The 58,613-nt window shown below is 43.9% G+C and overlaps 3 protein-coding genes across 6 annotated transcripts; 1 reads left to right on the forward strand and 2 right to left on the reverse strand.

The window, feature by feature from the left end:
• Positions 1 to 1,343: 1,343 nt before the first annotated feature.
• On the reverse strand, positions 1,344 to 28,955 carry LOC106574311 (pyridoxal kinase-like). 2 transcript variants are annotated; one of them, XM_014150144.2, is made up of 11 exons: positions 28,473 to 28,951; positions 23,090 to 23,144; positions 18,192 to 18,296; positions 15,710 to 15,793; positions 12,735 to 12,769; positions 9,429 to 9,514; positions 8,292 to 8,337; positions 6,513 to 6,624; positions 6,251 to 6,387; positions 3,981 to 4,047; positions 1,347 to 2,192 (listed from the first exon to the last, which is right to left on the reverse strand). In XM_014150144.2, exons 1-11 carry the CDS (start codon positions 28,560 to 28,562, stop codon positions 2,074 to 2,076), a joined length of 936 nt encoding a protein of 311 aa, XP_014005619.1. In that variant the 5' UTR covers positions 28,563 to 28,951; the 3' UTR covers positions 1,347 to 2,073. The 2 variants fall into 2 exon arrangements, with proteins under 2 accessions (XP_014005620.1, XP_014005619.1); XM_014150145.2 differs by lacking the exon at positions 15,710 to 15,793 and having other exon boundaries at positions 1,344 to 2,192; positions 28,473 to 28,955.
• A 3,742-nt stretch (positions 28,956 to 32,697) lies between these two features.
• LOC106574361 (transmembrane protease serine 3) lies at positions 32,698 to 45,204 on the forward strand. The gene is given in 7 exon segments (XM_045697563.1): positions 32,698 to 33,378; positions 36,143 to 36,749; positions 37,096 to 37,236; positions 38,386 to 38,503; positions 44,117 to 44,215; positions 44,218 to 44,294; positions 44,596 to 45,204. Coding segments are annotated over 5 exon segments (774 nt in total). The 5' UTR covers positions 32,698 to 33,378; positions 36,143 to 36,749; positions 37,096 to 37,161; the 3' UTR covers positions 45,001 to 45,204.
• Positions 45,205 to 45,633: 429 nt separating this feature from the next.
• On the reverse strand, positions 45,634 to 58,101 carry pknx1 (Homeobox protein PKNOX1). 3 transcript variants are annotated; one of them, XM_014149902.2, is made up of 11 exons: positions 58,004 to 58,101; positions 56,975 to 57,085; positions 53,769 to 53,902; positions 53,378 to 53,549; positions 52,694 to 52,867; positions 52,362 to 52,479; positions 48,230 to 48,327; positions 47,974 to 48,108; positions 46,954 to 47,030; positions 46,685 to 46,857; positions 45,634 to 46,353 (listed from the first exon to the last, which is right to left on the reverse strand). In XM_014149902.2, exons 2-11 carry the CDS (start codon positions 57,023 to 57,025, stop codon positions 46,175 to 46,177), a joined length of 1,311 nt encoding a protein of 436 aa, XP_014005377.1. In that variant the 5' UTR covers positions 57,026 to 57,085; positions 58,004 to 58,101; the 3' UTR covers positions 45,634 to 46,174. The 3 variants fall into 3 exon arrangements, with proteins under 3 accessions (XP_014005377.1, XP_014005375.1, NP_001133948.1); XM_014149900.2 differs by lacking the exon at positions 58,004 to 58,101 and adding an exon at positions 57,173 to 57,925 and having other exon boundaries at positions 52,332 to 52,479; NM_001140476.1 differs by having other exon boundaries at positions 45,637 to 46,353; positions 52,332 to 52,479; positions 58,004 to 58,041.
• Positions 58,102 to 58,613: the final 512 nt, after the last annotated feature.

A 58,613-nucleotide genomic window follows, 5' to 3' on the forward strand; every position in this document is an offset into this window, starting at 1 on the left:
CCTCAGGTTCTATCCTATCCCTGATCAGTATTCTGCACTCAGCTGTGCATGTATTTCACAAGGCTTGATTGATTGACAGATTGTTGGTCGGTAGATTTTTGCAGGCCAGATATTAGTGGTCGACCGATTCATCGGCATGGCCGATTAATTAGGGCCGATTTCAAGTTTTCATAACAATCGGTAATCGTGCTTTTCAGACGCCATTTATGGCCGATTACATTGCACTCCACGAGGAGACTGCGTGGCAGGCTGACCACCTGTTACGCGAGGGCAGCAAGAAGCCAAGGTAAGTTGCTAGCTAGCATTAAACTTATAAAAACCATCAATCTTAACATAATCACTAGTTAACTACACATGGTTGATGATATTACTAGTTTATCTAACGTGTCCTGCGTTGCATATAATCAATGCGGTGCCTGTTAATTTATCATCGAATCACAGCCTACTTCGCCAAATGGGTGATGATTTAACAAGCGCATTCGCAAAAAACGCACTGTCGTTGCACCAATGTACCTTACCATAAACATCAATGCCTTTCTTAAAATTAATACACAAGTATATTTTTTTAAACCTGCATATTTAGTTAAAAGAAATTCATGTTAGTAGGCAATATTAACAAGGGAAATTGTGTCACTTCTCTTGCGTTCTGTGCAAGCAGAGTCAGGCTATATGCAGCAGTTTGGGCCGCCTGGCTCGTTGTGAACTGTGTGAAGACCATTTCTTCCTAACAAAGACCGTAATTAATTTGCCAGAATTTTACATAATTATGACATAACACTGAAGGTTGTGCAATGTAACAGCAATATTTAGACTTATGGATGCCACCCGTTCGATAAAATACAGAACGGTTCCGTATTTCACTGAAAGAATAAACGTTTTGTTTTCTAAATGATAGTTTCCGGATTTGACCATATTAATGGCCTATGGCTCGTATTTCTGTGTGTTATTATGTTATAATTAAGTCTATGATTTAATATTTCATAGAGCAGTCTGACTGAGCGGTGGTAGGCAGCAGCAGGCTCGTAAGCATTTATTCAAACAGTACTTTCCTTCGTTTTCCAGCAGCTCTTCGCAATGCTTCAAGCACAGCGCTGTTTATGACTTCAAGCCTATCAACTCCCGAGATTAGGCTGGCAATACTATAGTGCCTATAAGAACATCCAATAGTCAAAGGTATATGAAATACAAATGGTATAGAGAGAAATAGCCCTATAATTCCTATAACTACAACCTAAAACTTAATATTGAAGACTCATGTTAAAAGGAACCACCAGCTTTCATATGTTCTCATGTTCTGAGCAAGGAACTTAAACATATGTTTTTTTACATGGCACATATTGCACTTTTACTTTCTTCTCCAACAGTGTGTTTTTGCATTATTTAAACCAAATTTAAACCATAATTTATTTGAGACTAAATAGATTTTTATTTATGTATTATATTAAGTTAAAATAAAAGTGTTCATTCAGTATTGTTGTAATTGTCCTTATTACAAATATATATGTTTACAAAATCGGCCGAATAATCGGTATCGGCTTTTTTGGTCCTCCAATAATCGGTATCGGTGTCGAAAAATCATAATCGATCGACCTCTACCAGATATAACCTCGGCCTTAGCTAGCCTGGGCCACCACATTGCCACCGTAGTTAGCTAGTGCTGCAACTCCAATAGGCCTAAGCCCTGTGATGCCTGGCCTTGGAATAGTCTAGGCCTGGGCTGGGCTGTGAAGCTGTGTGTGCAGGACAAACCAAGAGGTTAGGCGAGCTCATAGAGGGAGTGGGAGAGATGAAGAGAGGCCGAGAGAGACCAGGTTGTCAAAGGGAGGTGTGTGAGGTGCAGTAGCCCCCCACCCCGGCCCACTCAGGTCTTCCCCTCCTCTGCTCACCCCCCAGTCTGTCCATCCATACCCTGCTAAGTCTCCTCATATGGAAATGTTGTGCTCTGTAAGAGATTTCTAAGGCAATGTCACATTACAGATCAAAATGTACAACACCTATACATTGTGCGGTTGTGGCGCGGGTGGAGGGGTGGGGTCGGGGGGTGGGGGGTTGGGGGAGATGGGGTGTGGGGCTCTATAGGGTTAGGACAGTAGCCTCCATCACGATGGCGGGGTCCTCGATGTCCGCTTTGCTCTGAACCATTCTCAGCTCCAGTTGAGGTGGGCTGGGTTTTCGGCCAGGCCCTGCTAACTCTGAAAGAGAGAAAGAGAGAGAAAGATGGAGGGGGGAAAAAGAGGAGAGAGAATAACCCAGAGAAAGAGAAAAACAAAGACAGAAGGAGCAAATGAACGCTCAAGCATCTTAAACACAAGCACATACAGTGAGGGAAAAAAGTATTTGATCCCCTGGTGATTTTGTACGTTTCCCAACTGACAAAGAAATGATCAGTCTATAATTTTAATGGTAGGTTTATTTGAACAGTGAGAGACAGAATAACAACAAAGACATCCAGAAAAACGCATGTAAAAAAATGTATAAAATGATTTGCATTTTAATGAGGGAAATAAGTATTTGACCCCTCTGCAAAACATGACTTAGTACTTGGTGGCAAAACCCTTGTTGGCAATCACAGAGGTCAGACATTTCTTGTAGTTGGCCACCAGGTTTACACACATCTCAGGAGGGATTTTGTCCCAATCCTCTTTGCAGATCTTCTCCAAGTCATTAAGGTTTCGAGGCTGACGTTTGGCAACTCGAACCTTCAGCTCCCTCCACAGATTTTCTATGGGATTAAGGTCTGGAGACTGGCTAGGCCACTCCAGGACCTTAATGTGCTTCTTCTTGAGCCACTCCTTTGTTGCCTTGGCCGTGTGTTTTGGGTCATTTTGCTGGAATACCCATCCACGACCCATTTTCAATGCCCTGGCTGAGGGAAGGAGGTTCTCACCCAAGATTTGACGGTACATGGCCCCGTCCATCGTCCCTTTGATGCGGTGAAGTTGTCCTGTCCCCTTAGCAGAAAAACACCCCCTTAGCGTAATGTTTCCACCTCCATGTTTGACGGTGGGGATGGTGTTCTTGGGGTCATAGGCAGCATTCCTCCTCCTCCAAACACGGCGAGTTGAGTTGATGCCAAAGAGCTCCATTTTGGTCTCATCTGACCACAACACTTTCACCCAGTTGTCCTCTGAATCATTCAGATGTTCATTGGCAAACTTCAGACGGGCATGTATATGTGCTTTCTTTAGCAGGGGAACCTTGCGGGCGCTGCAGGATTTCAGTCCTTCACGGCGTAGTGCGTTAACAATTGTTTTCTTGGTAACTATGGTCCCAGCTGCCTTGAGATCATTGACAAGATCCTCCCATGTAGTTCTGGGCTGATTCCTCACTGTTCTCATGATCATTGCAACTCCACAAGGTGAGATCTTGCATGGAGCCCCAGGCCGAGGGAGATTGACAGTTCTTTTGTGTTTCTTCCATTTGCGAATAATCGCACCAACTGTTGTCACCTTCTCACCAAGCTGCTTAGCGATGGTCTTGTAGCCCATTCCAGCCTTGTGTAGGTCTACAATCTTGTCCCTGACATCCTTGGAGAGCTCTTTGGTCTTGGTCATGGTGGAGAGTTTGGAATCTGATTGATTGATTGCTTCTGTGGACAGGTGTCTTTTATACAGGTAACAAGCTGAGATTAGGAGCACTCCCTTTAAGAGTGTGCTCCTAATCTCAGCCCGTTCGTTACCTGTATAAAAGACACCTGGGAGCCAGAAATCTTTCAGATTGAGAGGGGGTCAAATACTTATTTCCCTCATTAAAATGCAAATCAATTTATAACATTTTTGACATGCGTTTTCTGGATTTTTTGTTGTTGTTATTCTGTCTCTCACTGTTCAATTAAACCTACCATTAAAATTATAGACTGATCATTTCTTTGTCAGTGGGCAAACGTACAAAATCAGCAGGGGATCAAATACTTTTTTCCCTCACTGTATACACACAAACACTTCTTACAGCGAGTAAAATTATGCTTAATTTTGTCTTACCGTGAGCATAGGAGATGGTCCTCTTGATAACGTGATGCATGACTGAGAAAGTCTTCTCACATGCAGTCTAACAGAGAGAGAGAGAGAGAGAGAGAAAGACAGAGTCTTGTTTGTCAAAGCAATGTTGAAACTTTCAAAGGAAATTCAGCTGCCATCCCGATCCTTCTTTTACAATTGCGGTTTTAAAATCCTAGGACTGAGCACCCCGTCAGTGGTCCAGACAATATTTGAAATATTGGTAAGAGCGGCAGCATACCACAACTATCAAGTTACCTTGAGAATTTTTAGGTGAAGTTCGAATGGTGGGAACGTAGCTGACTGATTGATATCACTATTATTCTAAGTCTTTCTGACAGTATCAGTGGTGAGCTTTAGCTATAAGAGAGAGAGCTATAAAACCTAGACGGTGCACCTCCAATCTATTCTATTGATTGCTTCTGTGACAGCATGGGCAGCACCATGGAGGGCCATTACTATCACACTCAGGGGTGAAGTTTCCCCTAGATCTCGGATCATCTTCCCCTTCCCCAATCTTCACCATTAGTGGGGGAAATGCAAGACTGACTCAAGATCAGCATGTAGGGCAGTGGTCACCAACCGGTCGATCGCGATTGGTCCATCTCCCAGCTATTCCTAGTCGATCACCAAAACATTTCTGTAAAACATCGAATGATAAAGCCTTGCGTTCCTCTTTTTTAAAATTTGTTTCATGCTGTTGGGGTAGGTGCACTTGATTCAGCAGCCCTAGCGCCAGGAAGGCAAAGTGTTACCATTTTAAACAATTTCATGTGTCTGAAGGTAGAACTCTGCCTACCCGGCAGGCCCAGAGAGCAAATCAAGTGCACCTATAGGTCTACCGCTAGCCAATCACATAGCACAGATCACCGTGTCTACAGTTTCCTTGCGCCATAGACTGTAAAAAGAAGCCTCGAACGCACAGCAAAGTTGGTAATGTGAGATTTCAAAACTTTTAAAACCATGACTAGAGACTCAACAAATACAGCAAAGTGCTGATGTTTTTATGAGTAAGTTCCTGTTTAAGTTGTTATTCAGCACTGTCAACACTTTGTTCAACAGTTTTATAAGTCACACAACGTGCGATCTCCCTACTTCCCTACGACCAGCACTGCAGCTGCAATGAATGAGTATAGCAAAGTGTTTCGATAAGCTTGCATTGTTATTATTAGTGGCTTGTGTCTTTTTTAATATCAAAGAATATTTCACTTGTCTGGTCATTGGAGTAACAACATGAATTGGTGCATCAGGCAGAAATAATGCAGTGCGACTTGAGTTTTGCTATCAGCTGGAAGACTGTGTCCCCTTTTCCGAGCGGAGGGAGAGAGAGAGAGGGGGGTGGTGAGTCAGGTAAGAGGCAGCCTCAACGCTGCTCCCTCCCCTCAGATTGACCGTCAGACGCAGGCCATCAGTCTAGTAAAAAAAAAAAATGCTAATGATTATGCTCACTCAGCTGTGCCTCACAAGGAATATAACGAATGATCTATTACCAGTTTGATCATATACCAAAACTGTCACGCCCTGATTTGTTTCACCTGTCCTTGTGATTGTCTCCACCCGCCTCCAGGTGTCGCCCGTTTCACCATTATCCCCTGTGTATTTATACCTGTGTTGTCTGTTGCCAGTTTGTCTTGTTTTGTCAAGCTTACCAGCGTTCGTCCTGTCAGCGCCTGTCTTTTCCCCAGACTCTCTTTTTCTCGTCTTCCTGGTTTTTGACCCTTGCCTGTCCTGACCCTGTAACCGCCCGCCTGATCACTCTGCCTGAGCCTGTCTGCCGTCCTGAACCTTTGCTCCTACTCTAGATTATCGACCCCTGCCTGCCTTGACCTGTCGTTTCCTTGCCCCTGTGGTTACATTAAACATTGTTACTTCACACAGTCTGCACTTGGGTCTTACCTTCGTACCTGATACCAAACATTGTGAAACAATTTCAAAATGGTCTGAGAAGAACAACTTTGGCAGGGCAATTCAAGCGTAGCCAATATGCAGTGATACTATAGTGGGCCTATAGCCTACTGCACAAACCTCATTGCTACAGAACTGTTTTAAATTGGTTAATGTTGCATAGGCTTACTTTTTTAAAGTCATGTTTAAAAATAAATCTGAGCAGTAGATCTCGACTTGCATTTTGACTCAGAAATGGTTGGTGACCAATGGTCTAGGTAGGGGCAACTTCACCTTATACCTTACAATCAGTCTTTTGTGCCAAATGAGTCCTTTAGGTTTTATAACTGGCTTTAGTGTACACTGCAGACCTTGAGGTCGTTGGGGTAGTGGTGAGTCCAGGCCAGCAGCATCGCAGCAAACAGGTCCCCTGTCCCCACAAACACAGCGTCCACCTTGGGGATCTCCATACGGACCCGCTGGGTGGACTTGGTACCATCAGGCATCACTGGAGATGCAAGAAGAGGAAATGTTACACCAATGATTCACAGATGGGATATAAAACCATGACAGTTACATCAATTACTCATTGTCATTGTTAGTTTGCCCACTCTTGACCACACACACACTTACACGTCCTCTGGCTGCCCAGGGACACAAGGAAGCGGTCTCCCAGACGCGAGGGCAGGTCAGAGCTGGTGATGACCACCGTGTCAGGACCCATCTTATGGAGCAGGTCCATCACCTGGGGAAGGAGGCAGCAGCCAGGGGAAAAGGGTCAAAGGTCAACTCCCTACTACATCTAATGGTGCCACGTCCCTATTCAAAATCAAATACTTAAAAAATGCACCCTTCTGTGCAGAGCCATGGTTGAGTTGGTAACGCCCAGCACATATGCATGCCTCCCCAGCAGAGACAGGGCTTCAATCCCCATCTCCAACCTTCTTGGGAATACAGATATGCATCTGTTGGTCACAGACACCTTAAAAAAAAGGTAGGGGCATGGATAAGAAAACCAGTTAGTATCTGGTGACCACCATTTGCCTCATGCAGCGTGACACATCTCCTTCGCATAGAGTTGATCAGGCTGTTTATTGTGTGGCCTGTGGAATGTTGTCCCACTCCTCTTCAATGGCTGTGTGAAGATGCAAGATATTGGCGGGAACTGGAACACGCTGTCGTACACATAGATCCAGATCATCAAAAACATTTTCAATGGGTGAAATGTCTGGTGAATATGCAGGCCATAGGAGAACTGGGAAATTTTCAGCTTGCAGAAATTGTGTACAGATCCTTGCGACATGGGGCCGTGTATTATCATGCTGAAACATGAGGTGATGGCGGCAGATGAATGGCACGACAATGGCACGTCACAGTATCTCTGTGCATTGAAATTACCATCAATAAAATGCAATTGTGTTCGATGTCCATAGCTTATGCCTGCCCACACCATAACCCCACCACCACCATGGGGCACTCTGTTCACAATGTTGACATCAGCAAACCGCTCACCCACACGACACCATATACACTGTCTGTATCTGCCCGGTACAGATGAAACCGGGATTCATCCATGAAAAGCACTCTTCTCCAGCGTGCCAGTGACTATCGAAGGTGCGCATTTGCCCACTGAAGTCAGTTACGACGCCGAACTGCAGTCAGGTCAAGACACTGGTGAGGATGACAAGCACACAGATAAGCTTCCCTGAGACAGTTTCTGACAGTTTCTCTTCGGTTGTGAAAACCCAGTTTTATCAACTGTCCGGGGGGCTGGTCTCAGACGATGCCGCAGGTGAAGAAGCTGGATGTGGAGGTCCTGGACTGGCGTGATTACACGTGGTCCTGAGGTTGTGAGGCCGGTTGGATAAACTGCCAAATTCTCTAAAACGTTGGAGGCGGCTTATGGTAGAGAAATTAACATTCAATTATCTGGCAACATCTCTGGTCGACATTCCTGCAGCCAGCATGCTAATTGCACACTCCCTCAAAACTTGAGACATTTGCGTAATTGTGCTGTGTGACAAAACTTCACATTTTAGAGTGGCCTTTCATTGTCCCCAGCACAAGGTGTACCTGTGTAATGATCATGCTGTTTAATTAGCTTCTTGATATGCCACACCTGTCAGGTGTGTTCAGTGTAATAAAGCATAAATATATATATATATTTTTTAAATACACCCTTCATTTATTTTTGCCTTGAGGAAATCACAGCTGTCATGGAAGGCTTGGTGAAAACAATGGGGTGGATGCCATCTGCTTACTTACATATCAGTGAATACCTCAAGGAAGGAAGAATCAATTTTATTGGTGTTCAAACATGGCCCATGGTTTATGTACAAAGTTTGACATGACTTGATGACAACTTTGCAACATAATATATCTGCTGCATGTTCTATGGTGTCTAAGACTCACCTCCACTGCATCTTTCTCTGTGCTGATGTTCTTCCCTGTCAGGAGCCTGGAGGACAAACATGGGCACATTAATAAGGTCACACACACACACACACACACACACACACACACACACACACACACACACACACACACACACACACACACACACACACACAGTAATTTAACCTGGACACCAGAGGAGGCTGGTGGGAGGAGCTATAGGAGGACGGGCTCATTGCAATGGCTAGAATGGAATAACTGGAACGGTATCAAACACATCTGTTCCATTCATAACATTCCAGTCATTAGAATGAGCCCGTCCTCCTATAGCTCGCCCCACCAGCCTCCTCTGCTTGACACAAACACCACATTCATTGTAAACAGCAACCAACAAACAGTCTAAGGAAGAGTCTGTTTAGTGTTCTTCTATAGTGTTCTAGTGCCATAGTGAGAGAGAGTGAGCAACATTTACGCCATCATCTCCAAGTTAAACGACTGAGACTATCATTAGGCTGTGGAAACACTTCAGACACAACGGACAGTATATTATTATTCATCTGTAATTCCATGGGTATCCATCAGAGGGACCCTGTGCACCACTAGAACTGGGATTGCAGTGACGAGTGAGGAGGTGGTTCAGAAGTAGGGTTGAAAGGAGGGAGGGGAGAAGCAGTGGAGCACACACAAACCGACACAGCACACACAAACCGACACGGCACACACAAACCGACACGGCACACACAAACCGACACGGCACACACAAACCGACACGGCACACACAAACCGACACAGCACACACAAACCAACACAGGAACAATGATGAAGGAATACAGACAAAAAGACAAGCAGACAAACACAGAGAGGAGTGACTGGGTATCAAGAACCATCAACTCAGTGTAGCAGCCATCTAAGTGACATGCTACACACCATACATAGGCCTTTGGTGTATCTGTATGTCATTTGATAGGATATTGAGTAAAATGACATCAATGTAGCTGATTAGGATGTGGATGCGGCTTCGTGATCGTAACAGATACGATACAGTCCCTGTGGTTATTTAACACTCCGTTTCTCTCACACACACACACACACACACACACACACACACACACACACACACACACGCAGCAGCTGTATAGGTTCACTATTACTCACTCTGCTTCAAACTGATTGGGTGTGATGATGTCGGCCACTGGCACTACCTTGTTCTTGTAGACCGGGTGCAGGTTCTCAGGAACGTACTGGAGACAGGAAGAAACACATCAGTACCAGTCAGCAGACACACACACACTCGCGCACACACACACGCACAAACACACGCAAGCACACACACAGGGTGCATCTCAATTAGAGGAGGGCCGATTAATCGGAATGGCTGATTAATTAGGGATGATTTCAAGTTTTCATAACAATCGGTAATCGGTATTTTTGGACACCGATTTGCCGATTTTTAAATTTATTTATTTTTATTTAACTAGGCAAGTCAGATAAGAACACATTCTTATTTTCAATGACGGCCTAGGAACGGTGGGTTAACTGCCTTGTTCAGGGACAGAACGACAGATTTTTACCTTGTCAGCTCGGGGATTGTTTTTGCAACCTTCCGGTTACTAGTCCAATGCTCTAACCACCTGCCTTACATTGCACTCCACGAGGAGCCTGCGTGGCAGGCTGACTACCTTTTACGCGAGGGCAGCAAGAAGCCAAGGTAAGTTGCTAGCTAGCATTAAACTTATCTTATAAAAAACAATCAATCTTAACATAATCACTAGTTAACTACACATGGTTGATGATATTACTAGTTTATCTAGTGTGTCCTGCGTTGCATATAATCGATGCGGTGCCTGTTAATTTCTCATTGAATTACAGCCTACTTCGACAAACGGGTGATGATTTAACAAGCGCATTTGCAAAAAAAGCACTGTCGTTGCACCAATGTACCTAACCATGAACATCAATGCCTTTCTTTAAAATCAATACGCATGTATATATTTTTAAACCTGCATATTTAGTTAATATTGCCTGCTAACATGAATTTCTTATAATTAGGGAAATTGTGTCACTTCTCTTGCGTTCCGTGCAAGCAGTCAGGGTATATGCAGCAGTTTGGGCCGCCTGGCTCGTTGCGAACTGTGTGAAGTCCATTTATTCCTAACAAAGACCGTAATTAATTTGCCAGAATTGTACATAATTACGACATAACATTGAAGGTTGTACAATGTAACAGCAATATTTAAGACTTATGGATGCCACCCGTTAGATAAAATACGGAACGGTTCCGTATTTCACTGAAAGAATAAACGTTTTGTTTTCGAAATTATAGTTTCCGGATTCGACCATATTAATGACCAAAGGCTCGTATTTCTGTGTGTTATTATGTTATAATTAAGTCTATGATTTGATATTTGATAGAGCAGTCTGACTGAGCGATGGTAGGCAGCAGCAGGCTCGTAAGCATTCATTCAAACAGCATTTTCGTGCGTTTGCCAGCAGCTCTTCGCAATGCTTCAAGCATTGAGCTGTTTATGACTTCAAGCCTATCAACTCCCGAGATTAGGCTGGTGTAACCGATGTGAAATGGCTAGCTAGTTAGCGGGGTGCTCGCTAATAGCGTTTCAATCGGTGACGGCACTCGCTCTGAGACATGCAGTAGTTGTTCCCCTTGCTTTGCAAGGGCTGCGGCTTTTGTGGAGCGATGGGTAACGATGCTTCGAGGGTGGCTGTTGTCGATGTGTTCCTGGTTCGAGCCCAGGTAGGGGCGAGGAGAGGGACGGAAGCTATACTGTTACACTGGCAATACTAAAGTGCCTATAAGAACATCCAATAGTCAAAGGTATATGAAATACAAATGGTATAGAGAAATAGTCCTATAATTCCTATAATAACTACAACCTAAAACTTCTTACCTGGGAATATTGAAGACTCACGTTAAAAGGAACCACTAGCTTTCATATGTTCTCATGTTCTGAGCAAGGAACTTAAACGTTAGCTTTTTTACATGGCACATATTGCACTTTTACTTTCTTCTCCAACACTTTGTTTTTGCATTATTTAAACCAAATTGAACATGTTTCATTATTTATTTGAGGCTAAATAGATTTTATTGATGTATTATATTAAGTTAAAATAAGTGTTCATTCACTATTGTTGTAATTGTCATTATTACAAATAAAAAAAATAAAAATAAAAATCGGCCCATTAATCGGTAGCGGTTTTTCTGGTCCTCCAATAATCGGTATCGGCGTTGAAAATCATAATCGGTCGACCTCTAATCTCAATCACCTGAAGTGGCTGCCTCTCCTCATCAGCCCTTATTTATCTACCAAGCTGAAATTGCTGCCTAGCTCAGATCAGAGCAGATGAAGGAAAGGGGACGAGGAAAGGAAGCAACTTTAGACTACTGAGATGCATAACAAGGAAAGGATGGATGCATTGAGTCAATCAGAATGATGAGCACATCTTGTCCAAACAAACAAGTATACACACCATTTTTCTCAATGTCACTATATACATCAACAAACATTATGCATGTATGCCCTTGTGCTCTCTCTACCTATCAAACACACACACAAATACTAGTCTACGCACACTGTAACACGTACGCACGCACGCACGCACAATGAGTCACAATCGAGCAAATGATTCCGCATAATTCTCTCCGTACAAACAGCGAGGGCAGCTCGGCTCATGTTAATTTCATCTGTCACTGTGAAATGAGATGTGGTCTAACCTACCCCAACCCACCCTCCACAACACACACATACACACGTCACACACACACCCACACCTCGATGCAACAATAACATAACGTCGACTGATCCCTGATGCTCAGCCCATCAAGGTAAAGAAGAGATTCCAGTAAGAGGGGGGGAGCGAGATAGAGAGAGACAGGGACAGGAAGAGACAGACAGAGAAAGGACAAGGGATAGCAGAAAGTGAAAGTGGGTCTCTAAGGCCACGGCCACATTGCGACTTTGCGTCTGAAAATTTTGCCGGTGGTTTTTCAGCGGACAATGGAGATTATTATCCATCAAAAAAATGCTCAACATGCCTTTTTACATATGCAGCTCATCCAAAAAGAGTTGTCTTGAACAGACAATTGATGAATGCATATAGGATTTCCTTTTCTGTATCTCAGTGTGACCGCAGTCTTAGGCTTAGCTCATTGGTCAGGTAAAGCTGAAGGTCAGTGTTGCCCCATTGAATGAGATTGAGCAGGAGTAGTGACGTCACTTACTAGTACCATCTGATCCCTCATTAAACGCACAGTACTCTCTGGTGGCCTGGATTGTGTAGGATACATACCTACCATTGTCAGTGTGGGTTGAAATCCGACCCACTGTCTATGATGAACTCTTCCAATGAACTCTTTCCCACTTATCTTTTCATGATCCCTTTCTGCTCTGTTCAATAAAACATACAAAATACAGGCAGCAAAAGACAACAACACAAAGTACTCACCATGGAGCCATGGTCCCCCAGCACCGGGTCACACACTGAAAAGGCAAACGAGAACACACTCAATCTCCAACACAGATCTCTCAAGTTTTACACAGACATTACAGATGTTTTATATCGAAGTTAAGCTGACCCAAGATGTCTTCTGATTAAGTTCATCATCAGCTAATTACATCAAACACCTGGGTCGTATTCACTAGACACCACACAGAAGATAACGGGACGAAATGGGGATGGACTACACGAGCAAAGAAATTCTTGTTTTCATTTTCTGTTGCAAAATGTTTTGTTATGTTGTACACTAATGAATACGACACTGCCCTCAGAACAGACAGTAAACACGCGCTTACAGCAGTTTTATTCATCCTGCTCCTACATGTTGTTCAGCTAATTTACATGGAAATGCATGGGCGTTATTAAATTATGTCAACTTTAATCTTAGTTTGCAGCTTAATTGAGAATTATTTACTTGGGACTCGCTGATACAGAAACAACTGTCCTGTCAGCACTCTTTCTAAATGGAGTAAGGGCTTAAGGCGTCCGTATACTTAGGTTCAGAATTAAAAAACTAGGCAGAATTAATCTAAAATAGAGGGCATTCGGAAAGTATTCAGACCCCTTCCCTTTTTCCACATTTTGTTACGTTATAGACTTATTCTAAAATTGATTAAATAAACATTTTACCTCATCAATCTACACACAATACCCCATAATGATGAAGCTATTTTCTTTGGTAATTTATTTAAAAAAATATATTTTTAAAATCTTATTTACATAAGTATTCAGACACCTTTGCTATGAGACTTGAAATTGAGTTCAGGTACAACCTGTTTCATCTTTGAGATGTTTCTAAAACATGACTGGAGTTCACCTGTGGTAAATTCAATTGATTGGACATGATTTGGGATGGCACACAACTGTCCATATAAGGTCCCACAGTTGACAGTGTATGTCAGAGCAAAAACCAAGCCTTGAGGTAGAAGGAATTATACGTAGAGCTCCGAGACAGGATTGTGTCAAGGCACAGATCTGGGGAAGTGTACCAAAAAATGTATGCAGCATTGAAGGTCTGCAAGAACACAGTGGCCTCCATCATTCTTAAATGGAAGAAGTTTGGAACCACCAAGACTCTTCCTAGAGCTGGCCGCCCGGCCAAACTGAGCAATCGGGGGAGAAGGGCCTTGGTCAGGTAGGTGACCAAGAACCCAATAGTTCCTCTGTGGAGATGGGAGAACCTTCCAGAAGGACAACCATCTCTACAGCCCTCCACCAATCAGGCCTTTTTGGTAGAGTGGCCAGACGGAAACCACTCCTCAGTAAAAGGCACATGACAGCCCGCTTGGAGTTTGCCAAAAGGCACCTAAAGGTGCCTGAATGACAAGCGTTACGTTTGGAGGAAACCTGGTACCATCCCTATGGTGAAGCATGGCGGTGGCAGCATCATGCTGTGGGGATGTTTTTCAGCGACAGGGACTGGGAGACTAGTCAGGATCAAAGGAAAGATGAATGGAGCAAAATACAGAGAGATCCTTGATAAGGATCTGCAGAGAAGAATGGGAGACACTCCCCAAATACAGGTGTACCAGGCTTATAGCATCATACCCAAGAAAACTGTAGGCTGAAATGGCTGCAAAAGGTACTGAGTAATGGGTCTGAATACAGTTAAAGTCAGAAGTTTACATACACCTTAGCCAAATACATTTAAACTCAGTTTTTCACAATTCCTGACATTTAATCCAAGTAAAAATCCCCCGTCTTAGGTCAGTTAGGATCACCACTTTATTTAAAAAATGTGAAATGTCAGAATTCTTATTTCTTTCATCACATGCATTACCCTGAAACCCGGCTGAAGGCAGTTTAGCTGTCGAATAACATCTGTCAGCTTACCGATCATTGCATCTGTAAATAGCCCACCCAACTGCCTCATCCCCATATTGCTATTTATTTTTTTGCTCCTTTGCACCCCAGTATCTCTACTTGCACATTCATCTTCTGTACATCTATCACTCCAGTGTTTAATTGCTAAATTGTATTTTTTTCCCCCACTATGGCCTATTTATTGCCTTACCTCCCTAATCTTACTACATTTGCACACACTGTTCATATATTTTTCTATTGTGTTATTGACTGTACGTTTGTTTATCCCATGTGTAACTCTGTGTTGTTTTTGTTGCACTGTGTCACGGCTGTCTGAAGGATCGGACCAAAATGCAGCAGGTTTGTAGTTCCACATCTTTTACTTATTGTGAAACGTTAGCAAAACACCAAATACTTGAAAATACAAAAACAACAAACCGTGACGCAGAGAGGAAAACACACTACTCAAAAGATAATAACCCACAAACAACAATAAGAAAAACCCCTACTTAAATACTGTATGATCTCTAATCAGAGGCAGTGAGGATCAGCTGCCTCCAATTAGAGATCAACCCCAAACAATCCCAACATAGAAATAGACAAACTAGAACTTAAACATAGAAATAGAAAACAAGAACAACCCAAAACACCCCCTGTCACGCCCTGCCCTACTCTACTATAGAAAATGACATCTTACTAGGGTCAGGACATGACACACTGCTTTGCTCTATCTTGGCCAGGTCGCAGTTGTAAATGAGAACTTGTTCTCAACTGGCCTACCTGGTTAAATAAAGGAGAAATAAAAATAAAATGAAATAAAAATAAAATCTATTAAATGTATTGCTTCGGAGGCATGAGAGTGTGAGGCGTTTCTTCTCTTTGTGTCCTTACGCTTCTACCAACCCCAACCTGACGAGGATGATACAATAGCTAGGGCCAGGAGTTTTTCTAGACCAGTTCTCCCTGGTCAGGTCAGGTGGTCAGGAAAAACTCTTGGCCCTAACAATAACCCATACAGGTATCTTGAACTTGTGATCATCAGTGGTCGAACCCCACCCTGTCAATTTGAACAGATGTGCAAAACACACACACATAGGGGTGACATAGCGAGGGATACACACCATACACAAGGTTAGGATTGGCCCTCTTCAGCTCTTGTACAATGTCCACAACCATCTCCAGAAAGGAAGTGTCTCGAGTGTACCCTGAGGGGAGAAGAGGATTCTGGGTCAAAACCAACTCTCAATGGCTCAAAGTTTTATACAGTTCACTGCAGACAAAAACAACCCCTCACCCAGGGCTCTAATGACAGGATCAGGGATCATGGTGTGACAGTGAGGGTGTCAGTGCTTTCTCAGAGTGGACCCAATTAATGCTTCTTCATGGACCATGTCACGCCTGAGATTCTCATTGTATTTGCATAGAGGCAGGTGGAGTCTTTTCTGCAGTGTTTGTGTGCATGTGAGCAGGACCGCTGTCGCCGCAGTGCTGGCTGTACGTACAGTAGGTAGGAGATAAAGGCCAGAAAAGAGGAAGACAGAGAGGGAGAAGATTCAATGGGAATGCTGATGTAAGGCTTGTTTGTGTGGGTGCCTCACTTTTGTGCTCGGCCACCAGGCTCTCAGTGAGGGAAAGCCCATGTCCTCATGGCTAATTTAAACACACAGGGGCTAACTGTCTCAACACCAATTCCCTTCCTAGCCCCTAACCCTAGATTTTTGCCAATCTGAAGGGTCTGGATAGGTATGAGTGGAAATAACGTCACACTGCTTGCTTAGCGTCTTGGCACATACCGAGGGCTCGAACACAGGACCTCTGCCTTGCAAATATACATGACCGCCCTCCTGAAGCTAGCTATTTGGCAGCGCAAGTGGGGACACTTCAGACTAAGGAGTGACTTTCACACATCCCTATGCACTACATGAGCAGTGTATTAGTTGAGCTTCCACCATATTTCTTACATTTTACCGATCTGTAAATTACGAAGATGTAGGGCCACGGGAAGAGTTGGGAATAGGGAGCAAATTGGCACGGCTAGATTCTAACTCAAACTTCACTTACTCAGTTTATCCACTTATTGGATGATATACGCAGTGTACCTCATGCCATGTATGCGACCGCAGATACATCTGTAAGTCCCATTTCTAAGCTATGTGTCTTACAGACAAAGTTTCAACTGACAAATGCTGTCTGTCTCACACGCTAATAGTCTTGGTCACTCCTAAGAGTCTATTTAAGGTGAACCTTTTCACTGTTGGTGATATACAGTACGTAGCCTAACTGATGTTTTTAGCTGTACTCACCTCTTAAGTCTCAACTACTCTAGTGTGTCCGTAACAATTACTTCCAAATGTCTAGCAGTCTGTCTTAATAAAAGAGCTGACCAACCAATAGTCTGGTAACTAGAATGTAGCTGTTCCAACACATTCCAGTTTAGCCACATTTCACACCTCGACGGATTCACAAGGACTCGGAAAGAATAAAACCATGACCTTCACTCTCTCCTCTCCTCTGCGTGTCTGCTCCCTCTTTCTCTCTCCCTCTCTCTTCTCTTCTCCTCTCCCTCTCAAGGTGATAGGAGAGGAGACGTAATCCATCAGGGAGTGCCAGCGTTTCTGTTCCGTCTCTCTCTCTCTGGGCCTGGGGTAGCAGAGCACGACGGCCACCACAGAACAGTGGCTACAGGCGAACATCTGACAGCCTGACTGACATTAGGTTCTGTAAACCCTGCAGCCGACACCATCTCTGTCTAGGTGACTTCATGAGGCTCATATCCATCTACCGCTTCCTGTCTTCTCCCTGTCTAGGTGACTCCATGAGGCTCATATCCATCTACTGCTTCCTGTCTTCTCCCTGTCTAGGTGACTCCATGAGGCTCATATCCATCTACTGCTTCCTGTCTTCTCCCTGTCTAGGTGACTCCATGAGGCTCATATCCATCTACTGCTTCCTGTCTTCTCCCTGTCTAGGTGACTCCATGAGGCTCATATCCATCTACTGCTTCCTGTCTTCTCCCTGTCTAGGTGACTTCATGAGGCTCATATCCATCTACTGCTTCCTGTCTTCTCCCTGTCTAGGTGACTCCATGAGGCTCATATCCATCTACTGCTTCCTGTCTTCTCCCTGTCTAGGTGACTTCATGAGGCTTATATCCATCTACTGCTTCCTGTCTTCTCCATGTCTAGGTGACTTCATGAGGCTCATATCCATCTACTGCTTCCTGTCTTCTCCCTGTCTAGGTGACTCCATGAGGCTCATATCCATCTACTGCTTCCTGTCTTCTCCCTGGAAAGCTACAGAGGGAGCTGAGGACTGACGAGGACAACATCTGTCTGAAGAAAATGTACGCCTTGACCAGAAGCAGGCACTCTCTGAAGCTATTGACTTAGCTAACTGCTCTCTATAAAATGTTTCTTCGGCTAGCTAACTGTTATCTCCTTTTTTTCTCCTTGTTTCTTTTTTGTCTGTATACTGCAATTCAGCTTTTAGCAGTGAATGTGTACAAGGCAGTCTAACCAATCAAATAAATACTTGATATAAACGAACAACCATCCCGTCTGCTAGCACCGCTACCCTTCACTTCTTTCTGTGTGTGCGTCTCACCTGTGAGAACATAGTCGTAGTGGTGGACGTTGTTGAGCTTGATCCCCTCGTAGAGGACGTGTAGCTCGTCAGCGGTCAGCACCTGGCCTTTCCAGTGGGAGTAGCCTAGGACAGAGGTCAGGGGTTAGAGGTGAGGGGTCAGGGAGACAACATGACAATTTCCACAACAGAGTGACAACACTTCCCCTGTAATGGATTTAACAATGGTGGCTCCCTCCACCAATGCTTTTAAATCTATGACAGGGATTGAGCCAGTGCAACTTTGGGGAAAGTGTGGAGAATCGGGACACAATCAGAGCAACTGACAGTTCACAACATAGGCTAGTATCTTAATTCATTTCTATGGTTTAAATGATGAAAAAAAAACAGTTAACCGTTAACAGCTGATGTTTTTTTCTACACAGAGGAGGCCTAGAGAAGCCCCCAGCCACAGTGAGACGGTGCCGCAGGAATTGTGATGTCACACTTCAGGTGAGTCACCCAGCAGATCACATGGTGTGGTGCTGGTTGCCTAGTAACAGGCCAGAATAAAGCCTGAGAGGCTGAGAGCAATAAAGAGTTGCCGCTGCTCGTCTGTGTGTGTGTGTGTGTGTGTGATAGAGGGGGGAGGGAGCCAAGGAAGGAGAGAAAGGGCTGGCTCTATTCGTCATAATTTTCTGCTGTCGCAATTGCATAACTCGCTGCTGGGAAGAGCATTTTCAGCTCGTCACAATCCAAGACACACACACACACACACACACACACACACACGTTTTCTTCAGCACGTGCAGAGTGAAGTAGAGACAGAGATAGACGCTGCGTATCCTTCCCCACTGAGAAGATAACCGCCACTGCGTTTTGAGCTGAATCTACCCATCAGGCCCTGCTTCTCTTTGCCCCCCTAAAGCTAACACAGAGAGACACTTTCACACACACGCAGCAAAAAACCCTGTTCTTTAAAACCTTGCAAGAATACTATTGGGCAAAGGAAAAGACAAAATGTTACATCCCAAATGGTACCCATTCCCAATATAGTGCACTACTTTTGACCAGAGCCCTTTTGCCACTATAGGGAATAGGGTGCCATTTGGTACACAACCAGAGATAAAACTGTCATTCACATAAATAAAGTCTGAATCCTCCTCATTGCAGTAATGTTTGATGTGTAATGAGCGGAGTGACCCTCATGACTGGGGCAGGGTTTGGGCCTCCATTGCTATGATGTTCCAGAATCTAAATGATGTGTGATGTTCCACACAGAAACTCAATTAACTGTGTGTGATTGTGTGCTTATGAGAAAAAAGACTACCGAGTTAGTAGATACAGTAATGATCCAATCGATATTGCATGTTCCCGTCTCGAAAGAATCTACAGTTAAAAACCTGGAACAATGGGCACCCTTAAGCAGTAGTAAAGAGGTGGTATTCTCTCATCCTTAGCCAAAATGGAACTGCTTATAAAGGATAAGTCTGAGCCAAGTCTTTTCAAAAACGAGTTTCCATTAACCCAGTGCAGGGACATAAGAATGGCAGGTAACAACAGAAATAACTGGAGGAATGAGTCTGATTTAGGTGGCAACACATTTGAAGGCATTCAGGGATGGATCATTCATGAGCGATGTGTATGGGGTCTTTTAATCATTATGCACTTTTTGGGCATCATGATGTCCCAATAAATCTGTATTTTTGAATTCATTTTTTTCTTTATTTTGACAGAGAGTCATGCTGAGACCAAGGTCTCTTTTACAGATGACCCTTGTATCAAATACACAACAATACACATTAATATACACATTAACATAAACCAATACACAATAAGCAAATGAAATAATTGAAAACAAACACATTCTTCAGTAAAATGGTTCTTAATTAGCCGTCTGAATTGCCCCAGAGGCACCAACTCTTTTTTTCCCTCGGTGCATTCAAAATAACTTCAAACCTGAACTTAATAACAAACTTAAGCTTAAATCACTCAAAGCACGTGTAAAACTCATTCCACATTCCTGTGTGACAAGTGGACAGAGAGGGCTATGGGACTAGCATATAGCATGGTGAGGGCTGAGGGGCCAGGGATTAGCTTGGGCCCCAAGCCCAGAGAGGAGAGCTCTAAGAGGGGTGACGATTGCAGGACAGTGCCTCCCCTCGTTGAACAGTACAGACCCTTCTAGATAAATGCTTACCGTTATTTAACCAGGAAAGATCTTTGAGGTTAAAAACCTCTTTCGCAAGGGTGACCTGGATCATTCAAGTGGATGAGGTCAGCACAGCCAAGCTGGCTCTTTGACACAGTTGTGCTCTCCAGGACATCTGCCCATGAATGAACACTTAGCAAGAACACACCAGCGGGCACAAGAGGCTGGCTGATTCATATGTTGACTGACGCGGTGCAATAGATAGGGTCATTCCTCAAACATACGTCAGATACACACAGTTTACTTTTCCCTCTGCTCTCTTTTAATCTCCCTCACAATCACTCACTTCCTCTCCCTCTTGCACACGCTGCTCATCAGGGTGAGGCAGGAATCCGTGGTTTTCCAGACAGAGCGATACATGAAGTGAGAGACGGAAACCGAGAGGAGCCTGAGAGTGGTGTGATCGCAATTAGCACTCATTCACATGTTTCTTTCACAGACACACACAAACACACTGGTGTCTACCATGTCATTCACCTTCAGCTCGAAGACCAACAGCCCCCTCCCATCCTAGGCTATAACAGTGTCCACAACCCCAAAACGTTTGGCACAATTGTTACACAATAGCCCTAGCCGCATCCAGTGCATTCTGCTGTCACTATTGACATCACAACAGAGCTGGAGTTTCCTCTGCGCTGGATGTGATTGGCTCATTGGGCCGCCGGCAGGTGACTCGTGCGGCAGCGAGGCGTGAACAGGCAGCGAAGTGATTGGGCTGTGATTGGCGGTGCCTGGAGGTTGCGTCCAAATTGACGCCCTATTCCCTACATAGTGCACTACTTTTGACCAGAGACCTATAAGCCCTGGTCAAAAGTAGGACACTATATAGGGAATAGGGGTCCATGGTTTGGGACACAGCCTGACAGTTCATAGAATCCCTGGATATCTGAGCGAGATTACTGTGAGACTGACTGACTTCAAAACGGGGCTCCTGTAACAAGGGTGGTTCAGAGAACCTTGCTCGCATGTTGATTAGTAACCTTTCCTGAGACTAAGCCGGCCTACACAGTCTTGTGACATACAAGAGACCCAGGTTCAAACTACAGTTGGTAACATTGGTGCTGTAACCCGGATGGGTTTATGTGAGGCGCAGGAGGAGGTCAAAGGGCAGTAAAGTGTAAAGGATGTTGCGCCTTCTTCACCACACTGTCTGTGTGGGTAGACCATTTCAGTTTGTCTGTGATGTGTACGCCCAGGAACTTAAAACTTTTCACCTTCTCCACTGCTGTCCCTTCGATGTGGATAGGGGTGTGCTCCCTCTGCTGTTTCCTGAAGTCCACAATCATCTCCTTTGTTTTGTTGACGTTGAGTGAGAGGTTGTTTTCCTGACACCAGACTCCGAGTGCCCTCACCTCCTCCCTGTAGTCTGTCTCGTCATTGTTGGTGATCAAGCACACTACTGTTGTGTCGTCTGCAAACTTGATGATTGAGTTGGAGGTGTGCATGGCCCCGCAGTCGTGGGTGAACAGGGAGTACAGGAGAGGGCTGAGCACACACCCTTGTGGGGCCCCAGTGTTGAGGGTCAGCGAAGTGGAGATGTTGTTTCCTACCTTCACCACCTGGGGGCGGCCCATTAGAAAGTCCAGGACCCAGTTGCACAGGGCAGGGTTCAGACCCAGGGCCTCCAGCTTGATGATGAGCTTGGAGGGTACTATGGTGTTGAATGCTGAGCTGTAGTCAATGAACAGCATTCTTACATAGGTATTCTTTTTGTCCAGCGGGGGTAGTGCAGTGTGCCCTGTGATGGCGATAGCGTCATCTGTTGACCTGTTGGGGCACTATGCAAACTGAAGTGGCCGGTAAGGTGGCGGTGATATGACTAGCCTCTCAAAGCACTTGCCACGGGGCGGTAGTCATTTAGTTCAGTTATCTTTGCTTTCTTGGGTACAGGAACAATCTTGAAGCATGTAGGGACAACAGACCGAGATGGGGAACGATTGAATCTGTCCGTAAACACACCAGCCAGCTGGTCTGCGCATGCTCTGAGGACGCAGCTAGGGATGCCGTCTGGGCCAGCAGCCTTACAAGGGTTAACACGTTTAAATGTTTTACTTACGTTGGCCACGGAGAAGGAGACGTAGGCTTTGTTAGCGAGCCGCAACGGTGGCACTGTATTATCCTCAAAGCGGGCAAAGAAGGTGTTTAGTTTGTCTGGAAGCGTGACGTCAGTGTCCGTGACGTGGCTGTTTTTGTTTTTGTAGATTTCCTGTAGACCCTGCCACATACGTCTCGTTTCTGAGCCGTTGAATTGTGACTCCACCTTGTCCCTGTTCCGGCATTTCACTTGTTTGATTGCCTTGCGGAGGGAATAACTACACTGTTCATTTTCAGCCGTATTTCCAGACCTCTTTCCATGGTTAAATGTGGTGGATTGCACTTTGTATGCATCGCAGAAGTTAGAGCAGCAGTGGTCGAGAGTATTAGCCCTGCGTGTCAGGCAATCAATATGCTGATAGAATTTAGGTAGCCTTGTTCTCAAATTTGCTTTGTTAAAATCCCCAGCTACAATAAATGCAGCCTTTATGTAAACTGGAAACATTGTTTCCAGTTTACATAAAGTCCAGTGAAGTTCCTTGAGGGCCATCTTGGTGTTCGCTTGAGGGGGAATGTACACAGCTGTGACTATAACTGACAAGAATTCTCTTGGTAGGTAAAATTTCAGTGTATTTCCTGAATTGACTAAAATGTAAATAGAATTGACCCCAACCCTGCTGTACATTATATGTACCTGTATGATTGGAGAATTGTACCGAGTTGATTGAATCCACCTCAAACCCCAGAACCTGTGGAAGAGACAGACAGAGCATTAATCAAAGCATCGCGAAGAAGACGAACAATGTGGGTACCGGCTCGTGGTAATGGCTGGAGCGGAATTGGTGGAATGGAATCAGATGCCATTCCATTTGATCTGTTCCAGCCATTATTTTGAGCCGTCCTCCCCTCAGCAGCCTCCACCACTGGTGGGTAGGTTAATTACTTAGGCCCCTCAAACTGAACTCTGGACCTCGAAGCCAGTTCCACTGCTTTTTTTCCATTGTTCCCCTCTAATCAGGGACTGATTTAGACCTGGGACACCAGGTGGTGCAATTAATTATCAGGTAGAATAGAAAACAAGCAGGCTCCGGAGCTCGTAGGGTAAGAGTCGAACACCACTGATCTAGGCTATACAAAGGGCCAGATTTAGAGATTTGGTGGTCCATTTAAAAATGCCATTGAACCAGCCCCGAAAAGGGACATTTTCCCCCCATACATTTGTATTATTCCACAACTAAAAATACATTTTTCGTAGTGTTTAATGCATGCAATTCGGAAATGTATTCTACCTATAAAGCTGTTGAGTCAGTGACTAACAGTGAGGGTCCCCTGGGCTATTGGGGCCCATTTAATTTGTCTAAGTCCACATCATACGGTGGAAATAGTCCACAAAGCTAGTACAGCCCTACACGTTTTAAATGACCCGGCATTTTACTTATATTTGGACTAGCAGTTTCAGCTACCTGTACAATAGGGTTCCTAGTAGTCTTCAACTGAAATTACATAATGTACCTGGTGGAAAGCCTCATGGTTACACTGACTCCTGCACTGTATTTTTAAACATGACTTGACCTTACTATAAATAGAAGGCAACGGTTTTGACTTAGAGTACCCACACTAATAGATTTTACTTACATGACTTCACATGCAACAGATTGATATAACCAGTGGCGACTCGTCATTCAGGGCAGGTGGGGCAGAGTCCCTGTTTTGAGCCCCGCATGTAGCCTATAACCTGTTTTAGAGAAATGTTATCATCTAATATTTTATGAGCTTTCATTGTCCGCTTATATGCCCTCTTTATTTATCGTACAGTTCTAACTTGGTGTCAGAAAGCGAAATAAAGACCATGTTTGTATGCGGCTTTATTATCTCAATAATAATTTTTTACATTGTTCGCAAACTGATATTTGACATGTATTAATGCCAAAATAACATGCAAAATGTTACATGGTCTCTTTTTTGCTTTCTTGAGTAAGGTAGCTCCAAAATGCCTAGTTCAGTGCTTTCTGTGGCGGTGGGGCAGCCAGAAGAAAATACAGAGCGTAGGGGTTGGTAATGTTCTCTAGTTGCGCCGTGATTGGCTCAGTGTTCTGTCAATCATTGGGACCCTACGTCACTGCAAAATCTACGGGGAGAGCTTGAAAATTCAAGCCCCTTGTGTGCTGCCATAGATTTACATTAGAAGTGTCCATTCAAGAAGGCTCAAGGTAATTGGACACAGATAAATGACGTTAAATCATGTCATACAGTACCAGTCAAAAGGACACACCTACTCATTCCATTTTTTAATTTTTTTATTTACTATTTTCTGCATTGTAGAATAACAGTGACGACATCAAAACTATGAAATAACACATATGGAATCATGTAGTAACTAAATCAAAATATATTTGATATTCTTCAAAATAGCCACCCTTTGCCTTGATGACAGCTTTGCACACTCTTGGAATTCTCACAACCACCTTCACGAGGTAGTCACCTGGAATGCATTTCAATTAACTGGTGTGCCTTGTTAAAAGTTCATCTGTGGAATTTCTTTCCTTCTTAATGAGTTTGAGCAAATCAGTTGTGTTGTGACAAGATAGGGCAGGTATACAGAAGATAGTCCTATTTGGTAAAAGACCAAGTCCATTATGGCAAGAACAGCTCAAATAAGCAAAGAGAAACGACAGTCCATCATTACATCAAGACATGAAGGTCAGTCAATCTGGAACATTTCAAGAAATGTGATGGTTTCTTCAAGTGCAGTCGCAAAAACCATCAAGAGCTATGATGAAACTGGCTCTCATGAGAACCGCAACAGGAAAGGAAGACCCAGAGTTACCTCTGCTGCAGAGGATAAGTTCATTAGAGTTAACTGCACCTCAGACTGCAGCCCAAATAAATGCTTCACAGAGTTCAAGTAACAGACACATCTCAACATCAACTGTTCAGAGGAGAAAGTGTGAATCAGGCCATCATGATCAAATTGCTGCAAAGAAACCACTACTAAAGGACAGCAATAAGAAGAACAGACTTGCTTGGGCCAAGAAACATGAGGAATGGACATTATACCAGTGGAAATCTGTCTTTGGTCTGATGAGTTCAAATTTGAGATTTTTGGTTCCAACCGCCGTGTCTTTGTGAGACACAGAGTAAATAAAGCCGCAGGATTATCTCCGCATGTGTGGTTCCCATTGTGAAGATAGGAAGATGAGGTGTGATTGTGTGGGAGTGCTTTGCTGGTGACACTGTAACTGATTTATTTCAAATTCGAGGCACACTTAACCAGCATGGCTACCACAGCATTCTGCAGCGATACGCCATCCCATCGATCATTTGTTTTTCAACAGGACAATGACCCAGCACACTTCCAGGCTGTGTAAGGGCTATTTGATCAAGGAGAGTGATGGAGTGCTGCATCAGAAGACCTGACCTCCACAATCACCCGACCTCAACCCAATAGAGATGGTTTGGGATGAGTTGGACCGCAGAGTGAAGGAAAAGCAGCCAACAAGTGCTCAGCATATGTGGGAACTCCTTCAAGACTGTTGGAAAGGCACTCCAAGTGAAGCTGGTTGAGAGAATGCCAAGAGTGTGCAAAGCTGTCATCAAGGCAAAGGGTGGTTACTTTGAAGAATCTAAAATATGTGTTTAACACTTGTTTGATTGCTACTTTATTCCATATGTGTTATTTCATAGTTTTGATGTCTTCCCTATTATTCTACAATGTAGAATATAGTCAAAATACCTTGAATGAGTAGGTGTGTCCAAACCTTTGACTGTAGCTTTGATTGGACTGATCATTTCAACATCATACTTTCAAAATCTTAGCTAGCAAGCTAGACAAGCAGTCATAATCATGAATCAAGTGGACAATCTACTGGCAAATGATTTTTAATCCTTGTCATTATGAAGACAAATTATAGATAAAACGTATTGGTGCTCATCGGCCATTGGACATAAACATTATACAACAAGTTGGAAATCGCATATTCAACAATGAGTGGTTTGGAAGGAATCAGTGGCTAACTGCAAGTGTTGCAAAGCAATCACCAACCTACTATTCAGTGGAGAGGATATGTGGTCCAAGTCTGGGTTTAAGGGTCTCTTTTCCAAGCTTAAAAGGATAAACATTCACATGCAATACCATGGGCCAGAAAAAGTTTAATACATTGGCCATACTGTCAATCCAGCCTGACTTCTGCCACATTCAAAACAACTGGAAACTCGGAACTGGGAAATCTCAGACTTCAGTGAGTTCAAGACAACTGGGAACTCGGAAAAAACGAGCTCTGACTGGGAAAATACGTTTTGAACAGTCATCCAATTTGGAATTCCAAGTCGGGAACTCTGGCCTCTTTCTAGAGCTGCAACCTGAAGATCACTGACGTCATGACTCAACCTTGTTTTTTTGAGTTCCCAGTTGTCTTGAAAGCACCATAAATCCAGAGAATGGCAGACTTTGATCACAAAGTTTGATGACAAAATTTGCCCACAAGAAGGACCGCCGTGCCACCTTCCTGTTCAAGTGATTACAGCACAACAAGGTGAGTCCAAAAATGTATTGTATGCTGCTGAATAAATGATGTAATATGCCAGGGAGATATGTATACTGTAGCTAAGAGAGTTATACTAAGTGTATGTTGTGCAGTAAGCTGTTAGTAGCCCATGTGCCTCTCCCTAATCATTTGGTCCCTTTCCCCCATAACTTAGCCTACTGTTCTGATTTGGTGGTGCACATGTAGCCTATAGACTGTTTTAGAGAAATGTCATCATTGAATATTGTAAGAGCTTTCATTGTCTGCTTATATTCCCCCTTTTATTCATCCTACGGTTCTGACTTGGTGTACAGGGTGAATACTGTAAGAATGGCCCATGTTCTGAATTCTGTCGCTGCACATTTCAAAAGTGCTGAACAAATAATTATATGTACTAGGTCTGTCTAGACTCGCTCAATAATGTCTTAATCGGAATTACGGATTGATCGTATCCGCTTTTCGTCCCCTTATGCCATAGTTTGTACATCTCAATTGTCAGTAGAAACCACATTTGTTTAAGCAAGTCAGCCATATCAGCTATGTTTTTTAAAAGGGCAGTAAATGAGGCTGAATGAACTGTTTAGCTGCCAGACAAGGCTCCACTTATGTAGCCAGGTGTAGCAGTGGTAAGGATTCACTCCATGGTGCTGAAAAGAAAGGGACAGCTTTATGTAGGCTCTAACAGTCCATCATAGTACAATTAATGTATTGTTTAGTGTTGTGTAATGGCTTTGCTGGCATGCATTTGCCACACCAAGACATACATGCTAAAATCGCCACTGGATATAACCAATTGAAACAGGCGGTAAATAATTTTAGTGAATTATTTTTGGCCTCAGGGTTTAATCAAGATAATTATATTAAAAGCTCCTGTCTCCTCTTTAGTGACGTCAGTCAGAGGAATATACGATAAATACGTCAGTCATTCATGTTGAATCTCTCTGCTGTCTTTCTTGACTGATAGGATAGCAGACACATCGGATTCCCAGCTAATTGAGGACAGCAGAAACTGAGGATTCCCAGCTAATTGAAACGCCTTTACGGTCATCATCTATGACGGACCTGTACATTTGGATGACAAACAACGTTGTTCAGGGAACTAATGACCACCATGGTACCCAAATCACAGCAGTGTCTAATGTGATGAGGAGGATGAGAAAATGGTGATGTCACGATGGTATTGATTACGAGGAGGAAGAGGATGAACGGATGACACACGGACCCTATTGACGAGATTGCATTGCTGCAAGAGTAAAATCCGAATGTTCTTCACGAATGTCACACACGTCCATGCTACAGGGTTCTGCATAATCCAACAGGCATGATCATGGAATGAATATTCTCGCAATTTATCACTGCTGATAACAATATGTCTAATGATTGTTACATGTAAAATACACTATCATCTCTATTTATTTGGTGTTCAGGGATTGTCATCACCACTGCGAGCGCCATAAGGGCATTTGCCATGTGACCTTTTGCTACCTGCACGGGCGCACAATTGCGTTACATTAGCTCATCAAAACATTGTATCAGAATATAATAGATACCTACCTGTAACGGAAATGATGCCGATTTATTGCCAACATATCCCCTGACAACATGACTCTGAATTGACAATACTCTGCATTCCATTTCGTGCATAAAGTTAGAATAAAACACGCTACACAATCCGCGCAAAACAAACGCAGGTTTTGTGTTCAGGACTGCACGTAAAGCAGCGATCCCGAGTCCACAATCCAAGGTGTTTTCAGTGAGGGTAAAATCAGAATCCAGCCACTAAACTGAAGGACATGGAACCCACACAGAAACGCTCATTGACGAGACACATCATTATTCTTCAGGCATTCGTGACGGGCACCTAAATCCACTGACATCACAAGCGCAATAACGGAACGGACGTGACAGCAATATTGTGAAATAGAAAAAAGTGTGTTGCTTCTATGCAAACCACCCGTAGTCCTTTACGATGTTATCGGTGGATTTCAAGGGCAGGTGTTGTGCGCACACAAGAAGCATGGAGCTAATTCGAATGAAATGAATACAAATTTTGTAGGTGGAGCCAAACATTTGGAGCCAGGGATTTTGTTACTATAGAATTATTAATAGAAGCAAAGAACCCTGTCTAAAAGGACTGTAATGGGAGCAAGCAGAGCGAGGACACTAGACATTTCTTTGGAACAAGAGGCAGTGTGGGAATCTGTTCGGGGTCTTTCATTATGTTATACGTTGTGGTCTTTGCTATCTGGTTGCTATCTGGAATCCTTGGGACGTCCTTACACCATAGGCGCGGGAAGAAGGGGGGCTGTAGCACCCCATGAAACATCTGAATAAAAAATAATAATCTAAATAAAACCAATTACAAAGTAGTGCACTGGTCCTTTACTATTCCTGTAAAGTTATGTGCAAAGACCTAAAACATGCCCACATCAAATTAAATATTTTTCTTGATCAAATAACATGGAAAACAACCACTGTTTGTGCAGTACTAATTTAGCATACTTACAAACCACTTAATGTACATTACTGTATTGTACATAGGCTGGTCATCTATGTTTGTACCTGTAGACTTTCCATCACCATCAAGAAAAACGATGCACAATACAGTAATTGAGTACATTGAGACATCAAGTGGTTTATGATGAGATGATGATGCTCATTTGGTAGAGCATGGTGCTTACAATGCTAGGGTTGTTGGTTCAATTCCCAAGGGGGACCAGAAAGAAAATGTATGCACTCACTTCTGTAAGTTCCTCTGGATAAGAGCATTTAGTAAAAGGAATGAATAGACCATTTAAGTTTTTACATAGAAATATGTTGCATTTGCAAAGTATTTCAAGAAACTGGAAAACGTATATCAAACAAGTATTATCAGATTAACTGTTTTGTACAAATAATTATGAGACTCAAGTTACAAATGCTGGTAAACACTCAAATACAAATACATTTAGTCAAAAATAAATCACAAAAGTAGTGCAATGGGCCTTTACTAGTCCTGTGTTAGCTGATGTCTGTAGCACGGGCCAAATTATTTTTGCAGCATGCCCACCCCCAAACTACTTACCGCAGCTATGCCCTACCCTAAACCCTAATCCTAACCTTCACCCTAACCTTAACCATAACCCTTACCTAACCCTAACCTTAACCCTTACCATAACCATTGTACATTTCAACTTCAATGGGGTAGGGACGTCCCAAGAATCCTGAATAACACGGATCTATACTTTATTGGCCATTTACATGGAAAGGCATTTCGTGACGTCAGCATACAAATACACAAACACAACACAATATATTACATGCAGCATGGAAAACTGGAAAGTTAGTACGCAAGTCACACATTTAGGCTACATTTTCACATATTCAAAGTCTCTGCGGCTGCATCATCCTATGTCCCACTGTTCAGCAGCCTGATGGCTGATGAAATTAAACTTGCCTCCTTCCTGTTCTTGCTGAACAGTGGGACCCTCTTGGAGGGCAGCAGCTCAAAACATTGGGATTGTGTGTGGGGTCCTCTATGATGTGTGCTTGGCCTTGTCCCTTGTCGGTTTATCGTAGAGGCCCTGACACCACCTGCACGGCAGCCTGCAGAGCTTGGATCCCAGGTTATCTTTGTCCGTTGTGAACATCCTCTATCAGAAATAATAGGGGAGATGGGGAATGGTGCTAATGTATAGGCTCTCTGAATGGTCACGCATACAAAATGATGTGAACATGGACTAGAGGGATTCAATGGAAGATGTATGGATATGAATGTACAGTAGGATATTGACAATGTGACACTGACTGGGTACAGAACAGTATAACCCCATCACTGGGAGATAATGGGACCTGTAGCAGCCTTCAGCTAATACACACACACACACACACACACACACATGCAATAGAGCCCACTGAATCAAGCCAAGCCAGACTCAACTGATGCACTCTTTTCACAGTGTGATAGGATTTTATGTAGGCTAGTCTAGACCACCTATAGACTGTCTAGCTGGAAAGGGATGATATTGAAAGAGAGAGAAAATATTTGACAGTATTTCTTCTCAATTAGACTTGGAATAATGGACAATTTTAACCTTGGGAATATCGAGCAGCAAATTACTTAGAGCACTAACCCAATCTACAGAGAGGAAGGTCAACAAGTTGACCAAGTAAAGACGAGGGTTGTTTCTCAATTTGTCACTCGCGATTCTTCGGCTCGTACTCCTCGCCGCTTTCTGGACCATATTGGAGGACAAGATCCAAGGTCTCTCAAATTCTTTCCAATTTGTTTTGAGGAGGCAAGGCGAGAAGATGTGAACAGACGTCACGATGCTTGCTTAGCCGTACTTCTTTTAAATTTCAGGCTATGGAGCAAGCGTCACAAATCCCCATCTGCAACACACTCACCCCCCAAACTGACTCCATAGCGACCCCAACTATCGCGTTAACCAATCACCATTATAACAGACATCATTATAATGGATGCATTTAAGCCGGATGGTTGTGGTTATTTTAGGTGTTCATTCTGACTGTGCTTGCTACTCAATTCGGCGCTGCTGAGTCACACAGTCTTTATCTGCACAGTCGTGACTGAGAGTAGAGAGCTGAGAGGAGGAGGAAGAGGAGGGGATTAAAAGGGGAGCCTAACTTTGGCTTCGTGATATCACTGTACCCAAAACTGTGAAATTGAATCATAGCTGCCAAACTACCCAACACTGATTTAGCTTTTTCCTAGCTTTTAGTTAGCTGTCTTCATGGGAGATTGGGTTGCTCTGTATGAGCATGGTTCCCATAGTTTAACTGGAGCCTGGCTGTGTCACAGGCTGTGTGGACAATTCTATGTCCAGGTCTCTTTCTCAATTAATCTTTCCTCGATTCCTCGCAGCCTCTCTCCACGTCTCCTTCTTCAAAATCCATTGGAGGAGGGATCGTGGACCTTCTCCGTCAATACAGTTGAGAAGGAAGCTAGGAGATAGGATTCAAATGATTTTGACAAAGACACATTTAGATATAGCGAATAGAGAACCTTTAGCTGTAGAATTGAACAAAGAATAAGGTTCTGACATCTGCTGGTAAGATATTGCCATTACATCATAGTCCTCATTTATGAATTCCCTCTCATTCCTACACGTGTATGGCGAGTTGTTGAAAGAGAAAGACCATTCACATACACATGGCCAGTGGCGATCTGTCATTCAGTGCAGATGGGGCAGAGCATGTTATTTTGGCATTAAAACTTGTCACATATCAGTTTGCAAACAATATTTAAAAAATGTATTGAGTTGATAAAGCCACTTACAAACATGGTCTCTTTTTTGCTTTCTTGAGTAAGGCAGCTCCAACATTCAGTTGTTTCAGCCTAGCTCAGTGCTTTCTGTGATGAATTGGCTCATTCATCCCCATCCTCTCCCCTGTAACTATTCCCCAGGTCGTTGCTGTAAATGAAAACGTGTTCTCAGTCAATTTACCTAGTAAAATAAGGGTTAAATTAATTAATTAATTAAATGGAGGGGTAGCCAGTGGAAAATACAGAGCGTAGGGGTTGGTAAGGTTCTCTAGTTGCGCTGTGATTGGCTCAGTGTTCTGTCACTCATGGGGACACTACGTCACCGCAAAATCTACAGGGAACGCGAGAAAGTTCAAGCCCGGTTGGGTGCTGCCATATATTTACATTAGAAGTGCCCATCCAAGAAGGCTCAAGGTCATTGGCCACCGATAAAATGATGTCAAATCACGTTATATCTACCATAGCTTTGATTGGACTGATCATGTCAACAGCATACATTCAAAACCTTAGCTAGCAAGCTAGACAAGCAGTCATCATCATGAATCACGTCGACAATCATTGTCATATGAAGATACATTTTATCTACAGTACAATTTATCTGTGCTCATTGGCCATAAACATTACACAACAAGTTGGAAATCGCAAATTCAACAATGAGTGGTTTGGAAGGAATCAGTAGCTAACTGCAAGCGTTGCAAAGGAATCACTATTTTGCTTCCCCTGCTATTCGGTGGAGAGGATATGTGGTCCAAGTCTTGGTTTAAGGATTTAAAACATCTGTCTGAAAGGGTCTTTTTTCTAAGCTTAAAAGGATAAACATTCATATGTAACACTATGGGCCAAAAAAGGATGAATACATTGGCCATGCTGTCAATCCAGCAAGACTTCTGCCTCGTTCAAAACAACTAGAAACTCGGAACAGGGAAATCTCAGACTTCAGTGAGTTCAAGACAACTGGGAACTCAGAAGAAAACGAGCGCTGACTGGGCAAATACGTTTTCAACTGTCATCCAACTCAAAGTTCCAAGTCGGGAACTCTGACCTCTTTCTAGAGCTCTGACTTGAAGATCACTGACGTCATGATTCGACCAGTTGTCTTGAAAGCACCATAAATCCAGAGAATGCCAGATGACAAAATTTGCCCACAAGAAGGACCTTCGTGCCACCTTCCAGTTCAAGTGAACACAGCACAACGTGAGTCCAAAGATGCTGCTGCATAAATTATGCAATATGCCAGGAGATACAGTGCATTCAGAAAGTATTGAGACCCCTTGACTTTTTCCACATTTTGTTACATTACAGCCTTATTCTAAAATGTATTATATAGTTTTTTTCCCTCATCAATCTACACACAATACCCCATAATGACAAAGCAAAAGCAGGTTTTTAGAAATGTTTGCAAATGTATAAACATTTTTTTTTTTAAGTATTCAGACCCTTTACTCAGTACTTTGTTGGAGCACCTTTGGCATCGAGTACAGCCTCGAGTCTTCTTGGGTACACCTGTATTTAGGGAGTTTCTCCCATTCTTCTCTGCAGATCCTCTCGAGCTCTGTCAGGACGGATGGGGAGCGTCGCTGCACAGCTATTTTCAGGTCTCTCCAGAGATGTTTGATCGGGTTCAAGTTCGGGCTTGGCTGGGCCACTCTAGGACATTCAGAGACTTGTCCCGAAGCCACTGTTGCATTGTCTTGGATGTGTGCTTAGGGTTTTTGTCCTGTTGGAAGGTGAACTTTCACCCCAGTCTGAGGTCCTGAGCACTCTGGAGCAGGTTTTCATCAAGGATCTCTCTGTACTTTGCTCTGTTCATCTTTCCTTTGATCCTGACTAGTCTCCCAGTACCTGCCTCTGAAAAACATCCCCACAGCATGATGCTGCCACCTCCATGCTTCACCATAGGTATGGTGCCAGGTTTCCTCCAGACATGACGCTTGGCAATCAGGCCAAAAGAGTTCAATCTTGGTTTCATCAGAACATAGAATTTTGTTTCTCATGGTCTGAGAGTCCTTTAGGTGCCTTTTGACAAACTCCAAGCGGGCTGTCATGTGCCTTTTACTGGGGAGTCGCTGCAGAGATTGTTGTCCTTCTGGAAGGTTCTCCCATCTCCACAGAGGAACTTTGGAGTTCTGTCAGAGTGACCATCAGGTTCTTGGTCACCTCCCTAAAACTTCTAAACCTGTTTTCACTTTGTCATCATGGGATATTGTGTGAAGATTGATGAGAATACATATATATTTAATACATTTTTGAATAAGGCTGTAATGTAACAAAATGTGGAAAAAGTCAAGGGGTCTGAATACTTTCTGAATGTACTGTATGCTTACTGCAGCTAAGAAAGTAATAGTAAGTGTATGTTGTATCGTAAGCTGTTAGTAGCCCATGTGCCTCACCCTAATAATTTGGTCCCTTTCCCCCTCATAACCTAGCCTACTGTTCTGACTTGGGGTTGCACATGTAGCCCATAGTCTGTTTTATAGAAATGTCATCATCAAATATTGAAAGAGCTTTCATTGTCTGCTTAAATGCCCCCTTTTATTTATCATACGGTTCTGACTTGGTGTACAGGGAGAATACTGTAAGAACGGCCCATGTTCTGAATTCTGTCACTGTACATTTCAAAGTGCTGAACAAATAGTTATTTTGACTACACCAGTATTACCTCGCTCATTAATGTCTTAATCGAAATGATGGATTGCCTCTTATCTGCTCATCGTTCCCTTATGCCATAGCTTGTACATCTCAATTGTCAATTAAAAACCACATTCGTTTAAGCAAGTCAGCCATATCAGCTATGTTTTTTAATAAGACAGTAAATGAGGCTCAATGAACTGTTTCGCTGCCAGACAAGGCTCCGCTGATAGCCAGGTGTAGCGGTGGTAAGGATTCACTCCATTGTGCTGGAAAGAAAGCTCTGCAGTTGGGACAGCTTTATGTAGGCCCTAACAGTTTGTGGGCACCGTTTGTCACCGTTATAGTGCAATTAATGTATTGTTTAATGTGTTGTGCTGTGTAGTGACTTTGCTGGCATGTTTTTTGTTGTTGTTGCCCCACCAAGATTTATATGCTAAAATCGCCACTGCACATGGCCATACACCACCCAAGGAAACTAGACACAGGAAGCAGAGAAAAAGGGTCAAACACTAAAGGGTTCTCCAGTAACCTCACTAGCTAATGACCTGTGATGTAATGGAACTCATCGTCCCTCCACTCCTTGGTGACACAGTACTGCTATTGGTGACGTTAGATCACTAGAAGCTCTGCTCACTACACAATTACTAGCGTATAGTTTTTTATATTAGTCATACACTTAGATTCAGATAAGTACGCATCAAAGATCTTAACTGTTGACAATAGAAAACTTCCTCATATACAGTGTGAGAAGAGAAGAGAAGAGAAGAGAGAGAGAGAGAGACCAGTCACTGAGTTTGTCGGGCATTCGGATTACAAAGCTCAATTTGTCAGTTAGGGAATACAGTTTGCTAGGAAACTGGTCTGTGAGCAATATACAGGGAGTATGCTATCAGGTTATCCATTGGTGGTGGTCGGTCAGTCACTCAGCTAGGCAGTAGCATTATATCCTGGATGTTTGTCAGTGCAGTCCTTACTCTCCCATCGCTCCACCAGCGGTGGTCATCTTACTACCATGGGGCCAAGATGATTAGCTGGGTGAGGAGATATGGCCATGCCTGATAGTGACAAGACTGCTGCTGATGGATCAGCCGAAGAGAGGAAGGAGTGTAGTCAGACTGACCTCCCGAGGTCTGCGTGTTTTAACATCAACGCTGTTTAGATGAATGAACAACTGACAAGGAAGACTCATCCCCATCGCTTTTTCTTTCTATCTCTTTCTCTCTCTCCCTCTCTCTCTCACGCCATCCGTCTTCTCTCTCGCACGCACACCCTCCCTCCCTCCATTTCTCTCTGTCTCTCTATTTGTCTCTCTCTGTCGTACACACAGGTGTCTGGGGCAGAGGGAACGGACCGGGCCCGTATTGAGGTTGAGTCTGTGAGTAACGAGGACCTGCCAATCGTGGAGATCCCCACCACCTTCAATGTCAGCTCCCTCAGCAGCCAGACCAGCGGCTTCTTCTCACAGGACCTCCAGGACCCCCATGTACCCACCGCTCCGCCCCAGGAGCCTCCTGCCCCCATCCCAAAGAGCCAGGGCCTGCTCACCCCACCCAGTTACCTCCCTTCCAATGCTCTTCATCAAGGTCCGGCCCTTCATGCACGGTATGGAAGCCCCAGAGGACACAATGACTCCTTCATCTATGCGTCAAGTTTTTCGTGGTCTGGACACAGACTCAGGAAAACCCCCTTGCCCTATCTATGAGTGCCTTATATGTTGTGATGGGGCTAACCGTGGCTCTTCATGGTTTATGGCCTTGCTAGTGCCAGTGTTGCACTGTCCTCCATTGTTTAGATTCTCTCTCATGGTTCATTTCTGGTGCTTCGGATGGAGACTAAGACCCTATGCAACCAGCTCCTGGCACACTGGCTGCTGCTGGTGATTGTTGCATGTGGTCTACTGGCCCTGAGTCTAGTCCAAGGCATTGGGCTTGGAGGTAAGGGAACACTGTTTGTGGCTTTGTTATTACATAGTCATTATCAACCATATTATTGCAGAAAGATAATCTAACTATTGCAGTTATATCGACCCGTGTGTCGTTGAATTGAAATCAAGGACACGTGCACTTGACACTATGCGGCAGGATTATAAAGTGTTATCGATCTATTAGAACAGGCATTGTTGTGTGTTAGAATATAGTATCAAGTACTAGGATTAGGATATACAGTGTCTGAGTGGCTCGTAGTGTTATTGTAACCTGTACACACACTAATGACACACAGTATCTCAGTTGGGAACACCATATAGAAAGTCACTGACATGTCTGTCTCCCTATCTGTCAGTCTGTCTATCCCTCAAGTGCGTCTGAGTGGGAGGAGCCCTGTGCTGCAGATCAACAGTACGGGTGTATGGAAGACCGTGTGCTCCGCCAACTGGGATCACACGCTGGGTTATTCTGCCTGCAAACAGCTGGGATACTCCAGGTACACAGTTTGGAATTGAAATGAATTGAATTAGTTCTCTGTGACAGGGGTAAAAAGATAAGTGGAGGGTCAGAGGTTCACTGGGGCTGGCATGGTGGATGACTAGGGTGAGGGTAAGTGGAGCAATGTCAAGAGATACAGAGAATACAGATCATTCCACCATAGAGACCATTCTCCCACAGGGCCTGAGGAGAAAGAGCCTATTACATCGACATGACTCTGCAGTTTGTGATAAAACTCTCTCCCTCCTCATTGTAATACTCCCACATTTACTCAGCATTCAGAGAGAGGGCTTCCTAATGGGTGTCTGCATCCAAAGGTCCCATTAATTATTGCTAATCCCATTAAAATCAGCCTGGCATTAAATGAAGTGAAAAATCACCAGCCCAAACAGCCAACGCTCTAATTAGGTCAAGATTTTCAGTTATACCATCGGCAGTTTCTCACAACGGATCTGGCCACGTTCCCATTTTGGGGATCATTTTGGTAATGAGTCCTTTTATCTACTTCCCCAGACTCAGATGAACACGTGGTTACCATTTTTATATCTCTGCATGCAGTTTGAAGGAAGTTGCTAACTAGCGCTAGCGCAATTGCTAACTAGCATTAGCGTAATGACTGAAAGTCTATGGGTATCTGCTAGAATAATAGATACCCATAGACTTCCAGTCATTGTGCTAACGCTAGTTAGTATTGGCTCACAAAACTACCACTAACTTCCTTTAAACTGGACACAGAGACATAAAAATGGTATCCACAAGTTCATCAGACTATGGGGAAGTAGATAAAGATGTAGTGCCAAAATCCCGAAGTATCCCTTTAAGATCTTCCTAGTTAATGTTAGGAGTATGTTTGGATTAATAATGAATTACTTTTATAAAATACAAATAAAGTTGACTCAGCCACATGAAATCAAAGACAAACATTCAAAATTATTGTGGATAAAGCACAATAATGTCACTTTTATACATGTATTGTACATGAATGGGTAGTACTGTCAGTGGATTTAGTTACAGAATGTCAGGATAATACCCTCTGAACATCCCAAACCCACCCACTGCCTCACCTCTCATATGCAGCCAATGAAAATTCACACTATTTGCCCCAATAAACTGTAAATGTCTGTGTGGTTCCTTCTTGTTCGCTCAGCTACGTCAGTGCCAGATCCCTGCCCCTCTCCTCGTCGAGCCGGCCTTCCAGGCTAACCTGGTTTCAGTCAACCTGATCGCCAGCAGACTGTCAAGATCCACAACGCCACCTTCCTCAGGTGAACCATTTGGCCATGACTTTCTGACAGAAAATAAAACTGTGCTCATTACCAGTCTGCCAGTCTTTTGTTAAAGTTCTAATGTACAGTTGCAGCAGCAAGTTCTTCTTCTAGCGTCTGCCCTTACAACCAAAGACCTTTTTACAAGCACTATTGAGTTAAGAACGCAAATTCTTGATTCTGCCATCAACCTACAGTATGCCACCACAAGGATGTAAAGTTGTCAACAGGGCTATGATGGTTGAATGTCTCCCCTTTCCTGCTAAAGGGACTGAAGCCTTTGAACTAACTGTCTGGAGGTATACCCCCAAAGTGGCACATGGTACAGTATTTGTCATGTGAAACAATGGAAAGTGCCAAGATGCCTCAGAAACGCATGTTGCTCGGCGGCACTAACCAAAGCATGTTTCATAAGCGCGTATTGATTGTTTATGTCTTGGCAGCAGGACAATAGGTGGCACAGCAGTGTCCGTTGCTCTGGTTCATAAGTCAAGTTGTGATCTCATGTTTCACTTCAGTCCATGTCATGGTTCTGAATTACATAAGGGCCTGACTGGGTTTGTACATGGTACAAATGAGAGCATACATCAAACTTTCCCATTGGTGTTATACAGAGAAGAACCTAATTTGAACCCGTTTACTGTGTAATTTCATTTTCTGAAGTTATTTCCAGCATGTTATATACAATTGGTTCTGTGCTCAGGTCCACAGACTGTCTGTGTGTGTGTTGGCAGTAAGTATAAGCCTTCATTCTCTGTTTTTCCAGTAAGACCCAGTGCAACTCAGAGAGTGTGACCGTACTCAAGTGCCTAGGTGAGTGAAAGAGGGACAGTGGAGTTAGGAAGTGTGTGTGCGTTGTGAGTGTATACCAGCAACATGATCATATCAATGGTTTTCCCCTGGATGCCACCCGCAGATTGTGGCTCCAGGCCCATGTTCAGGTCTCGTATTGAAAGATGAGTGGAATCTGTGTGGGTAGCTGGACAGGTAGGATGACTGACAGTGAAGTTGAACAGGTGGTCACGGGTCTGGTGACAGAGGAATGGATGAGACTGAGGCAGGAATTCCTTTAACCATAAAGTAGTATATTTACTGGGTAGTCTGTGCTGCATAACAAAGGAAACAGAATAACAGGTATCCAATCAAATTCATAATCACAAAGATCAAATCATAACAATCATTCATTATTAACATAATTTTGGGAATTCAACAATCCAGTTCATGAATAAGTCAATAGGAATCATCGGTGAGTAATTTAGGCTCGTAACTATTTATCATAAATCATGAAAGAATAATACGAACAGTGATCGGTTATTCAATCTATAATTGCCATTAGTTGATATCAGAGCCGATCAGTTCAACAAACAATGACTTTCTTATTTCACCCTTTCAAGTGTCTTCATGTGTACATGTAATTTCATTACATATTAACCATATCGATGGCATAATTGGCCTATTATGATCCGTAGAGCCGTGATCATTGTCCATTCACATTACATAATAGGTTTGAAGCGTGCGCTCTAAGCCGCGCGCCGCAGTAATAACTCTAAACAACAACTGATGGCCCACTATCCCGATCGCAAAAGATAGTTCAGATGAACGGTTCAGATGAAAGGTAACAGAGTCGGTGGATTTACGTGGATTCATGGACGCACAGAACTTCTGGATTAGACGGAGTTAAGGAAGAGAAAGCAGCACGATCAGGGGATGGCGATTTCCTCCTTTTATGGAGTGAAGATCTGTCGGACATTTCCACCTGACCTAATTAAAGCGCCCCTGGCCCAGCTGAGTAAGTGGCAATGAATTAAAGGATTATTCCACCAACTCCATGGGCCTTTTCTACAGCCACCCCGGAAATTTGTTAATTTCCACACTCCTCAAAAAAGGCTCATTGCTCCCCGTCCTCTGTCATCTCAGGGAGAGGAATTAGTCGGGCAACTGGCCGGATATATGTCTGGTTCTTTACCTGGATCTCCACTGATCTAACATGACCATCGGTCCCAGGCATGGTCTTAGTGATACGGCCCACCGGCCAGGAGGCTCGAGGCAGCTGAGGGTCCACCATCATTACGACTTGGCCAGTTTCCAGGCTGGCCATTTCTCTCCGCCATTTCCCTCTGTGCTGTAGACTTGGTAGGTAATCTCGAATGAATCGGGCCCGGAAATGGTCAATCAAGATCTGGCTGTGTCGCCACGGGCACCTGCCAACGAGGTTGGTATCAGCATACATGGCTTGAGGAAGTGACGCATCTCAGCGTCCCATCAAGAGCATATTCGGTGTAACCAGATCGGGGTCAGCGATGTCTGCAGAGAGATATCCCATGGGTTTGGAGTTCAGTATCCCTTCCACCTCTATCAGGACGGTCCGCAAGACAGTTTCCGTGACAGTTTGGTCCCCCAGGACGACTCGTAAGGCCGTCTTTACAGGTTTGATCTCTCACTCCCATGTTCCTCCAAAATGAGGAGCTCCTGGAGGGTTAAATTTGAATGAGATTTGTTGGTCCATCAGCTGATCCTGGAGGCTGGGTTCCATGGCTTGGAAGGCTTCCTCCAACCTGGCTTCTCCTGCCTTGAAGTTTGTGCCTCTGTCAGCCAGGATCTCGTAGGGTTTCCCCCGTCGGGAGATAAACCGCCGTAGGGCCATGAGGAAGGCTTCAGTATCCAAACTCTCCAGTAGGTCCAGGTGGACACATCTAGTGGTCAAACACTTGAATAGAATGCCCCAGTGCTTTTCCACTCGACGACCTAGCTTGATCGTCAAGGGGCCAAAGCAATCGACTCCTGTTGACCAGAAGGGTGGTTTGAGGAGGCGCAAGCAAGCAGGGGGTAAATCTGCCATTTTGGGCACAGTGGCTCTGGCCTGCCATCTCTGACATTCCACGCAGGCGTATTGGTGCTCACGAATGGCTCCTCGTCCTCCAAGTATCCAGTACCTCCACCTCATCTCCCCATAGACTCTCTCTGGCCCTGGGTGAAGAAGCCTCTCATCATAACTCTTGATGAGGAGCCTGGTACTAGGGTGTCTGGAGTCAAGGATAATTGGGTGGATAGCATCAGGATCCAAAACTTCTGCTTGGCGCAGCCTCCCTCCGACTCTGATCACTCCAAGGATTTGATCATATTCTGGGGCAAGAGAGAGAAGACGGCTGTCCTTAGCTACCTCCCTACCGGCTTTCAGAGCTTTTAGCTCCTCAGGGAAGCTAACTGCTTGTGCATGCTGGAGGAGTAGTGTCTCTGCCGCGAGGGAGGTGGGTATGGAAGCCACCCCATCTGAGGTCTGGTTTGTGGCGGTGATCAGATCCGGCAGTGTTTGGGATTGTGTCAGGTCAGGGAGAGCTGTTGTTGGTTCCGTAGAGATGCTGTAGCATTGGGCGGACTTCCTTAACTCATGAGCTTCAGTTGGTTGAGGAGGGGCTGCACGCCTGGGGGCTGTCGGCCACTCGTTCTCTGGTTGGGACAAGAATGGTGGCCCCAAACTCCAGCGATGGGGTTGAGCCAGTTCCTTAAGGGTTTTACCACAAGTAACGTCATCAGCCGGATTGTTTACGCTGTCAACATACCTCCAGTCTTGGACTTCTGTTAGGTCTTGGATTTCCGCAATGCGAGTTCCGACGAACACCTTATACCTGCAGGACTCCGACTTGAGCCAGGTCAATACAGTGGTCGAATCACTCCATGGGCCTTTTCTACACGTATTGTGGGAGGAAACATCTCCGAACCAGGCCAGTTTCCCTGGCAGGCCAGCCTGCACGATCAGAACCAACACCTCTGTGGGGGCTCCATCATCTCACCACGCTGGATCGTGACAGCAGCACACTGTGTCTACGGGTGAGCCTCTCTCACAAACACAGGTGCACATGTGGGCACGCATGCACGTACGTACGCACGCAAACATTTATACTGTTCTGACCTTACATGAACACAGCATAACTTTTAAAAGTGATATGATTTTTCATTGGTTGACTGTCCATCCCTTCTCAAGGTTTGCAACAAACCCCATGCTGTGGGCAGTGCATGTGGGATTGACAGATCAGCCAGTCAATGGGGTGCTGTCTCGCTCTTTGGAGAAGATGATCTACCATGCCAACTAACCAACCCAAGGGCTTAATCTACGACATCGCTCTATTGAAGCTTAAAAAACAAAAGAGTTCCAAACCTCTCTGCCAATAACAGCTAGTTTTCAGATTTCCCCTCCCACTCAGATCACTCCCAGACAGTCGAAGCAAAATTCTTGCGTGAACAACTGCTCTTTGCTAAGTTATTTCTGACACTTAATTCATAACCATCACAGTAAGGTACATAATTGTTACCCAGAAATGATTTGATATTGATATGGTACCAATATATACAATGAGGTCCAAAAGTATTGGGACTGAGACATTTTTGTTGTTGTTTTGGCTCTGTACTCCAGCACTTTGGATTTGAAATGATACAATATTTGCTTAAAGTGCAGGCTGTCAGGTTTAATTTTAGAGTATTTTCATCCATATTGGGTAAACCGTTAGGAGATGATAGCACTGTACATAGTCTCCCCATTTTAGAGGACCAAAAGTATTGGGACAAATTCCCTTATATCTATATTAAAGTAGTAAAAAGTGAAGTATTTGTTCCCATATTCATAGCATGCAATGAGTACAACACGCTTGTGACTCTACACATTTGTTGGATACATTTCCTGTTTGTTTTTGTTTGTGTTTCAGATAATTTTGTGCCCAATAGAAATTAATGGTAAATAATGTATTGTGTCATTTTGCAGTTGCTTTGATTGTAAATAAGAACATAATATGTTTATAAACACTTTACATTAATAAATCTTCTTATGGATCGGTGTCCCGTCGACGGGACAGTTGTTGCTCAATATGCATAATGTGACTAAAATGTAGTTTTAATGTGGACGCTACCATGATTTTTTTGCACACACTGTATATAGACTTTTTTTCTATTGTATTATTGACTGTATGTTTGTTTATACCATGTATAACTCTGTGTTGTTGTTTGTGTCACACTGCTTTGCTTCATCTTGGCCAGGTCGCAGTTGTAAATGAGAACTTGTTCTCAACTAGCCTACCTAGTTAAATAAAGGTGAAAAAAACCCAACATTTAAATCATTTTAAAAAATGATTATGGATAATCCTTAATAAATCTAGAATATTGATGAGAGGAAAAGTTACAGATGCACAAATATCATTTTTTTTCTAAACGGTTCAGCCGATATGGATGGAAATACCCTCATATTAAAGCTGACAGTCTACACTTTAACTTCATAGTCAAAACAACCCAAAAAATGTGTCACTTTCCCAATTCTGCCTGTGTCTGTCCTACTGACTGATAGGGATTTAGGGCTCTATTCAATATTCAAACTGTATCGCTGAGGCATTACAGACTGCGCAAAATAAATGTAAAGGTCATTTCTGATTGAGCTGACATGCAGTATGCAAGGTTTACCGTGAATGCAGGCTCCGCCAATGCAGGAACATTGCCTTTACATTTCAACTGGACTTTAGTGCTGAACCTCCGCGATACGGATTGAATAGAGCCCTTGGAGTAACTGCTCTTATTCACCTCAAATCTGAAGGAGCACAGACGGTTCATTGGCTAAGTCTTTTCCTCCAGGTCTGGTTGAGCCTATCTGCCTGCCGAACTATGGGGAGAGATTTGAGGAGGGGAAGATGTGCTGGATCTCTGGGTGGGGTGCCACAGTGGATGGAGGTGACCGAAAGTGTACCAGGGTGCCATCTCCCCTTGGATGGTCTGTGCAGGCTACCTAGAGGGGGGCAAAGACTCTTGCCAGGTATCTTTCAGAAGTGGACCTCCAGAGTTCCATGCACCATTTGTCTAAAGGACAAAGTGCAGACAAAAAGCACACAGCGAAGACAAACGGTTAAAAGCAGGGCGTGGCCACTGTGTTTGCGATCACAAAACAGTGGTGATTCAGCAAGTAGAATCTTCAGAAAATGACAACCGATTTCCTGTTCAAAGGACGGTCATCCGCTGCTTTTAACCGTTCGTTAGCACAGTGTGTTTTGTGTTATAAAGCTCACCTATTTGGAGTAAAATGCACTGCTTCTAATCCTGGTGTGTTTGGCGCCCAGGGGGATAGTGGAGGCCCTCTGGCCTGTGAGGACTCGTCAGTGTGGAAGCTGCCGGGGGCCACTAGCTGGGGCTATGGCTGTGCTGAGAGGAACAATCCTGCCGTGTACACTCTCATCCCCCACACTCTGACCTGGATCCACCAGCAGATGGAGGTGAATTCTACTGTTGATACTGTATACTGGTGCACTCATGAACTCTACTGGTGGCAGACAGTAATGCAAAAGGGTTACAGCTGCTATACGAAGGAGAGAGATACATGGTTTAAATGGACAGTTCACCTCAAAATCATAGTTTGTCAGATGTTTTCAGACATCCAAATGAATTTAGCCCTGGATTTACTAAGAGTTTTCACCAGTTGCAGAATGAACTGTTCCTTTAAGAGTGAAGTAGTCTTGGAAGTTTGAGACAGCCAGTGAAATCAATCAATGGAAAACCTTTTTTAGTTTATTAGTCAGCGATGAATGATTGATATATAAAAATCTGTTAGTCTATTTAACATCCAAATGACATACTCCCATTCTATGATATCTACCCCCAGAAAGAAGAGGCACTGAGCCCTTGATCCCCAAAGGATACAGTAGCTGACATAGAGTACTTTACTCAGAGACACTATTTATTTGTTCTTAAGCACCACAGTGAATGGACACAATCTGAGGCTGAGCAATAGCTCTATTTTAAAGGCACAAAAACAAGATGGAGGGAAGACTAGGGAGATGAACTAGGGCCAGGATTCAATTCGGACTGGGGAAATTCCGCGTTGTAGCAAGGTTGACATTAAAGGTTCATTTCCGATTAAGCTGACATCTGCAGCGTTTACTTTGAATAACTTGTGATTGAATAACTTGTGATCATAACTTGTGATCAGATTGAATCTTGTTCTCATTAGAATGTCGACATCTTTTATCTCTACACACACTATGCATGTAGACAAATGGAATAGTTGTAACATGTACTGTGTATAGTATACTTTGACATATCATTACATAGCAGATGTGTTCGTAGAGAAACATGGTACGAAGGACAAGTAAAAACCTGTATCATTTTTAAATACCATAAAAATATGTATTTATTTTTAGGAAAAAGCTTTTTCAAATTATTCCTTTTTGACGTTGCATTCATAAGCATGTGTGAATTTCTTGGTTCAGATGTCTTTGCACAACTATCAATACATCCTCCAACACATCTTTGTTCCTTGGTTCGATAACCTCCCCTTTAAATACTGCGTCTACACTGAAACAAGAAACAAAGATGAGGGAAATCTTTCTTGAACATTTTATTTTTAGAGAAATCCAACAAACCTTGAAAAGCAGGTCAGCCATATTGGACGTTCAATGTTCATACATAAATATTCTTTAAAAAAAGAACTACAAATAAAAACACTAAGCAAAAAAGCCAAATGAAAATAAACAGCCTTCATTCCAAACATTTTACATATAAAAATAGCATTTTTTTTCTCTGTTTCTAGTAGGACCTGAAAGGCCTAGTGTGGGTAGTCTTGGACACAGATGAGTGTTGAGTAATATTGTCAAACACAGGCATGCATGAGGGTGTGACATCACAACCCGCTGTAGTGGTATGTCACTCCAATCCGGCCATGTCACCCCCCTCCTCCTCTTCTTCCTCCTCCTCCTCCTCGCTCTCGCCCTCCTCCTCCTCGCTGTGTCCTCCCATCATCACCTGCTGCATGGCCAGTGTTGCACCGTCTGATGTCAGCGTCTGCAGCTCGTCTACACTCATGCCCATCGTCACCATGGTAACTGAGGGCACAGGGGAAAAAGATCAAGCTTCAGCCACATCCACTAACCAGTACGTAATTGGACAGTGTATATAGTCAATCAGAGTTGACCGGGGTTATTGTGGTAATGGAGACGGCTGGTATGTTAAGGACAAGATCAAGTCATACCAAGGTACAAAAGCTACATCATGACATTCCTCTCAGCCTGTAATAAGGACTGGGGATTTTTATTTTTTTAAATCATGTCTTCAACTCTGATATGTTCCTACTGTGATTTCTCACTTTAATAAATCACAACAGCAATATATCAGACTTGCAGACTTTTCATAAGATTTGTTTTTCTGGGCATTTACCGTCATCGTCCATGGCAGCCTCTTGCCCTACGCCGGCCGAGGCAATGTTGTTGGCCATGGGCCAGAAACGCTGGGTGGGCCGGCTCTGGGGAGTCCTCTTCCTGCTCTTGGGCGTGTCCGACGCACTGCTGTCCATCATGGGCTGGAGGATCCGCCTCCTAGCATTAATGAACCTGCAGAGGGAGAGACGGACAGGGGCTAAGCCAATCATCCAAAGCCACAATTCTACGCTTGGGTTTAGGGTGTGTGTGTGTGAAAGATTGACTCACCAGTTGTTGACCTGCAGCAGGGTCAGGTTGGTCTGTATGGCGAGCTGTTTCTTCTCGTCCTCTGTGGGATAGGGATGCTGAGAGAGAGCGATGCAAAGAGACAAGGGTAAAGAACACAAACAATCATTTACAGCAAATTATTGTTTGTGTTTAGCTCCCTATTAAGCCCAGTAGGTACTGGGAGAGACTGTGGATGGATGATGTAAGACTAAAGGTCAATTTGTATTGGAACAGCACAGGACGTTGATTAAGTAAAGTCGCTTCTATGTGAATACCTTTTTACCCAATTTCTCTGTTACTTGACCTGCTATCATGCAACGTTTGTGGGCACCACGGGGACAATTAATCACACCGGTATAAAATGCTAGTAGGCCATGTGGGGAGAAAATCTGAGGTATCGGGAGGTTGGGCTTTCGTCCCAAACCCGGATGCATTTAGATTCAACTTTAGGATGTACAGAGGCTTGAGGGCCAGAATTGGCAACTCAGGAGCAAGCAGAGAGGAACAAGCTGTAGTGAAGACGCTTCATCTCACAAAGGGCTAGCATTTTCTAACATCCTGCTGTTAGTTAACCGTCTCTTACGCACGCACACACACACACCCGCGCAGGCACACACAAACACACACTGACACCCACACGCGCACAAACACACACAGGGAACAAAGGGTCTCTGTGAGCTACCAGTCTGGTTAGCTTCGCCAGTGGGCCTGTGGGCTGTCCACTGATTAACCTCTGATTAGTATTTAGCCAGCCGACCATGGGCCAGTCATATGAGGGCCTAACACATCCGTCTCTGTCAACACAGCCGCTCCGAGCCATCATGGGACGCGCCATCGTGACGGGGGCCATCATTCTCTCTCAAATGCATGCACGTGCAGACTCACATGCACGCATGCACAGACACCCTTGGAATAACCTAGCAAAGATTTACTCTGGGTTACAATACATTTAGTTATAGTTGAAGTTATTCTAATCTTCTGTTGGTACGAGGTGCAAGGTATTCAGGTGTTTTCACCCACCCCTATGTGCTGGAAGAGCCAGGTACGCATGATGTTGGTGGCTGATTTGGGCAGGACGCCCCTCTTGTTGCTCTTGGATGAGCTGTCCTCCTGGGTGAAAAAACTGCTCAGGTCCTGATTGAGCTGCAACTGGAGCTGTACACACACACACAATTCACAGAACAGCCTGTAGTTTGTGTGACTGTGACCGTACGTCGGTCTTGTCTGTGTGTGTGTGTGTGTGTGTGTGTGTGTGTGTGTGTGTCGTATTCCTCACCTGTGTGTTGTTGATGCGTATTGTCTGGGGTGAGATAGCTTGTCCAACCACTTGTCCCTGAGGAGTGACTACTGTGATGGGCTGGTAGACTGTACCACCTGCTCAAACACACACACAAATAAACAAGTTATGACACGTTTTTGGTAACACCTTGATCCAAGGACCCTCAGCACCTCACTATAATTTTTTTTGTAAATTTTTATTTCACCTTTATTTAACCAGGTAGGCCAGTTGAGAACAAGTTCTCATTTACAACTGCGACCTGGCCAAGATAAAGCAAAGTAGTGCGACAAAAACAACAACACAGAGTTACACATGGGATAAACAAACGTACAGCCAATAACACAATAGAAAATCTGTATACAATGTGTGCAAATGAAGTAAGGAGGTAAGGCAATAAATAGGTCATAGTGGCGCAGTAATAAAAATTTAGCAATTAACACTGGAGTGATAGATGTCCAGATGAGGATGTGCAAGTATAAATACTGGTGTGCAAAAGAGCAGAAAAAAACAAATATGGGGATGAGGTAGGGAGTTGGTTGGATGGGCTATTTACAGATGGGCTGTGTACAGCTGCAGTGATCGGTAAGCTGCTCTGACAGCCGATGCTTGAAGTTAGTGAGGGAGATATAAGTCTCCAACTTCAGTGATTTTTGCAATTCGTTCCAGTCATTGGCAGCAGAGAACTGGAAGGAAAGGCGGCCAAAGCAGGTGTTGGCTTTGGGGATGACCAGTGAAATATACCTGCTGGAGCGCATGCTACGAGTGGGTGTTGCTATGGTGACCAGTGAGCTGAGATAAGGCGGAGCTTTTCCAAGCAAAGACTTTTATAGACGACCTGGAGCCAGTAGGTTTGGCGACAAATATGTAGCGTGGACCAGCCAACGAGAGCATACAGGTCACAATGGTGGGTAGTATATGGGGCTTTAATCACAAAACGGATAGCACTGTTATAGACTGCATACAATTTGCTGAGTAGAGTGGTGGAGGCTATTTTGTAAATGACATCGCCGAAGTCAAGAATCGGTAGGATAGTCAGTTTTACGAAGGTATGTTTGGCAGCATTAATGAAGGAGGCTTTGTTGCGAAATAGGAAGCTGATTCTAGATTTAACTTTGGATTGGAGATGCTTAATGTGAGTCTGGAAGGAGAGTTTACAGTCTAACCAGACACCTAGGTATTTATAGTTGTCCACATATTCTAAGTCAGAACCGTCCAGAGTAGTGATGCTAGGCGGGCGGGTGCGGGCAGCAATCGGTTGAAGAGCATGAATTTAGTTTTACTAGCGTTTAAGAGCAGTTGGAGGCCACGGAAAAAGTGTTGTATGGCATTGGAGCTCGTTTAAAAGGTTTGTTAACACAGTGTCCAAAGAAGGGCCAGATGTATACAGAATGGAGTCATATGCATAGAGGTGGATCAGAGAATTACCCGCAGCAAGAGCAACATCATTGATATATACAGAGAAAAGAGTCGGCCCGAGAATTGAACCCTGTGGCACCCCCATAGAGCCTGCCAGAGGTCCAGACAACAGGCCCTCCGATTTGACACACAAGTAGTTAGTGAACAAGGCGAGGCAGTCATTAGTGAAACCAAGGCTGTTGAGTCTGCCGATAAGAATACGGTGATTGACAGAGTCGAAAGCCTTGGCCAGGTCGATGAAGACGGCTGCACAGTACTGTTTTTTATCGATGGTAGTTGTATTGTTTAGGACCTTGAGCGTGGCTGAGGTGCAGCTCGGAAACCGGATTGCATAGCGGAGAAGGTACGGTGGGATTCGAGATGGTCGATGATCTGTTTGTTCACTTGGCTTTCGAAGACTTTAGAAAGGCAGGGCAGGATGGATATAGGTCTGTAACAGTTTGGGTCTGGAGTGTCTCCCCCTTTGAAGAGGGGGATCACCGCGGCCGCTTTCGAATCTTTAGGAATCTCAGACGATATGAAAGAGAGGTTGAACCGACTAGTAATAGGGATTGCGACAATGGCGGCGGATAATTTTAGGAAGAGAGGGTCCAGATTGTCTTGCCCAGATGATTTGTAGGGATCCAGATTCTGCAGCTCTTTCAGGACATCAGCGGTCTGGATTTGGATGAAGGAGAAGCGGGGGGGGCTTGGGCCAGTAGCTGCGGGGGTGCAGCGCTGTTGGCCGGGGTTGGGGTAGCCAGGTGGAAAGCGTGGCCAGCCGTAAAGAAATGCTTATTTAAATTCTCGATTAACGTGGATTTATCGATGGTGACAGTGTTTCCTAGCCTAAGTGCAGTGAGCAGCTGAGAGGAGGTGCTCTTATTCTCCATGGACTTTAGTGTCCCAAAACTTTTTGGAGTTAGTGCTGCAGGATGCAAATTTCTGTTTGAAAAAGCTAGACTTTGCTTTCCTAACTGACTGTGTATATTGGTTCCTGACTTCACTGAAAAGTTGCATATCGCGGGGACTATTCGAAGCTAGTGCAGTGCGCCACAGGATGTTTTTGTGCTGGTCAAGGGCAGTCAAGTCTGGAGTGAACCAACTGCTATATCTGTTCTTAGTTCTACATTTTTTGAAAGGGGCATGCTTATTTAAGATGGTGAGGAAGGCACTTTTGAAAAACAACCAGGCATCCTCTACTGATGGGATTAGGTCAATATCATTCCAGGATACCCGGGCCAGGTCGATTAGAAAGGCCTGCTCGCAGAAGTGTTTTAGGGAGCGTTTGACAGTGACAAGGGGTGGTCGTTTGACCGCGGACCCATAACGAACGCAGGCAATGAGGCAGTGATCGCTGAGATCTTGGTTGAAAACAGTAGAGGTGTATTTAGAAGGCAAGTTGGTCAGGATGATATCTATGAGGGTGCCCATGTTTACGGATTTGGGGTTGTACCTGGTAGGTTTCATGATAATTTGTGTGAGATTGAGGGCATCTAGCTTAGATTGTAGGACGACCGGGGTGTTAAGCATATCCCAGTTTAGGTCACCTAACAGTACGAACTCTGAAGATAAATGGGGTGTAATCAATTCACATATGGTTTCCAGGGCACAGCTGGGAGCTGAGGGGGGTCTATAACAAGCGGCAACAGTGAGAGACTTAGTAGTAGGTCGAATTGTTTGGGCATAGACCTGGATAATAGGACAGAACTCTGCAGGCTAACTCTGCCCCCTTTAGGAGTTCTAATTTGATGTAAAATGTAAGTGGGGATGGAAATTTCAGATTTTTTTGTGGCCATCCTAAGCCAGGGTTGGCGGAGTGTGCTAAAGCAGTGAATAAAGCAAACTTAGGGAGGAGGCTTCTGATGTTAAAATGCATGAACCCAAGGCTTTTCCAGTTACAGAAGTCAACAAATGAGAGTGCCTGGGGACACACAGGGTCTGGGTTAACCTCTACATCACCAGAGGAACAGGGGAGGAGTAGGGTAAGGGTACGGCTAAAGGCTATAAGAACTGGCCGTCTCGTGCGTTCGGCACAGAGGGTAAAAGGAGCAGACTTCTGGGCGTGGTAGGACAGATTCAGGGCATAATGCACAGACAAGGGCATGGTAGGGTGCGAGTACAGTGGAGGTAAACCTAGGCATTGAGTGACGATGAGAGAGGCTGCATCTCTGGAAGCGCCAGTTAAACTACGGGCGGTCTCCGCATGTGTGGGGGGTGGGGCAAGGGAGCTAACCGAGGTATGTAGAGCAGGACTAGGGGCTCCGCAGTAAAACAAAACAATGAGAGCTACCCTAAACAACAGTATACAAGGCATATTGACATTAGAGGGAGGTATAAAGCAATCCCAAATGTTGATTGGGAGGGCTAAGACAACAACGGGTAAACAGCTAAGACAACAACAACGGGTAAATGGCGATGAATGGGCAGAGAGGGTCAGTTAGCTACACACAGGGCCTGAGTTCGAGGCTGGGACCGACAGATAAACAAAATGAAGTACCGTGTTATAATCTACTTTGAAATCAACTCTGAAAAAGAGGCAACATTCACGGATTCAAGGAAACTGACTAAAACACAGAGGGACTACCTGAACCTGATAACTAAGAAAATAATGTTTTGCTATGGTGTGCCATAATTTATATGACCCAGTATTGCTAGTAGCTGTCTTAACCGGGACACAGTAAGGCCGGAGCGGAGAGGGTACCTGTAGAGGTGGTATGCCACGGAGACATACCTGCTAACACTTGGCCAGCAGAATTGACTGTTGTCAGGGTAACGTTGCCCTGCTGCAGGGCCGAGGCTGACATCACAATGCCTTGAGGGCTGAGGGTTCCTGTCAGTGGGCTGGAGGTCTGTGGGTGAAACACACACAGAATTAGCCTAACTGCATTCACATTAAATTTGTGTTCATCTTGTATAATGTATACCTATAATGTGTGAATTGTACTATTATGTGCTTATCATTTAATCCCAATACAATAGCCAAAGTTCCCTCTGGGAAAGACACAAATAATATATGATGGGAAAATGTGTGTGTATAACCTGTGTGTGTGTGTGTGTGTGTACCTGTATCTGGACAGGGGAACAGGGGCTGTCAGTTTCTCCTCCACTCAGCAGGGTCTCACTGTTCATCTTGGTGCGCAGGCAGGCGATGTAGCGGCTACAGAAGTCCTTACACAAGTCGCTCACTTTCTCCAGCTCCAGGAGGTGGATACGCAGCACCTGGATGGCTTTCACCATCTGGGGTCAGAGGTCAGGGGTCAAAGGTCAGGTCATTAGAAGGCCATTAGTAGGCATGCTGCCAACCCATAACTCAAACCCTGACCCTAGCCAAGGGTTAAGCTTAACCATTAACAATTAGGTCATTCAACATCCGTTTGCTGATCAGTCATGTCTCTTCAGTTCTTCCCCAATTTATTTCTGTCTTTTTGATAAAACATTTACTATCACACATACACTATTTCAATTGCTCGATGTAAAGTGATGCAATTCAAGAGTGGTTTGTTGAAGGGCACAACAGCCGTGGAACTTCGTTATATTATCTCTTAACATCAAAGACAGACAATGACGTGTAAGAGCTGGGTCATGTTCATTAGGTATCAAAAGGAAGAAACGGACTAAAATAGGAAAGGACCAACTGGACATATCCAATAAGAAACAACTATTTTTGTTTTTCATTGCAGAACATTTCCAAATGTTTCCAGTTGGATGCCCAAATGAACAGGACCCTGGTAGTGCAGAGTTCCTCACCAGGTTGTCCACGTCTGGGTCGTCACAGAAGAAGCCCTTGCCCTCTTTCTTCTGGCTACGGACAAAGTTCTCAATGTCCACATTGAAGCTGGCAGAGCTGACGCAGTCCGAGCTCTGAGTCGACTGCTCACACTTCTCAAAGAGTAGGGCCAGCAGAGGGAACAGGGGGTGCCTACGATGCACAGGCGAACGCAAAGGATTAACGCTACAGTAGGCGCAGTTAATGAAAGTACACAAACACACAGTCATGCACCGATGCTCGCACATCCACAGAAGTTTACAGTCATAAACAGGACAAGGCAAGGAAAATGGAGGAGAAAAAAAAGTGAGGAACAAAGGGAAAGAGCTCTGATGAGGAGGACGGAGTGGAGGAGTACCATGACTCGCCTACCTGTAGATGGCCTGCTTGTCTGTGTCCATGGGCGTCTGGGGCTGCATGGCAGAGGGGCTGCCTGCTCCCCCCTCACTCAGACTCTGCTCTGGATCCCCCTCCACATCCGCTCCCACGCGCATCTGCACCAAGACCTTTACCCAGGAAAGAGACAAAGACGGTAAAAAGAAGATTGGGAAACAAGGCAGAGAAAATAGGAGAGTGGAGAAGAAGGGAGGGGAGAGGAGAGGAGAATGAAATCCAGTCAAGTTAGTCGGTGGTTGGTGAATGACTCCCCTCAGGGTGGTAATGGGGTGAGGAGTACACACACCAGCCCCAGGGAGAGGAGAGAGACTGGTCTGTCTCTTTCCACTCATAACACTGTCTCAATTCAGCAGCTTACAGAGACCGCATTAGCCATTTATCATTCACATTGAACCCTCATGAATACACTGTCTAACTTCTACACTCAGTTATAAGTTACTCATTATCCACTCTAGTCCTTCCCTGTTTCAACAGTTTCTTCCATTTGGTTTCTAGTGAACATGACCCCCTTCCTACAGTGCCTCAGGTCAGGCTCATTCCAACTATGACTAATTTTTCACTAGATCTGACATTGTTTTTTTAAAGTGGTCCTCTGTAGCGCAGTTGTTAGAGCATAGTGCTTGCAACAGCTGGATAGTGGGGTTGATTAATAGGAACACCCATACGTAAAAAATGTAATCAAGTGATTTTATACTGAACAAAAATATAAAATGCAACAATTTCAAAGATTTTACTGAGTTACAGTTTATATAAGGAAATCAGTCAATTGAAATAAATTCCTTAGGCCCTAATCTATGATTTTCACATGGCTGGGAATACTGATATGCATCTGTTGGTCACAGATACCTTTAAAAAAAAGGTAGGGGAGTGGATCAGAAAACCAGTCTGTATCTGGTGTGACCACCTCCTTTCATCAGCTGTCCAGTTGTCTGGTCTCAGATGATCCCGCAGGTGAATAAGCTGGATGTGGAGGTCCTGAGCTGGCGTGGTTACACGTGGTCTGCGGTTGTGAGACGTACTGCCAAATGACGTTGGAAGCGGCTTATGGTAGAGAAATTAACATTCAATTCTCTGGCAACAGCTCTGTTGGACATTCCTGTAGTCAGCATGCCAATTGCAAACTCCCTCAAAACTTGAGACATCCGTGGCATTGTGTTGTGTAACAAAACTGCACATTTAGAGTGGCTTTTTATTGTCCCCAGCACAAGGTGTACCTGTGTAATGATCATGCTGTTTAATCAGCTTCTTGATATGCCACAACTGTCAGGTGGATGGATTATCTTGGCAAAAGAGAAATGCTCACTAACAGGGATGTAAACAAATGAGTGCACACAATGAGAGAAATAAGCTTTTTGTGCATATGGAAAATGTCTGGGATCTTTTATTTCAGCTCATGAAACATGGGACCAAGACTTTATATTTTTGTTCAGTATAGATAAAAGTGTATGCTAAATAGCATATATTATATTAAAATGACATGCATGATGATGAATATTGCCTCTCTCCTACGTGCACACTGTAGATGTGTGGCTGTTACAGCATTTTAAAAACATTTCCCCACTCACGATCTCTGGATATGGATGGTCCTTGCCCTTGTGATTGCACGTGATGGCGCAACAATGACTGATTGAAAGGCAATGTGTTAAAATACACTTGGGTGTATTTTAGAGGATTAATTGACCTTTAAAGTGTGTAATATTCATTTTGACAGCAGCTCATTGTATTTGGGAATTCAGGACAGTAACACCCTTCTTCAGACAGTTATTTATTTACTAGTGAAATGTGGTCACATGTTTGGGGTATACACACAATTGAAGTCAGAAGTTTACATACACTTTAGCCAAATACATTTAGTTTTTCACAATTCTTGACATTTAATCCTAATAAACATTCCCCGTCTTAGGTCAGATAGGATCACCACTTTATTTTAAGAATGTGAAATGTCAGAATAACAGTAGAGAATTATTTATTTCAGCTTTTATTTCTTTCATCACATTCCCAGTGGGTCAAAAGTTTACATACACTCAATTAGTATTTGGTAGCATTGCCTTAAATTGTTTAACTTGGGTCAAACGTTTCAGGTAGCCTTCCACAAGCTTCCCACAATAAGTTGGGTGAATTTTGGCCCATTCCTCCTCACAGAGCTGGTGTAACTGAGTCAGGTTTGTAGGCCTCCTTGCTCGCACACGCTTTTACAGTTCTGCCCACAAATTTTCTATAGGATTTGAGGTCAGGGCTTGTGATGGCCACTCCAATACCTTTGTTGACTTTGTTGTCCTTAAGCCATTTTGCCACAACTTTGGAAGTATGCTTGGGGTCACTGTCCATTTGGAAGACCCATTTGCAACCAAGCTTTAACTTCCTGACTGATGTCTTGAGATGTTGCGTCAATATATCCACCTTTTAGGTTATGTCAATATAGGACTCATTTTACTGTGGATATAGATACATTTGTACCCGTTTCCTCCAGCATCTTCACAAGGTCCTTTGCTGTTGTTCTGGGATTGATTTGCACTTTTCACACCAAAGTACGTTCATCTCTAGGAGACAGAACGTGTCTCCTTCCTGAGGGGTATGACAGCTGCGTGGTCCCATGGTGTTTGTACTGATGAACGTGGTACCTTCAGGCGTTTGGAAATTGCTCCCAAGGATGAACCAGGCTTGTGGAGGTCTATAAATATTATTTTCTGAGGTCTTGGCTGATTTCTTTTGATTTTCCCATGATGTCAAGCAAAGAGGCAGAGTTTGAAGGTAGGCCTTGAAATACATCCACAGGTACACCTCCAATTGACGTCAATTAACCTAACAGAAGCTTCTAAAGCCATGACATCATTTTATGCAATTTTCCAAGCTTTTTAAAGGCACAATCAATTTAGTGTATGTAAACTTCTGACCCACTTGAATTGTGATACAGTGAATTATAAGTGAAATAATCTGTAAACAATTGTTGGAAAAATTACTTGTGTCATGCACAAAGTAGATGTCCTAACCAACTAGCCAAAACTATAGTTTGTTAACAAGAAATTTGTGGAGTGGTTGAAAAACGAGTTTTAATGACTCCAACCTAAGTGTATGTAAACTTCCGACTTCAACTGTATATCACAGCTCATTCATTGGAATATGGCCAGCCACTTTGTCATATGTTCAAACTTCACTCCTCCTCCTCCTCATCAATCTCTTACCTCATCCACCTCCGGGTACTCATCTAGAGATGCCGAATGGGCTTCCATCATGGTCGCTGCCAATGATGCCAATACTCGGGCATTCCAGTCCAAGACCTGTGCCTACCAGTCCTACAGAGACACATGCATCAAACATGATGTTTAGATTAGGTTTTTGTTGTTGTCATAGATTAGATATAACCATTGCATGATACATACATAGCCAATGAAGAACGTAGAGTCAGGGTACTATGTCAACACAGGGCCTTGCATTCTGGGGTATGAGGATTCATGTTTTTTGGAGTGTAAATGCTTGGTCACTGTATGCGTGTATCAGAATGGAATGCTCACAGTGCAGTTATTAATTCACGCGCGCGCAGCTTGGGAGGTATGTTGTATAGTCAGTAGCCCTAACTTCCGGGCACATATTTTGATTAAATAATTCAACGCAGCAGTTGTGCATCTACAGTTCGTAATGTTCACCAAGCATCATCCTAAACTGTGACACTAGGCCCATGAATCTCTCCTTAGCAAGCCGTATTCATGTGCAAAAAATAAATAAGGGAATAAATCAAATGCGTTTCTAATAAACAAACGTGCATTCAATTTCGTGTCAATTTGATTACCGATTTATCCTACCCTCGCTGTCTAAATATCGTATAGCGGCTCAGGCTACATGTATCAGATAATATGGGTGCTTTCAAATGTTGAACAAATAAAACTTTCAACAGCACACATCCCATCGACGTTGCGGTCATCGATGGGTATCTCTCCTAATAACATTCGAATGTCCAGTAGTCTGTAGATTAGTCAACACACGCTTGGCCTTCTCATTCACCCTTTCCAATGCGCCTTTTCCAAATAAGCGGACATCTTTTTTTTCTCGCCACAACAGCTTGCCTTTATGTGTGATCAGTCTTTTGGCTCACTGTTCATTCTGCAAAGTGCACATTGGCTCATTCCATTGCGAGCCATTGCATTCGAGCATGTAGCGTCGATTGTTAGATTGATGGGCGACGAAAAAAAAGAGGAATTTGAGTGACAGCTTACCTTAGTGCCAATCTTCGTCACAGTGACAAGGGGCTGCTGCAATCCGGGCCCGCAGTTTTCGTGTGTCGTCACTACGTATAGGCTCGCAGACTATTTTCTCTCATTAATATTCAACATGTGGGAGGAGAAGCAATTCTGAACATGCCTTGTCCCGCCCATAGAGGCCGATACCCTGCCCCTTATGCTTAAATTATGATTAGGAATAAAAAATACATTTATATTACATCAAATGTATACACATTTCAAATTGTATGTAATGGACTAGGCCTACAAACTACAAAAACATTCATAATTGAAAAGTTATCCCTAATAATTGACATCATGCGTTTTATATTTCTGATGCAATGACTACTTTGTAAACAAAGAAGTGAATGAGACTACCCATACTAAAACATATCATTTATTAAAAATGGTTATTGGTCAGATTTAACAAACAAAAGAGAGTGACAGAGTGAAGATCATTTTGAGGACCAATCATCTAACTTGGGCTTTGAAAAGAGAAATAAAAGTGACACAGTACAATGTGAAATCTATGCTCCTAAATTAAGATATACATTCTGGATCTAAAGTGCATCACAGAGGATCAAAGGATAGTAGAACATGTGTCTAG

The sequence above is a fragment of the Salmo salar genome, chromosome ssa16 (genome assembly GCF_905237065.1).
Source record: "Salmo salar chromosome ssa16, Ssal_v3.1, whole genome shotgun sequence".
Lineage (NCBI taxonomy): Eukaryota > Metazoa > Chordata > Actinopteri > Salmoniformes > Salmonidae > Salmo > Salmo salar.

Excerpts from the sequence above, each read along its gene's own strand:
- LOC106574311 (XM_014150144.2), bottom strand. The coding sequence starts at position 28,562 with ATGCACGAAATGGAATGCAGAGTATTGTCAATTCAGAGTCATGTTGTC. Across the intron at positions 23,145-28,472 it reads CGGCATCATTTCCGTTACAG|GTTCTGGGGTTTGAGGTGGA; the intron begins GTAGGTATCTAT and ends TCTCTTCCACAG. Across the intron at positions 12,770-15,709 it reads CAATCCTAACCTTGTGTATG|TGTGTGACCCGGTGCTGGGG; the intron begins GTGTGTATCCCT and ends TTGCCTTTTCAG.
- pknx1 (XM_014149900.2), bottom strand. The coding sequence starts at position 57,025 with ATGATGGAAGCCCATTCGGCATCTCTAGATGAGTACCCGGAGGTGGAT. Across the intron at positions 48,109-48,229 it reads TACGCATCAACAACACACAG|CTCCAGTTGCAGCTCAATCA; the intron begins GTGAGGAATACG and ends GTGTGTGTACAG. Across the intron at positions 46,858-46,953 it reads CTGCTGCAGGTCAACAACTG|GTTCATTAATGCTAGGAGGC; the intron begins GTGAGTCAATCT and ends CTCCCTCTGCAG.